This window comes from Carassius carassius, chromosome 33 (genome assembly GCF_963082965.1).
Source record: "Carassius carassius chromosome 33, fCarCar2.1, whole genome shotgun sequence".
Taxonomy (NCBI): domain Eukaryota; kingdom Metazoa; phylum Chordata; class Actinopteri; order Cypriniformes; family Cyprinidae; genus Carassius; species Carassius carassius.
The window spans coordinates 3,207,648-3,279,736 of NC_081787.1; the positions used below are offsets into that span (position 1 = coordinate 3,207,648).

The following is a 72,089-nucleotide window of genomic DNA, read 5'->3' on the forward strand; positions in this document are numbered from 1 at the left end:
ATATATATATATATATATATATATATATATATATATATATATAATTGATAATTATTTTCAAAAGACATAATTTAAAACTACAGCCCTTTTCCATAATTTCCAGTTAACTGCAAGTTTTTATCTTCACATAACTATTCAGCTAAGGTAGTTATTCTGATATTAAGGAACATCACAAATATTTAGTGAGCCATGTTTTGTTTTTCATGTAATGGCGAATTGATATCTGAGATATTTTTTTTTATGCAGAAAACAAAGCACAGAATTTCTCAGAATTCTAAGAAAAATAATGTAGAATTTCCAAAAAATAAACTCAGAATTCTGTCTTGTTTTCTCGTAATACCAAGTTTACATATTGCAATTCTGAGTTTATATCTCACCAATCTGAACTGTGAGAAACAAAGTCCGAACTGTGATTGCAAGAAAAAAAGTCAGCATTGTGAGATGAAAAGATGCAATTATCTTTTATAATTTTAAAATTTTATAATTTTAACTGGTTTCCATATAAAACAATGCCTGCACTTTATGCAATAATCCTAAATTCATTATACTACACTTAGGCTTGTTTTTTTTCTACAATAAAAACTCAAATCAAACCTTTACATAATATTCAGCAAGCAGTTATTCTAATATAGCAGAGCATCCCAAATAATTGTAAATTTAAAACATCTTAAATTTTACATACATTTTTAACAGATAACAAACATAAAAAAGTTTTTTTTGAATGAGACCAGTTCACTTCTGATTGTCATGTGTGAGTAATCTAACATCAGATCATCGTGATGAATGTGCTGTGAAACACTGACTGACTTCTGAATGCATACTAAAACACCTGTAGAGTCATGTTCTGTATGGGTTTGGGATCTCTTAATTGTAAAGATGATTTGGTCCGGTGTGTGCAATGATAAACTGTGGTGTTGTCACACACAGATCTAGTACTTACTGAGCTTTTCCTGATCTTTTGCTGGCAAGGCTAATGTGAATATCACTTGTGGTCAAATCAAGTTCTATTTCAGAGAAAAATAAAATCTAAATAAATAATACATCATAGACGAGTGAGAACTGCCAGGCTGCAAACCATTTGAGCATTCAGGCGGTCTAACATGGCACATCTAAGACAGTTTATCAGCATCTCTCATTGTCACAAATGGCGCCGTATCATCAAACTCACTGATGGCAAACATAATTCATCATATACAGTAGTAGGATTTTGACCTCATGCAACTAGTCAAAGCAGTACAGCTGCATTCTTCACTTCACTGACAATTTTTCGGTGAAAAACGGGACAGTTATATCAAGCTAGAGTTTTAAAATCCTCTTGGGTTTTAACTAAACAAATCTAGTAGGAATCATATTCCCAGTGGCAGAGCTCAAGCTGTAATGTGCTGTTTCTGTCGGGCTGATGGTTGAGTACCTAAGGCAGCATCAGAGACCCTGGTGATCAGTAAACAAACACAGAGACTTATCGAAAGTGTAAACAACCTGAACCTGAATGGCAGTGAAAAGACCAAACGTTGGCGGGTTATGATTTGTGTATCTATCCGTAAGAGAGGAGCAATTAAAATTCTGTCAAGGCAGTGAAAAGCCTTTCACCTGTTTGGCAAAATTCCCCCCTCATCCACCTTCCTTGAGAAACAGCTTCATGTCTGTCACTTTTTAAACATGTCCTGCAGAGGTCCCGGCAGGAATTTGAGAACGGTGTCTAGAATGCTCTCCTCGTCCTCGTCGTCGTCCGCCCCACAGCCTGCTGGGATGGCCTTTTTGGGGCGAGTCAAGGAGCCTTCGCATGCTTGCTCCATAGCCGCTTTCTCCTCTGCCTCCTTCTCTTCTTTCTTCTTTAGACCATACTATGTAAACATACAGAAAATATGAAGTGGTAATTAAACATGAGTAGAACAGGAGGAGTGGACTATTGAAAACATTGCAATAACACAATTTCTCATCGCTCTACTGTATTTTATGGATAAAATAAAAAACCAAGAACTAAAAAGATTCAACACTATGCAAACAAAAGAACTATACTATATACATCATGTAATATACTATATATGTGTTATATAATATACTATACTATTTGATCAAAAATGCCATAAAACCACGAATATTATGAAATATTATTGTGGTTTAAAATAACTTCTTTCTTTTTAAATATCTGCTAAAATGTAATTTATTTCTGTGATACGCAGCTGTATTTTCAGCATCATTCCTCCAGTCTTCAGTGTTACATGATCTTCAGAAATCATTCTGATATACTGATGTCCTGCTCAAGAAACATTTCTGATTATTATCAATGTTGAAAACAGATCAACATGGCAAAAATGTAACATTTTTTTCAGGATTTTTCAGTGAATGGAAAGTTCAAAAGAACAGCATTAATTTGAAACAGACATTTTTTTTACATTATAAACATTATAAAATTACCAACCCAAACTTTTGAACGGTAGTGTACTATACTACACTACACTAGAATAAAATTGATATATATAATATTCTACATAATGCAACAAACAGAAAAAAAGAAAAATAGTTGCCCTATTTTGGGTGTACTTAAGACTTAGTTTCAAGACTAAAACTCCATACACAAAAGCCTTTTTGTATCTTAAATTCATGATTTATTCAGGCCATAAAGGCCAAACATTAACACATTCATCTTTTAGGATTTAACTGTTGCCCTTATTTATCATATTGGACTTAAAGGGATAGTTTTTCCAAAAAGTAAAATTCTGTCATCATTTATTTAACCTCATGTTCATAGGCTCCAATCCCATGTATGCTCGATCCCCCAGAGCACCCAAAACCACGAGATTAATCAACTGAGATTCTAGAACTTTTCTGATTGGTGGATCTCACATAGGATCCCTTCGGGTCATAATATACACAAATGCCTCTTTACAGTAAAAACTGTAGTCCATAACTGTTTACAAATTACATCATAGAAATCGTAGTTAATAACCTCTGTTGGATTGCAAATATTAGGTAATCTATACATTTATATTACTTTTTTTTATTTATGTTTTTTATTTAGGCATTTTATGGCGATTTATATGCTTTATATTTATTAAATGTGGACAGAAACATAAATCTTCGCCTGAATGGATTTCCTTCTAATGTGAAAGACAACAGAAGATATTTTGAATAATCAGTTCCCATTGACTTCCACTGTATTTTTGTCCACACAATGGAAGTCGATGGGAACTGAATCTGTTTGGTTACCAACAATCTTCCAAACCTCTTCTGTTGTGTTATGAATGACATGAGAGTGAATAAATGATCACAGAATTTAATTTTTGGGTGAGCTATTCCTTTAAAGTCCCCTGGCTCTGATGCATTTCTGTGGCTCTCAGTTTTAAGTGATATCAGGCCATGTCCACATGTTCTTATGGTGCTACTCATGACCATGTGGGATCGTGCATGACCCGGTGATGACTTTATACTTCTGGATAACACTAACGTTACTTTCCTCTCTTAAGAATGAGCTGTTCAATTAGCTGTAATTAGCTGACATTAAGACCTCATGCAAATGTGACATGTTGTTAAAGCCTGATGGAGATTCTGATTTGATGTGTTATTCACACACACGCATAAATCATTACGTTGTCATAAAGGTATAATGGCTGGATCCTGCTTTGGTTTGAAATTGATTAGCAATTAGCAAACGCTTCCATGTTTACCAATTGATTCAAGCGTCCTGGTCTCAGTCTAATCAGCGGTCACAAGGAGCTGAAGTGAACGGGACAATGTGGAAAGCGTACCTTATCTCGAATGGCCTGTCTGACCTTTTCCCTCTCGGCCTCCATACGAGCATGTTTGGCCTTTCGCTCCTCTTCTTGTTGTCTGAGCGCCTCCTGCCTCTCTTCCTCTTTCTTCTGGGCATCAGGGTCCTTCTCTTCCTCTCCTCCTAACATCTTCCCCATGTCTTTGGTTGCTCCTGTGCAAATAAAGAGCAAAGATATCATAAGCAGTTTTCAATGGCTGATACTGAAATATTAGTCACTACCATTCAAAAGTTTGGGGTCATTTTTATTTACTTTACTTTTCTTCATTTTTAATACATTTGTTCAGCAAGGCTGCTTTAAATAGATTAAAAGTGACAGTAAAAGACATTTATAATTCTACTTAAGATTTATATTACTTTCTTTTTGTAACTTTCTATTTATCAAAGAATCCTAAAAATGTGGAAAAAAAATTAAAACTGTCAAATGTTTTTTTTTAAATCATTTTTTCGTCCTGTTTCACAGTAAAGCATATATAAAAATGTATGTCTAAAATTTCCATTTCAAAAATGTTTTTAAGATATTAAAATGTTCTTATTTGAAAATGTATGTACTTTATATATATATATATATATATATATATATATATATATATATATATATATATATATATATATATATATATATATAAAGGTTAATTTAATTAAATAGAAAGAAACAGCAACAACAATTTGCCACTCAGGTACTTTTCCACAGTTAAGCATAAATAAAAATGAATGTCTTCAGTTCCAATAAAACACACACACACACACACACACACACACACACACACACACACACACACACACACACACACCTTCAGTAAGTCTGTTCTTTTTTTTTTTTTTACTTCATTCAAGAATCCAGAAAAAAATGTGATGCAGCCTTAACAACACTGAAAACTTTGCCTGCACAGAAATTACATTTTTTAAAATATAGTCAAACAGAGGAATTTGCAATTTTACTATTTTTACTGGATTTTTTTATCAAACTAATACAGCCTTGGTGAACATAAAATACTTATTTTCAAAGCCACAAACGTTTGAACGGCAACATAATTATATATAATGTGTTCACAAATTCTAAAGAGAGACTGATCAAGTTTTGCACTGTGAAATATCCTAATATGATGATACACTGAAGCCAAAATTATGAAATCAAACAGAGACAGCAGAATGATGCATGTGCCACTCCTCTCTCTGCCATCTGTTTCATTGGTGCAGCTCTACCTATCAAGCTGTGTATTGCACTGTACATCATGTTTTGGTTTGAGCAAACAACACCCACAGGTCATTTTGGATAGTGCAACAAATGCTCTTAAGCAATGGCTGTGTTTGCATTAGAGGTCAACCGATATATCGCTCGGCCGATATATCTCTCGGCCGATATATCGGGCCGATATTTGTAATTTTTTTTATATATCGACATTGGCTGATATCCGTGTTTAGTAGCGCCGATTTAAGCATGGTTTGATGCAGACAATAGCCAGGTTTCCATCCAACTCATTTGCATTTAGGGATGTCAATATTCGATCATTTCCATGATCGATCGACATTTAAATTAACGATCATTGAATAACCTTAAATGCGTCTGCAGCGGTATTATTATGTGCAAAGCCACTTGGAAAAAAGCTTTCTCACCCGAATATAGGGGTTTTAGTCTGAATAAAATGCTAGTAGCAGGACTATAAAATGAATAGATGTGATTATGATCATTTGATAAAATGAAGAGAGTGCGTCATACGTTCCCGTCAAGGAGACTGCTGAATGCACCTCTTTAAATGGTTTCGTGGTGCTCGTTGTTGTATTTTAAAACGCAATTGCAATGTTTTCAAATGAAACTATAGTATTAAAAATAAAATGATCCCAAACGGAACTGTGGCGCATGTAACTGTGCTACGCAGTCAGTGAACCACTTTTTCACATCAAACATTTTATGCAATTATTATGACCAGTACTTTTTTTTTTGATCCTGTTCTGCAAAATATTCGATTTAGAATTTTTGCGTTGCGCTATGCCTATTTGTTTTAAAAAAAAATCCTGCATTTACAGAGCATTAGATCGAGACGCATGAATGCAATGAATGCGTACATGCCTGCGTGCATGCGAGGACGAGCGAGTGCGGGTTTGACTAGATCTATTTAGTGGTTATTGCTCAGGTCTCGTTCTGCGCATATCCAAATGTTTCCACATTCGCAATGTATCTGAATGTTAAACTATAATATGTTATTATTTTTTTAATGTAAACTAGACGGAAAAGATCATCCTCTTCACATGAGCAAAAACGTCCTTGGCATAACAGCAGAGTGTACTGGTATACTACGGTCTATTTAAACTGACCAGTGTAACCTTTTATATGTTTGTTTGACTGTACTTTATTTTAATAATGAACAGACTGCGATGTAAGTTTGAAATTAGAATGCACTTTAGATGTTCTGTGTCATTTATACCAAACACAAATGTTGCTGATTGCTAGTGTGTTTGCAGCACTACTATTATTTTATTTTTTTATATTTTTCAGTTGAAAAATTGAAAAAAATTGATTTTTATTTAAAACATTTTATTTAAATGTATATTTAAGTTTACATTTATGTTCCAACAAACTTGAAAAATTCTGCTTGATAAATGCTCTAAAACCTTTTTGTAAATGATTGACTTTCTGATTGACTTCTGTCTGTTCTCAATAAATGATGAGTTTAGAAATGTTGTGCATCCACTTATTATTAGTGTGACATTTTAGCATGCAAATGAAGGGGAAAACTTCAAGAAATCGGCCCTAAAAATCGGCAGCACATATCGGCCATCGGCTGACCCTGAACTCTAAACATCGGCTATAGAAAAACCCATATATCGGTCGATCTCTAGTTTGCATATACCTTTATGTTCACTTTAATCATATGTTTTAAAATGCAAAGCACAGCTGTGTTTTAGAATCATACACACTGATGTGAACGGTCTAAGCAAGATTTGGTTGCAAACGCTGTAATATTGCTTTAAGTCAAGTCTGCTTCAAGTCTGTGTACAGTCTATGGCTGAAACGATTCCTCGAGTAACTCGATTACAAAAAATGATCGAGGCAAATTCCTCTGCCTCGAAGCCTCTTTTAATTTATTTTAAATCTCACGTCAGGTTCTTTCGCAATGATTTTTTTAATTTGACACAACGCGTTTAGGTCACCCACAAAGCGGAAGGAGACACAAGCGCTGAGTCAGAGATCGCATACTGCAAGGAGTCAGCAGTGTTTTGATTTGAGGGCGCGGGCAAACATAAAGAGAACGTCGTGGTGTGTGTCGATTGCAAGATACAGAGCTGGTATACCGCAACTAGGTCCCTATGATTTCCGCGATGCAGAAAACGCGGAAGGAATTGCGGAATCCAGTCATAAAAACGTAATTTACAGGTAAACGTGGAATGGCACCGAATTTTGCCAATTTTTTAATGAATTAATCAAAAATAGGTCATTGCACTTACATCAAATCACGATATGGAGTAATATCTGTAAATATTAAGCCGGAACAGTCTATTTAAATATGAATCCTGCATGTTCTGCGTGTCTCTGTTAATGAATGGAGCAGAAGCGCAAGTTCCTTTATTAAACACACTGAAGCGCGCGTGACGCTCCGGTGATTTCAGCGTCTTTCCTCTCACTCAATAAAGACGTGAACACATGAACAACATCTTCAGAACTGCTCTGACAGTCACTTCATCAGCATTTGACCGTGTTATTTGAGTAACACTAGCGTCACATCACATACACAGAACTGTAAAGGTACGCCAACCCGTCAAAATAAAAGTCCGGTTAAAGACTATTGTTCAGCAGAATGTACATACATTTTTTTAAGGTTTAATCACACAACATTTCTTCCATGTTTTATTTTAAATAGTAAATCTATTTGGTAAATAGATTACCAAAAAGTTAATTTAATTTTCAATAATTAAAAGATAAATTAAATTAATGTTTTGTGTTTAATGTTTAATGTGCATCTCAGAAAATGCTTTATTTAAAACCCCAACTGAATGGCACTTAAATGCACTTAATTCATCTGTCAATTTTATTGTCATTGTTCACAGTACAAGTACAGACAGAGAAACAATGGGTAATAATTAAATGTTTATTTTTGATGTATGCATTGCATTCTATGCATTTAAAAAATAGAATACTCGATAACTAAAATATTCGATAGCTACAGCCCTAGCTACAGTCATTATCTGTACACTTATTCATTATTAATGGCATTAATTTATAATTCATGATTGTGCATTTGAAATCTATGCATTACCTTCACATGAGTTTAATTGCTTCTGTATAACACTGAGGACACTGAAGAGCAAAGGAGTGGCAGTGTACGCTTTGAGTGGTCTTTAACTGTCTGCATGTGTATGTCGGGAACAGCCTGAGCTGACATAACAGAGTTCATATCATGTCAAACTGCAGGATGCCCATGGTCCACAAGGATCGCATGAAGTCATTCAGTTACCGTGCCCTCAGGTCATTCAAAGCCTCAGCCAAACCAAACCCTCCACCAAACCAAAGCTTCCTTAGTTATAATTAACAACCTGCTCAGTTACTGGGACACTTACTGTTAATCTAAGCTTTTACAAACTACTTTTCACAACCCAACACACACAAGATGTGACAAGGAAACAACGCATGCAAGACCGGAGTTCTCACGTGAGACTGGGATTATTATTAAAAATGGTATCCCGCAAGAAGCTTGCAGTAAGAATTGCCTGTGCCCTGATTTGCCGCGAAAACAAGAAAAAGAAAAGAAGATTATGTAGGAGGAAATGGTTGGGGAGACGCGAGGAACAAGGATTGTGTGTTCTTATATCATGCTTACTGATATTGTGGTCTATAACTCCTCCCCGAACTCCCCGCTGCTCTGTATCTTGCTCTCTCATTGGCTGTCAGTCATCGCATATGTAGTTTTCAGTCAGAACACTTTTCAGACAGCATGATTTTGAATCGCCGACAGGTCCAGATATTTAGCATGCCAAATATCTCACGGGCATCGGCGATTTGTCAGCAATTCTCTCAGATCGCATCTTTGTTCATTCACACTGCGTGATTAAGCACCGATTTACCTGTGATTTTGGGCATTTGTCCACAGCGATTTCTCAAAACCTGTCGGCGAGCCAAAAACTGGGCTAAAATCGTGCAGTCTGAACGCGGCTTAAGGATGTGTTTTTCTGCCAGGGTTTAGCATGGTAATATACATGGCAATTTCAATGTGTTTGGTCTTGGTGGAATAGATCTGCTGCTGCTGCAGATCAAGTACCGAGACCTGCTACTTCCAGTACGTCCATGACTGCTGCTGTGAGATTGTAAGACATACTGCTACTGCACATATAACATAAATGAGACAACCCTATATAAACAAACATGAAATCACCCTGTAGCAGATCTTTACAGGTGGAGCTGGGGAAGGTGGGGGGTTTCTGAAGTGCACTGCAACTGCTACAGCGACCACTAGCCGAGTATTTGAATAATGATGTCATTAAGTCAGACTGAGTTAGAGCCTATCAGCCTGCACCAAAAATGACAGAACTTTGTATTTATTTATTTATTTTACAGGATATTAATGTTTTATTGGAAAATACAGATTAAGAATGTTTTTCAGTATTTTTATTTTTTACAGACTGAGTTTCTTTCTTAAGAACTAAATTAAGATTTATGATTTTTTTAAAGAAAAATTTTTCCAATAAGAAAAAAAAACTAATTTAAGTATTTTAATATTATCTTTCAGTATATGTATCTATGTATCTTTTATAGGAAAATACAGATTAAGATTTTTTTTAATCCACTGGAATTTTTTTTATAAATAAATTGCAATAAGAAAAATATAATCTAAAGTATAATATTCAGATATAATCTGATATAAACTATATCTTTTTTACAGGATTGGTTAAGCCATTGTTGCTGTTGCCACGCCAATCAGGATGTTTAAAAACATGAATTTAAAAATACTAATGACAACTAATAACTAATAAACAATTATTCAGATGGTTCAGATTTTCTCGTCCCGTGAATGGTTCTAAAAACACAATGCAACTACCGTTCCTGAGAGCTTAAAGTAAGATATAGGGGACTAAATGTAGTCCTGGTGTCTGTTTAAAGCCACACAGAGGATGGTTCAAGTAACAAAAGAGCTGCATCCCTCTATCAGATACTTCACGGCTTTACATCAAAGCACTTGGCAGGAACAGCAGTGATGGTTATGGATGGACGAGCAAATCTGGGCTCTGCATAATGATGGCACTGGTATCTCTGGAAACAGCCTAATTCTTAATGATACGTGAATTATCAGAGCTTAAGAAATTAGCATATTAATTAAGTTCTTTTATAACAGCAAAGCAGTAGTAGTAAAATAGGTCACTTGCATTTTATAACCGAAACACTGCTCGCGTTTAATACAGTCTCTAATGCAAACAACTTGCATAAAGTATCTTACACAAAGAGAAGAGAATTTGAGAATGATTAATAAGAGGTTGGTGAGTGTATCTGGAGATATTTTGTGTAATAATATCCTTTAATAATGTCATGTGAGCCATTAACTCTTTCCCTGCCATTTTCAAGCTTTCCGTGTTATACAGTAGAGGGCACTATTGTACATCTTCTGAAAGAGTACTGAATCTCTGGAACAAAACCCAGCGAAGAAGAAACAGAAACTAGCGATCGCGTATGTGAGCAAATGCATATGCAAAATAACATGATCATCAAATATTAAACAGCATTTAAATAAAAAATGAATAACGTTACTGAATGAAATGTCAACGCAGGAAGTGGTTTAGGACTGTGAAGCTTTGGGTCTTGATGGACTCGCTCTACTCCATCTATGTTTTGATTCTCCATCTATGAATCCCATCCAGATTTAGAATTTGATGTGATTTTCTCAGCTTTCTGTTCAAAATGTTGCATTTGTATGAAATTTACCCCCATTCAAGTGTTGACAAAAAAAAAATGCATAAAGCTAGAATAAAACTTTTTTTGTTGTTTAAAAGCAGAGCTCTGTTCTTTTCTTTTGACATTTTGCATGTTCAGATATTCATATAACATAATATTCTGGGGGTTATGACAATTTTGTGAAAATGATCAAAAAATCTAAGAAGGGCTGTTCTGAAGCTCAACATTTTCTATTACATTTTATGCCCGTATTCTGTTTTCCATCTTTCTTTAATAAAAGTCCTTCACACTAACAGACAACAAACATAAAGGTTGTTTTTTTACCGTCTGCTGAACGCCGACTCTTGAAGAAATTCTATATGCTTCTGAATAATTTGCAAGGGTTGAGGAAAACAGCCTAGGGAAAGTCTGTTTAATAATGGATGATTTTCATGAGTAAATCATGCTCCATTATCCAGAGCTACGAAGCAGAATTTAAGCCGTGTTGCTTTATAAGATCAATGTTTAAAAACAAATTAAAAAACAAAAGCACAAAAGATTTCTAGATGTAGGGATCAAATTCAGAGCATTTGCATATCAACATATATATATATATATATATATATATATATATATATATATATATATATATATATATATATATATATATATATATATATGCACACACACACGCACACACACATATATATATATATATATATTATATATTAAAAGTGCCACATGACACATTTCTTTCATATTTCACTTGATGTTTCAGAGTTTATAGTCTCAATAAGACGTCTCGGCCTCATCCATGTGGAACAGCAAAGGAACGGTGTAAAATATGATGTGAGGTGAGAAGACAATCTGTGTTTCTCAAAGACACCTCGTGCAGAAGGTTATTGTGTGGTCACAATGCAATCTGCTACATCTGGCCCACTCAAGGGAATTGACGGGAGAAATACATATCGTTTTATTGCTTATAGTCACTCAGCTGATGAAACCAAATCTTCAAATTGATTTAAGGGCTCAGGGACCTTTAGATTAACATAGACACACGGCATGTCAAATAAAGTAAACCTATAAGCAGATCAATAAGCACTTTGCTTTGCTATTGTTAAAAAAAATTATGAATTTTCAAAAAAATATTCCTGACTTACTGTTTTACGCCCAAATACAATGTGGTAAATTAACTGGCATACATCTAATTTAAATTAACTGGTATAATATGTTTAAAACAAATTTTATGTTTTAATATTTAATTACCAATAAATATTTTTATTTAATCAATTATTTTACTGGCATATCACATTTAACAGTAAAAATCTGTACTGAAATCAATTCATTCTTGCATTATGCACACACATTATGCACACACCACACATCTATATATATATATATATATATATATATATATAAAGAAGATTATATATTTATATAAATATATATATATATATATAAAAACATAAACCTTTCAGGTTTCAACCATTTCTTATTTTCATTGAGTTTAACTTGGTGTACTAAAATAACTAAGATTGATGTAAACATTTATAAAAACTATATATAAAAATATATAAAAACAAATAAAAATGTCTAAATTAGTTAATAAATTAAATTTATTTAGTAAATTAATAAAACTAAATAAAATGAAAATGGAAAACCTAACTAAAACGTAATATTAATAAAAAACTATCGTGTCATAATAGTAGTAAAGTAACGCTAACCAAATAAACACTACATACAGAAACAAAATAATCAGAATTGGTCCTAACCAAATGGACTTGGACTGAGACTCATTCACACACAGTACATCTTTGTAGAAACAGAACCATGTGTTATGCAAAATGTCTATCATGTCTGTCATTCCACAGCAGTAGTTGATGACACTTACCACCCAGCGCTTGCTTCATTACAAAATCCATGGTGCACTCAGATATGTGGTCTGCTTCCAGCTAAAGGGAATGTTGCATTTAGTCTAGCTGTGGTCCTGATTCTGCCGATCCACCACAGTGTGTCAGTCTTCAGTGTCCTGATGAATCCTTCACACCTACTGGGAACAGAAGGATGTACATCAGAAATACTGACAGCTCAGTTAGATAATACTGATCACTACAGTCTCACTACAACCTCATCCATCACATCTGTGAGCATCTGAGCTGGAATTTAAAAATGCTACTAAAAAACACCTAAGGATACACAACACAAGACTAAAGAACAGCAGTGAGATGAATCAAAAAAGCATTAAACAAACCGGAATTACGTGTGTAACTGTTTGTATCTGGTTCCTTTTATTTACGTAAATCTGCCTCCACTTACCAGCTTCATTTGTTCTTCTTGGAGAACTCCTAACTGAACATTAAACAAAACTGCATGCTTGAATAGCAGGAACATGACAAACACACACACACACACACACACACACACACACACACACTCTCTCTCTCTCTCTCTCTCTCTCTCTCTCTCTCTCTCTCTCGCTCCAGTAGCTTCATTCATACTCGGTCACACTCCTCCCCCTCTTCTTTCCATCTCCCTTTAGCAAAATTTAATTTATTCTGTTAAATTTAAAGGAGGTATTACCCCAATTACTGCATGTTTCGGTTCGCTTAAAGTATACAACAGCTTTTCAAATATTTATTTCCTTTTATGACATATTTTTTTCTGTATTCTCCCTGTAGAAATATTATTGTATATACAACTACACTTCTGTCTGAACACACACACACACACACACACACACACACACACACACACACACACACACATACATATGTATATTGTTGCCATGCTGTTTGCTCATCTAGGTCTTTATGTAAACCTACATAATGAGAAAAACATGATAAAAATCTCTCCAAAATCATCCCCTTTAAAGCACCACCATGAATTTATTAATACTTAAACTTTGTATTACCAATGTAGCTTATAATAACATCAAATACTAAGATTCAAATAACTTTTTTTAAAATAAATAAATAAAAAATCAGTAGATTGTAAGAAAAATGGTAAGAAATGTATTAAAGCTAAAACAAAAATTCTAAATCTAGACAATCTAGTCTTCCTGATCCATGCAGCGGCTGATCTAGAGTCAAAATGAGTCTGTGCTAACAACCGCCATGTCTGATTAGCATAACACAAAGCATCCTTCTGTGACCTTGAGGATGGGTTTGTGAGCCATTTATCCCGTTCAATTCAACCTGCCTCCACTACCACATCAACACACACAGTATCAATGGAGATGGGATGCTTAACAGATAATAACAAATGCTTTATGGGTTTTGGGGTCCTAATAAATGGTACTTTTTACAAAAACAGCAATAGTATGCCTAAGTGAGACATGTATTAAATATAAACATAAATGCATACATGATAACTTTATATTTAATACTTTATATTTATATTTTATTTAAAATACATGTATCAACTGTATAAATGAGGTTAAAGCATGCCAAATGATTAACTGTAAATTAGCGTACAACATAAGCAAGAAATAGTAACACTTTACAGTTATGTGAGATATTTTTTCTCACAATTTTTCTTGTCTGAGCACCACAAATCAATTGATTTGCATGGACAGATTGTTGCATAAAGTACAGTAAGTAACAGTGAATGTATCCGGTGGTAGATTATCCACTTCAGGCATGGATCTCTGTGGCAGTGCAGTAATGACTTCAGTAAAGATTCGTTCTCCATGATTCTCTCCACATCCTCTCTTATCTTCTAGAGGATCCTTTCAAGAACAGCCATTTAGGAGTGATACACATAGTCCCTGATTACTTCCATTAAGCCTTTTTGAAGCTATCTTCAGCCACAGCTTAATGAGTCAGGTAAAAGACGCCTGGGGCCAGTTCAACAGTTCAATAGATATGGACAAAGAAAGATTCCTGCTACAAGTGTGATTGCATCATATAATAATTGCTGTAAATAGTGTTCATTGTCTGGTTGACTACGTCTTGTACACATTTTTCTGAAAATTTCTGTCATGTGCACATAAACTGAGAGTCACCTGATAAGCTACTACTAAATACTGTAGAAACATAATTTTTTTCTTTCCCCACAGCACTTGAGCTTCGGCTTAAAGGCAAATACACAAATTTAAAACGCACTAAAACTCTGAAAGGCAGTTTCTTATCCACAAAGAAGCACTGAAAGCAAAATGGAGAGAAAATATCATCAAAACCATAAAGAAATATCAGCATGTTTAGTCATTTTCAGCAGCCTTTCTTCTTCCTTGACAATGTTACCTGAATACACCACACAGATTGCATCACTCCACTTTTCTGTTTGTTAATTCCAGAAAGCTTATCTGCATGCCATTATTTTCATTACTCCGCACATCGTTTGCAACCCTTTTTTTTTTAAAGTAAATTAAGTAATCTACCGATCCCAAGGTGTGGGGTTTTAATTGACTCTTTCAGCAGGTTGCATCATGTCAGCAAGTGGGTGTCTTTTTGAGTGATTCATTGAATCATTCGTTCAACTAATTCAATCAAATCAAATCAGGAATTAAATAAGTCAGTTAGTCACTGAGTCATTCATTCAATCAATTCATTCAAAACGGCAGAAATTGCTCCCTATAGCCTTTTTTAGGATACTATTTGAGGGACAGCCATTTGTAGTGGATGACTACAAAACCATAGTATATTATCATTTCCACTCATTTAATCCCATAATGCATTCATTTACTTGTTTTCATTTATTAATTCAATGAACTATATAAATGAAGCGATGTAGGGAAAACTGGATGAGGTAGAAGCAAATAAAAAAAAACATACTGTCTTTAATAATTGAGTCATTGAATCATTTCCCTGGTTTAATTGACTCATCGATTCATAAAAAAAATCAAAGACCACTACTGTGGCTGTAGCTATTTTCTCTGGCGAGCCAAAAACAGACAATGTTACAGAAAATATTGCATCTAAATGTAAGTTACTAAATATAAACATTTTCTTTTTTGAACTGTATAAATGCAATATATTCACATTACTGCAGTTTTTCCAAATATCAGCATAGCTATATGTCTATCCTCTATATTGCATTACATATAGACTACTTATAATAAATGTGCATAAAAATATGTTTGAGTGCTTTAAGACATTCAATATACCAGTATTATTAACGCATGTAGAAAATGACACAAACATTTATTTTTATTCTAACCAGGTAACCAATTCAATACTATAAAATATAATTTGCAATTACATTCTAGATCTAACTTTCCCCAGTTGTTTAGGACACCGTTTCTCCTAAAACACATTACAGAGAATATAAAGAGTGAGCAGATCTGCCCTACATTTTTTGATGAGGATATTTTCCTTTTTTTAATAATTAAAAAATAATAATAAAAAGAACAACATTTAACTGGGGGCAATAAACATGCCTGACATTTACAAAAGGTTTTTAGGCATTTCTGAAATGTTTACACCATAGCAAATGAGTAATAATCATTGTTTCAAACTAAATCTATTGAAAATACATTTCAATTATGAGGATATAACATGAGAAAAAATATGTCCAGTTGATTAAAACTGTTGAAAATGAGAATTATATTAAGTATTTAATTGAAATTATTTAGTTTATAGTTTCTGACATTTGCAGCCTAAAACACAAGCCTGAAATGAGCAATATTTTTCGGTTGAGTTGCATGTGCATGAAGCCGATGGCGAGTCGTACACTTAGTTTAGCTTCATTTATTCTGTGACATTTCTGCTGAGTTTGCCAAACCACTTTGTGCTTCAATTATTACTTGATTAAAAAAGAAAACATTGCAGTTAAAAATGCCAAATTATCATGAAACCATGCACGCAGTCTGGAGCCTGGAAATCTGCCAGTGCAAAATCTTTAAACCATTTGCCAATTGCCACAATTTTATTTAATAGTCATAACATAAAAGATAAAAGCACTGATTATGCAAATGTAACAGCAAACCTAATGGTTCCAACCCACACTGTACACTAGATACGTCTGGACAGTAAATAAGAAACCGATACACTTCCCGCACAAGAGAAGACGTGGGAGGCTGTGGGAGAGAAACAGGAAGGCAGGGCATGAAGGGTAATTACGTTAAACTCAGAGCAGCTCTGCTTGGTTTACAAAGCCATTCTGACAGAAGATCACCATTCAGGGTTAGATTACATTTGTGGCATGGGGCCTGGCTACAATACTATACAGATCCATCCCAACACACAGGAGCAGTAAAGCAATCTGTTCATTCTCAGCATGTGTATTAATACATCGTGCCTGGAATCATTTTGCCGAGGTTCGACATTTATTAGCACAACAAAACATAAATCTAGTGCAGAGCATCATATCATGTGTCCTGATATTACTGCTATATTACTAAAACACTGTACAATAAATGTAATGCAACAGAGCTGGATGATAAGCTCCTCCTCAGAGGTCTATGATGTATCAGAGCATCAACACACACAAAAATATATTTTTTTAAATATATATATATGATTCTTACCTAAAAGGGTAAGTTCACCAATTTTTAATCAACTTTATATCGTTACATTGTCGGTAGTATAAGTAAATGAAAAATGTGTATTATTTTTCCATGTTACCTGCACCAAGATATCACAATTCTGAGTATGGGTCACCATACTTGGCTGAATGTCACGTCACTTTCATATATTTGTCAAACAAAGGTTCAACAGATGACGTGTTTTACATCACCTGTGACAGCTTTTATTAAAACCCAGTCTTGTCAGTGGTGAATTATTATTATTATTATTATTATTATTTTATTATATAAAAAATTTAAAATGATTAGAAAATGGACCTAATAGCAGGATATGTTGTTTTTATAGTGGAATTGGTGATCAAACAATCTATTAAAGGCTTTTCAGCAAAGTTTAAACAGTAAAGCACAAAGTAATTCATAAAACAGCTGAAATGTGCAAAGTTTTGTCTGACTAATTCTGTAATTTAAATATATGTAAAATATAATCATAACTACGTAAATGATAATTTTATACCATTTCAAATATATTTATAAACTTTATAAATGTCATTAAAGAATGTAAATTGGTTAATTGTAAATTAGCTTATCACATACAGTAAAAAATAGTAACTTTTCATTACATGTAATTTAATTGTAAAATACTGTCAAATTTATGTTTTTCTATAGTGCCACCTCTATTATGGTGGTTATTTAAGGGAAACAAACTGATTTTTATAGTTTAAATTTAGTTAAAAATTTTCAATTTGTTTTTATCTTTCATTGTAATTTTACTTAAAGTTTTTGTCATTCTGTTTTGTGATTTTGTCATTTTTATTAGCTTCTTAATAATTTATCATCTTAATTTCAGTTTTAGTTATTTTACTGTTTTTATGGTTTTAGTTTTAAAGAACTATAATGACCCTGTCAAATAGATATATAAACATTAATGGTAATATCACTTAATGAAATCTAGCTATGAGTGGTTTTGTGTTTGCTTTTTACAGTGAATTTAATGGTATTTATGTACAGTTATTGGCTTACTTTTTATACATATAAATTTGACGATGTCAGAGCTAAGTCTACGTTAAGTCACTATGGGATCATAAATATCAGATCACTTCTATTCAGACAGAACATTTATCTACAGAATTTGCAAGCATGCCACCAAAACATGAAAGCAAATCATCATCAAAAAAGTCATCAAGTAATTTGTTCAAAATATGAATTGTTAAATTTAACATGATACATAAAGGAAGATGATGTTTACTAAATGAAATAGCTTTTAGAAACAAAATAAACCATGAAAAACTTTCATATCTGCTTTTGACACACCTATCTTATCTCATATGAAACCTCATCCAAGAGTAATGAAGAATAAGGAAAGTACAGAACTGGTTGCAGGGAGCTCTTCATGAGCTCTGCTTTTGACTTTTCAGAGATTTCAGCCCAGTGAAGCAAAGGTGACAGGCATCTTGTTTTTGGAGAGTATACTTCTGAGGTTAACTATTTGTCTTATACAGTATATTATTCTTGTGATTCATGTAAGTGCTGCTTAGGTAATTTGTCTGCAATGCTTCAGATGACTGATGTTTCAAATACAGAAAGCACTGAACACAAGGTGGCAAAAGTTGCAGAGGTCAAGTATTATGTGAGTCGCGTGTGAGAAGAATGCTTTTGTCTTATGTACCCCGACAGACCCAACAATAAATCTCAATAGCTCTTAAAAACACTAAACCAGAACTCTACTGTACCTCTATCTGCAGTCTTTAAATATGTGTCAATTCTTCTACAGCTTATTTTAACCTTAGTTAATGTTACAAATGGAATCTTACAAATTGCAAAGTGTTATCATTTCATATAAATCCAAAAAGTCAGGCACTGAAATACAAAATATACATATATGTATTTTGTATGTGTACTCTCACACTTTATTTGATTTTATTTTGGAAAACTAAAAAAACAAAAAACAAATGAGTGATGAGTTTGAAGATGGAAAGAGAAAGCATGATCTGTACTGTAGCACTCTATATGAAGCATACAGACTTTATTAGAGCCACAGAAATCTTCCAGCCTAGAGTGAAGTCATTATACATACGAACAGGTGATGTGGAACAAATATAATGTAATTTCATGGAAAACTATGTGAGTGGCGCTCTGTGGAGCAGCAGGATTTCTGTCGGCTGCATGAACATGAATAGCTTTGCAACTTGGATAGCAAATGCATGAAAGTGACCAATTGGATATAAACTAATGCAAATACAGTAGATAGTAACAATCGTGACCAAACATTTGGGTCGGACTTGAGTGTGTTTTGCTCACACTGTTTTAACCGCTTGAGGTGCGGCTAATGTTCACGTCCTCTCAACCTTTATGAGAAACATACTTCTGTTCTTTCTCTACTAAAAAATATGGGTATGGATTTTTGCCGATAGCCGATAGTTCAGGCTGGATAGTTCAAGCATTTAACTATCAGTGCCGATTAATCAGCAAAACCAATTAATCGGTCAACAACTAAAATATAATCTGTCAAATGTTGACATTGAGTGCTTATTTCATTTTATACCATGGTCTGTCTGAATACTTGATTCTGATTGGCTGGCAGTTATGCATTAAAACCATTTAATATACAGATAGTTCCAAATTAGTTTAATCACCGTTCTATATTAATTTTTGGCAAATTCTTCAATCGAAACATACATCACTTGCACACAAACACACACAGGGAGAGAGAGAAAGAGGCACAGAAACTTCTTGTCAGCACTTCCCAGTGACTTTTATTAATAAAATAGCCTTTGGATCACTATATGATATTCCTCAGAAATAAAATCGCTGTTTTCGCTAAATTCACAACATCATTCTCTCTCTTTCTCTCTTGATCAATCGATAATAAATTAAATCATACTGCAATGTTTCATCTCTGTGTCTGATCTGAAGCGGGCAGAATGCTAGAGCTAACAAGTCATAACTGACGAAAATATTCCGGTCAAATATTGCGCTACAACTTGTCAATGCTGGCAAATGAGCAATGCACAGCATCAAATGGTTCTTGGCCTCCACATTGTGCATTAAAATGTTAACAATTATAATTAGCTATCCGTGCATTAATCCTGACTTGAGCAGTGTTATTTTAGTTTTTATTATTTTTATTTTGAATTCGTTTGTCATTTTAGCTAAAGATTTAGTCGTTTTGTTTTGTTGTAATTTGTCATTTTTATTACACTCTAAAAAATAAAAACCTCTCCAACTCAAAAATTTCTAGTGATTGGTTACATAATTTTTTTCAATTGGCCTAATTTTATTTATTAAATTAAATTCACACTAATTCAATTTCTCCAATTCCAAATCTCCAATATTCACACATATTCAGTTCGGCCAATTGAAAAATGTAGATGTTATCAATCTATAGAAAAAATTGTGTTGGAGGTCAGAATTTTTTTTTTTACCTTGTATTCTTTTTTCAAAATATGTGCATATAGTTTTATTTCAGTTTTAATTTGTTATTTTAGTGCATCAAGTTAAACTAAATGAAAATGAGAAATACTAATTTTGTTTATTCTATTTCACATGGCAAATGTTTTTAATTGGCTTTAGTTTTTATTTATAATAATTAGTTACTAATAACAGTAATATGTTAAATTGTTAGTTATATTAATAAAAATAGAAAATTTAAGTAAATATTGGAAATTGGGAAAATGGAAATTGCTGTTATAGAAGAAAAATCTGATATTTTACACCAATGTACGTATATCACAAGTCAGCACTGGCACCCACTTAAGCCATTATATGAATATGATTATTACATCGTCTGCTGCGTGAGAGCAGTTGAGGACTCTTGATTTCAGGAAGGGGGTCTGTAGCTACTTCCACTGACCTCCTGCTATGTAATTGGCAAAGCCTATCATTGCGTGCTGGGTCGGGCTCACACAAGAGGTCATGGGAACCCCTCTCTCCAACAGGGGCCAATTAACTCTTGTCACATTAAAGTTATCATGTCATCTACACATTACTATATTGTTGCTGACTGCAGCGTTTAACACCTGATTCATTTCTATTGTGCTGCTGCTGTATTCAAACAGAGGCTGTGCATTACAAACAGATGGGAATAACTGTGAAAAATGAACAGTTGTACTGAATGCACGCAATATTTTTGTGCGCAATCTTATGAAAATGCCTGAATAAATCTGTGTACATATTGTGAAATACTGGACCACCTGTGCAAAGAGATTAGAATTCATATGTAATACAATATGCCTGGTATTGCTTTACATGTCAGACAGATGGTATTTTCCTGTCTAATTAGGATGTTATTGGCCTGAATAAGCGTCATTGGGGACTGAGAAAAGTTTTTAAAGGCTTCCACACTTCCTAAACTCATTGAATTAATATATTATCCTTCAGCCACAAGGTATCATACTTCCTGATTACACATACACATTGGCTTTGCACTAAAACTGCACATGAGCTGACCCGTATAGGTTGTCAACTTCCTCGAATCTGAAGTGTTTTCAGTGTTTGTATGCCAAATGGCTAACCACGCAGAGGCAGTAAAGATCTGGAGAAGGGAGATAAGCTTTCAGCTGAAATACTTGCTGCAAGCATTTAATCCAAAGAGCATTAACTTCAGACCATTTGGCCAGATTAAAGGTATTTTCAATTATAATCAAGCCATCTAACATCTTTCCACAGTTTTACTCAGCAACATATATATCTGGCTCACAAAATCGTCCAGGTGCAGTCAAAGTCTATTTCTGTCGAGTTGTGACAATTAAGAGATTAATATTAAAAGTGGTGAATTAAATGAAGCAAAAAGAGTTTACCATCGTGGATGATAAATTGCAATAATCACAAAAAATTGTGGGAAAATGTCACTCCACACTTATAGGCCATTTGACTCAGCAGCTGTTTTATTTTAAAGCATTTCAATGGTGACAATAGAAGCATGGCCTGCAAGACGGAATATGATCATAAAGCCTCACAATGCAATTTGATGGAGGTTTGAACACAGCTATAAATAATTCAGCACTTGATTTCTCCCCTGCAGCTAGACCTCTCAGCACCAAACACACAGCGGAGGCTTCAAAACCGCCACTCCACACCTGTCAGCAACAATGCTCCTTCCACTCGCGCTGGAGGACAGATGTGTCCATACGACTGACTTAAAGTGTCATGAATCATAACTGTTTTGGTTATAAAATACTTTCCGAATTTATTTTAAATAACTAAAGGTAGGCAGACCAATTCCATGACTCTATTCAATGATGCTATAGCAGCACAAAATGACACTTTTCTTGTTCACTTTTTAATAAACTGCTGATTTTAATCCAACAGTCTACAGCCAATTTAAAGCCATATATATATATATATTAAAGTTGAAGGAATAGTTAACTCCAAAATGAAAATTTGCTGAAAATGTTATCAACCTCAGGCCATCCAAAATTTAAGATTTAAAATTTAAATTGAGATTGTTTCTTCATGGGAAAAGATTTTAAATAATTTAGCATTACATCACAAGCTCACCAATGGATGCTCTGCAGTGAATGGTTGCTGTCAGAATGTGCGTCCAAACAGCTGATAAAAACATCCCTTCTGGCAAGTCCATGTCCATAATCCAAAATAACGCTTCCTTCAGTGAAGAAGTCCATCCCCTGTTGTTCTCTCACATCAATATCCAAATTTGTTTAGAAATGATTTACACTTTCACTTTTTTCACATCTGTGCATATTTCTCTCCTGATTTAGTCAAGATGACCTTTTTCACTGGAGAAAGAAATATTATGGGTAGAGGACTGGGTATATTAGCCAAAAACAAAGGTTTGAAGGTAAAAATAAATATACAGTAAAATCTTAATAATTAATTTGTTTTTTAAAATCATGCAGCTCTTCACTTCACAAGATGTTAACTGACGGGTGACCTATTCATTTCCATTCCAGAATAATTACACAGACAAATGAACATGCACTTAGACACATAAATTGTGCATAGACTGTACTTTCCTTTTGCTGTTGCAAAAGTTTCATGACAATTTGGCTGCTATATCATCCGGTAAACATCAAGCAACATAGCCAATCTAAATCAAGTTTTTACATATTTTTTGAAGCAGAAAATTTTTATCTTATCTGCTCCAGCACTATACATCCATTTCATGCATCCTTTCTCTTTTGCTCCTTTTATCTCTTCTTTCACTCCCAGTCTCTCAGAGACAGCACATGAATAATGGTCAAGGGTTAGGACTAATTCCCATTTTTGCCTGGGGTCGAAAGTAAGGAATAGTAATGTGCATTTACTGCGTCTAATCAGGGGGAATTCTTTTGAAAGCGAGAGTTGCTGCCTCACGTGTATAAGAACAAAGGCGCTGCATGCAAAAGCCATTTGAACATCTCAAAACAGAATTACTGTAACTGCTTATAAGCTATATTTCATATTAATAACATGTCATACAATCACATATTACATTACTTAAGTTTGAGGTCTCAGCAAATCCACAGAAGAACATGAATAATTTAGCAAAATGTATACATGATAAAATAAACTCCTGCCAGCGTTAATTTTAAAAAGATATTAGATTTACATAACAATTTTCAATAAGAAATAGCTGGCAAATTTTACAAATAATTACACAGCAAATTACATTACATTAAACATGATATTTAGAAGCAGAGCGACTGAATTAATTTCTTGTAAAGATAATGTACTTCAGTAATCATTTACAACTTTGACAAAGTATTACAGTGTATTTTACCGCACAAATTAACCTCCAATATCACAATATCAGTCAACATTCACGGAAATAAAAAAAATGCCTAATTTATGTTAATATATGGCTTCTTGATCAATAAGTACATTAAAGAATTGGAAGACAAATATAATAAATTCATTTCAAAATTGCTATTATTTTTACATTTGCATAATTACAGTCCATCTCAACAAAATATGATTTTGTTATTTGGTGTCTGTTACTAATATATAAATATAGCTACTGTTTGCTCATGATACTTATAAACCTTCATCAAAATATTAGATATTTCCAACATTTTCATTCTGTTTCATTCAGAACAAGAGAGAATTAATATTCAAAGAATTACATAATAAGCCAATATTATGGACAGTAAAAGCATATATAAGGAACGAGTTGTCCTATGTACCAGGCAATGTTGGAGCTCAAGGCAGTTGTAGGATCATATACTGGTTTCTGATTCACACATGCACTGCATCGGAGAAGATCTCTGGAGCTCAACCCCACTGTCAGAAAAGATCAACAGTGGGACCATGCATCCCATTCAGCTGTTTTTGGCCTTGCCTTCCACCGGTACACTATGCAATCATGCAGTCCATCAGCTGACAGATTCATCAATTGCTGCACCTGCGCACACTGTGGTCTCTCATCACGCACGTCAAACGCGCTTCTGTCTCTCCCGCTATCCTGCAAAACGCACAAGGCATCTCAAAGCACCTGGCAGGGAACTCACATTTCACTCGCCCTTTACTAACAAGCATGGAGCTGAAACTGGCAGATCACGCCTTACCCTGCGTGCTCTACCCTCTCCATCGCTGAGTTCGCACCATGGCACACCGCTCAGCACCAGCAACATTATGCATTCAGCGGCAACAGCGAGCCGAGTCTGATCAAATAGATGGAGAAAAGAGAGCATGCGAGGAGCGAACGTTTACAAACCTCGAGGTGGCGGCTCTGTGGTCCTGACTGCTTTGAAATCCGCGTCTGATGGGTGCTGTTCTGTATCGAATCTCCCCCTCCCTTCCTCCCTCGCTTGTCAGATTCTCCCTCGCCCGCCCCTTTTCCACCCTTTGCCATGAAGAACTGTTCCTACAGCTTTACGAGGAGGTTTGAAACCCCCCAAAGGAGGTCCAAACAAAACGCGCGGACTATTGTGTTTAAATACGCTTTTCAAATGTTTCCGTAAACACCAAAGTTCGATTTAGAAGTTAGTCAGAGCGCGTCGTCAGACTGAAGTCGCGTGCGCCGGAGAACGCTGTTCTACTGTGCCGATTAAACATGTATATGTCACAAGTTTAGCGATGTTTTGTTTAGACGGTAATTTTGGTAAGCATACAGTTTATGTGATTCGAGAGCGAGACAGCGGTTTTCGTTTAAAACTAGGAATTTAAGTAGCTTTTTTTCAACCTTTCTTTAGATTTATATATTTTTTTCTTTTTTTTCCAGTTTTTTTTGTCTGAATGTAAATGTAAATGAACTTGCATTGCTTTGAGGATGGGGGCATTTTATGCTGAATAATGCCTTTTTTTTTTGCAATTTATGACTGGTGTTTATCAGCTTCTCCCATCACTCTATATAGACCCCTTAAAAGTTTGTAAACATTCCAAAGTCTCCGAGTAGGCGGGGCTTAGCTGGAGGCAAAAAGAGGCGCGGACGCAATGTTGACAAGCGTAAGCTAGCACGTTTTAGGAGGGATTTATTAAACATGGAAGCAGAAGAAGGTTCGGAACTGTCCGAATATGTACTTTCCCCGACACTGCGGGACCGTGACAGCTTTTTTTTTTTTTTTAATAACTCTCGCGGATGGAAGCAGGCTACCTGACCCGTATACCATACGGCCATATGAATTACTTTTGGGTGGTATGGGGAATTTTGTCAAGGCTTATTTTCTAATGTAACCTATCGCTGGGCTAACTATGATTAGCAATGTGTATTATTTTAAGAGACCAATCCAAAGATGGCACACACACACACCTATCGCTGTATGTTTAACATTTAAACTAGCTAGTGCGCTGAAAGGTTGGCGACTTTTCACCAATGTGGCAGTTTGAGACTTTAGGTGAATTCCGACTACGCCACCCAGATGTAATCCGGGAACCCAGAAATAGTTTGAGTACATAAAGCACACAGGTACGCAATGGCTGAGTCAGATACCAGACAATGGTGAAAGTACAAACAGTTTATTGAAAAAGCATAATTTACTAAACACACTTTTTAATAAAGAATCTTAAAACCAGACACGTCACACATTACACACACACACACACACACACACACACACACACACCACTTCAGAACCTGGGGAATTTGTCCTGGCTATCAGATCAACACTGCAACCACTCGTGCTCTCTCACAACACTACACTCACTGTGAACACTGCAGACTGTCAATCAAACCACCACCACACCCAGAAGACTTCAGGAACCACGGATGGCCCCAGATTCTGAAGGGAAAAGACAAAGAATATTCAATACAAAAAAAACGATACACGAAACATGCACTCTCACATCAAGGTTGTCAAAGAAGCATATAAAAATCGCACGCACGGCCAAACAGGCCAGTTTCTCTATAATGACCGTGCTCAGCACGTTAGCGGGAGACTCTAGACCACCCCACAAACTTCCTGACAGAGAAATGAACGACAATGTCACAAACAGTAAATCAGTTCATCACACAATAATGAATGCAGAATTCGGATTAAACACCCATATATAAACTATATAAATACAAGGGTGACATAGAGAATTTGTCAGTGTGCAATTATTACCCCCCAACCTCAGTTCAACAGTCGAGGAATACTGTCACATTAAGGATCGATTTTAGAAATATCCGGCCAGGCTTTACATTCGACGCGTGCTTCGATCGGCTTGAATACAGTCCACAACCGTCTCAGATAGTAGTAGACAGTTGGAGCAAGAGACGGAAATGAGGGCGAACATGGTAATTTATACGTGAAACGCCACCCCATCCACTTCAGGGTCGTTTAGTATCACACGTAGATAAACAGTCAGTAAGTAGCGAGCCGACAGCGTCTGCCAGTCTTCAAGGTCTGCCAAGCCTGCTGCAACACCTCCACGCTTGTATCGCTCATAGAAAAACTCGTAGTGATATCTGTTTGCCTCTCGTGTCTGCTAGTCTCCTCTGCCGCACTCCTGAACCGAAAACGGCGCCCCGAAAGTGACGTCACTTCCCAGAAACAGAATAAACGCTCACCCAGATGTCCGTCGCATCTCCTTTTATCCTCGCGGAAACGCCATATTTGGGAATTAACCCCGTGATGGCTGATAACATCACCACACCTATAAAACAGAAACTTGCTGATTTACTAGATAAAACCGACACACCAGTTCATATGCATAGATTATTTTACCTGATAAGAAGTGTTCACTGCAAACACGAGCAGAATTTATGATTATCTCCGTCCAGTCTGTACGCCTTATTGCATTCTGCCACAATTGTCTTCTTGATTTCTGTGAAGGAATGTCTGCCGGGATCAGGTAAAACTTTAGTTTTGAAACAAAAGTGCTGTTCCTTCTATTCTGGCAGCCAAAAACCCAACAAGAATACATTTTAAAGTCAAAACCTCAAACTTTTAGCCCACCTGCTATGGGTTCTGCCTTATGTTTTGCCTCCAGCTAGAGCGGTGACCTCACAGTGACGTAGGCGATTAAGGGGTCTATTCGGTTGTTAAGTGATGACGTAAGAAGCGCTGTTTCCGGGTCCAAGCCTCAACTCGCTTCACTTGAGAATATGACCTCAGCAGCCGTTTATGAGCACTGTTTATTCATATTAATAATTTAAGCTAAACACTTTCAAACTTACGGTATACACTACAGTCTCCGAGCTCACAGCTACCCAAACACAAATAATTTTTAGATATATTTTTTATATATATATTTTCATTGTCTTGCTATCTGTGACTTCTGTATGGAGTTAAAGGTTAAGATTATAACTTTTTCGCTAGTATTCGATCACATTGTAAGTTTATATTAGCACCTTTTTTGTTGTTTTCTCGTGGTAACTGATAGAGCGTTTGGACACGGAAGCGCTGCTACGTGACGTCAGACTTAACAAGCGAATAGAGGGTTTTCACGACGCGGTCATCTTGGAGGCACAGAACGTAAACAATGCCATTGAAAGGACTCGCAAATTTGGCTGATTATTACTGCTGGAAATTTTTTTGAGTTTTGGTCTGTACTAATCGGACACATAGGTTAAAAACATTTCAAGTTCTGTCAAAAGTTAAAGAGAAGAGAGAAAAAAAGTGATTAAAGAAGGCGTTTGTGGTTTAGAGATGGTACAGTTACAGCAACAGCTCATCAACCACATGCACATGTGTAACGTTAAATGCATTTTTACAAAAAGCACATCCACCGCTTCCAGTGATTCGACGGGCAGCTGAATGCATTCAGGACACTCTGGCTCTTGTCTTGAGGAACCTGCTGCTCAGGTGATTGACCTTGGCCACCAGCTGGTCCTGCTGCTGCTTAATGTGCTCCAGCAGGAGTACATAGTATTAAAGAATAATTATGTTATAGGGAACATGTTTAAAGTCGCTGCCGAAACAAGGCTTTGTTCTTGCAGAGTGCCAGACGAGCAGACAATTATTATTTTTGAAACCAGAGCAGCGCAGAAAAAAAGCTGTAACGTTACATACCAGCCTCCTACAGTTCTGCAGCTCAAGACGCAGTAGTCCAGCGTGTCGGCTACACACTTCCACGTTGTAAAATTTAAATAAAACAACATATCTATCGCAAATGTAAACACCTCCATCAACGTAACGTCATTCCCGTATTGCCAAAGAGCTGCATGGACACACAAATCAGATCTGAACCGTTGCGATATACAGTCTGGACATCATTATTTTAGATCAGATTAAAATCGGATACAAAGATAATCGTATTTGGACTAACAGTGTGAATGTAGCCATAGTTAACTACGTCAACATTTAAGCCATAGTCGACGCTTCATTTACAAATGTGCTGTATCTGTACCTCTGTTCAAACAAAAAAAACCTTCTTTAATCACTTTTTTGCTCTCTTGTCTTTAACTTTTGACAGAACTCAAAATGTTTTTAACCTATGTGTCCGATTAGTACAGACCAAAACTCAAAAAAATTTCCAGCAGTAATAATCAGCCAAATTTGCGAGTCCTTTAAATGGCATTGTTTACGTTCTGTGCCTCCAAGATGGCCGACTTCCGGATTGATGATGCGTCGTGAAAACCCCAATAATTTCTCAAATATTTATTACAATATATAGATACTGAGTTATTTAACATTCGCTTCAATGGTATGAGATGACTGGATGCTAGCAACTGATTTCCTATTGAACTGAACTGGTCAAACTATTTACAATACAGGGAAATAAACTCGATAATCATCAGGGCTGTCGCTAGTGGGGTGAAAGATGGTGACGATTATAGGAGCCCACGGCTGAGTCGGGGCCCCAACGATCTCAACCAACTGGCTGCTGAGGCCAGTCTAAAATACGATCAGAGGTGCGTTTCCCGTACAACAACGTAACTCGCTGATTAATCACCATAGTACGATGCATCATTATGAAAACGAACGACCTAGTCACGACTGTTTCCCGAAACCATGGTACCTGTGTCGCAGATCCATCGTTCAAACTACGTTGGTTTCATACCTGTCAACACTCCCGTTTTTCCCGGGAGTCTCCCGTATTTCACACCCATCATCCGCCCCCCTCCCGTTTTGTTATTTCTCCCGGGAAACTCCCGTAATTTGTATGGCCCTACCTCGTTATATGAATAATCACATCATTCCAAGGTTGTCCAGTTGCAAGGTCTTGTATGAAACGCATCCTACTCACACAATTGATACATCATACAATTTTGAACCCATTTGTGACCTCAACCTGGCAACCTACAGCTCTGTTGCGCAGTTCATATCTGCGCAGGTAGATGGGGGAATTTGAATCAAGCGTCACTAAAAATGGCATTAGAAAGCTCAGGTAGTGCTACGGCAAAAAATAAAAATAAGCTAAATATAGCTGCAAATATAACAACAGCTGGTCGGAGGAATTTAATTTCTTATCACGAAGCAGCATCGACAATTCCCACGCTTTTTGCAAAGTATGTCGCACTAATTTCAGTATCGGACACGGTGGGGAAAACGACGTAATGCAGCACAATAAATCCCAATGGCACAATTGTGCTGTGGAGGCACAAAGGGGCATAAACTATAGTTCAAACTTTATCACTAAGAGACGGTCGGAGGCAGAAACCGTATTACAGAGTGAACTAAAAATGGCAATGTTGATAGCAAAAAAATAAAAATAAAAAAATAAATAAAAATTCAATTTTCTTTTTGCGATGAATTCAATGCTAGTGTGGCAGGCATGTTCCTGGATTCTGCCATAGCTAGAAAATACTCTGCTGTTTCCTAGAGTTTAACATTATATGTACTTCAAGTACATTAATTTTTTTGTTACATGTTCCACATGCACCACAGTGTTTCCTTTTATGTAATATAAAATGTTATAATAATGATAAATTAAAAATAAACATGAATAAGTCTCATTATTATCACAATAATTCTTATAATTATGTATTATTTATTTACTTATGTGTATTTAACTTGCCTCTGACCCGCCCCAAAACACACCCCCGACAACCGCCCCGCCCTCCGAAGTCTCCCGGATTTCCGTAACCAAATGTTGACAGGTATGGTTGGTTTGAACATCTCTAACCACAGGTGGAGAGCTGTCGTTCCAACGACACAAGTTTCAACGCAGTTTGCGAATGTTCGTTTTAACTTTGGTTTCGGGAAACACCGAATCGTCGAACTACGTTGGTAACGACGGAACTTGCGACGATAGTTGGCGAACGATGCTTTTGGGAAACGCACCCCAGGACAGTTGATCGCCACTGCTGCGTGGCATTGCGAAAGCTTATCTTTTTCACGTGTTGATTTAAAAATTAAAGCATCCAAAAACAAGACGCGGAAAAGCTGAACAGAGTAGCTGGTTACTCGCGTATCACGGACAGCGACATTGAACAGAGCTCTCTTCTAAGAAGTTCTCCTCGAAGTCCCTCCTCCACCTGAACGAACAAATACAAATCGCAGTTTGAACAAACAAAAAGATGTGAAAGAGCCCAATTCAGTACCGTGGTGTTTGGGGCTCAAGCAGAGAAAGGCGTCTCAAAACGCTTGAGCACCGAATTTGTTTCTTTTTGCTCTTGTGCTGACAAATTCATACAAAATGTGTCAAAATACCCGCCTTGGAAAGTACTATGTTCTAAAAAACTGTCAGTTATTTCTTAAGTGAAAGTAAACAGTTGAGGAAAAAAATGGGATGTGTATTATGTTGGATGCGTTCATTGTCTCTTAAAGTGACCGCGCCTAATTTAACTACTGGCTGCTGTAATGTTAATCCAAGAAAATGAAAATCACTCACTGCTCTTGACTGAATTACTTTGTAGTTTTAATAAGAAATTATACACAGTCAAACCAAAAATTATTCAGATCTATCTATCTATCTATCTATCTATCTATCTATCTATAAAATTGGGACCAAAAATTATTCAGCACCTTATAAAGCACCATTTATTTCTTATGTTTTTTTTTCTGAATTCCTAATGCAACCTTTTCACACCACAGTCTGAACAAAATTAAGCATAGCTTGGTAATTGGTCAACAAAGTATTGATAGTTGTGTAATATTGTCATAATAACAGTTGTCTGTAGTTTTGGTTGATTGTAACCCATTACATACATTTCTATCAAAGTTATGACATTATCAAGACTAATTTGAAGTGCAGCTCATCATATTAATGGAGTGTTTTCACTAGGGGTATAACCATATTCAAACCAAACTGAAAAAACGTGATTCACCAGCCACGACAATGCGGTACTTGGAGGGCCTGGTCAGACAGCGCGCGCTGCACAAATATTCATTTCTCTTTCAAGACTTGCATTTGACCTGACAAACTAACACACACACTCACAAATTATGTGACCATGCCCATTTGCTGCTGTCTTTTTTTTAATGTTAAACAACAAAAGACCCTCGTCTTTTCACTCACTTCTCTTGACTGAATAGCTTTTGTAACTTCAACTTATTGTCTGCTATTATGTCCCCACCAAATGTCAAAATCAAACTTATGGCCTAGATGCTAACAACCAACTTAATCATGCTACTGTCCTAACAACATGCTAAATATGCTATCAACATGATAAATCATGCTAGAAACATGTTAAACATGATAATGTCATGGTAGCAACATGCTAATTTATGTTAGCAGCATGTTAAACCATGTTAGCAATGTGCTAAATGACTAATCAGCTAACCCAGCTAACACCATCTTGGTCAGACCAGTTTAACCAGCCAAGACCACCCAACCAGACATGTTTTAGCTTTGCACTCTGAAACAGCTTTACAAACATCAATTTCAAACATCAGTTAAGATTGAGATCTGTTCTGTAGACACAGACACAAAACACTAATTTAGAGGATTCACTCCCATATTTAAATGCTGTTGTCACTCCTGAAACTATACAGTGTTAACATGGCCATAACGGTAACATGTTGCTGTTCTTTTATTAGCTTGTCTCACTGTACACAGAAAAGGTGCTGAAATTGTGTTGGACACAAACAATACACAATCACAAATGATAATATTTAGTGACACTATCTGTCAGCAATGTGGCATTGTGTGCATTCTGTTATTTTAGACTTTCCACGCCAGTGTTTTTCCTTTTTCTGAAGGTCGGCAGGATTATGCTGTAAGTGTTGTGTACAGTGATTACTGATCCCTCATTACCTCCTGCTGAACAAATATTACTGACAGGTGCTCAGGCTACACTGAGCAACACAATCAGTCCAAACAAAGCAGTACATGAAGCAGCCATGGGGTCTGATTTCAGAGAGCTGAACCATTTAAGACCGACCTTTACGACATCACGTCTGCAACCAGAGAACTATGAAGTTTAGGGAGCTGTAATTGGAGCCACAATGAAATCATCATCGTAATAGGTCACAGAGTGAGCCATGAGGGATTCTTTAGAGATCAAATTCATACTGAAGGTTTCTCTTCTATTATGTCACCAATACAGATTCATTTCAAGGTTAAACTACAGGACAAAATGGGATGGGAGAAGAAGAAGAATTAACTGCAGTTATAAATAATAAAAAAGTAGGCTATTCATCTTTCTTTATTTATTATATTTACAGTTATATAACCTACCGATTATATAAATATATATAATTATCACCTTTGTACTGGGATAGCTGATAAGGGTGTCGAGCTCATTTTAGCTTAGGGTGAAATTTGTTTGTTTTTTATATATATATTTAAAATAATATAATAAAATAAACAAATAAATGAAACATCTGAGCGTGCAAACAAATTTGCTAATTTCCTGTTCAAGGATAGCAAGGGTGTAAAGCACACTTCATCTTAGGGACAAAAAAAAGTAATAAAGAAAAAGAAAATAAAACATTTCCTTATATGCAATAATTATAAAATAAATAAATAATTATTCACAATCAACATATACATAACATGATTTTGTTGATTTATAGTATCTTCAAATGCAACTGGCAATGTATAAATTTTTTATTAACTTGCATTTTTCTTTTCAGGTTTACTGCGCCTTTATTGCAGACCGGAGTCCCAAAACATAAACCAAGGGCTATGTGTAGGAGGCTAAGTTGATAAAAAGATAATATGACTGTGCTCTCCAAAACAAATGGATTATTTACAGTTTAACTTAATTATTGAGGAAAGCACTAATAAAGATTGATGTCTTGTGTGCCTTCGGCCGCCAACAACACCAACACTAATTTGTCTGGCACTCCAGGTTAACAGCTTGTGGCTCAGAACAAATGTTCAGAAACCTTTCTCAAAGCTGTTTCCATCAGCCAAAAAGGAAAAAAGGATGAGCAAAAAAGACAAGGATGAAAGGATGTAAGTTTAGCTTGTATGATTTTTTCGTTTTAGTTTTTTATTAGCATGCTTTTGTTACTTAAATGTTTTTTGAACCATACAATATATGCAAAAGATACATTTTTTAAATTATTTTAAAGAAGCATTTGTTTATTGGCAGTTGATACATTACACAATAATAACAAATATAAATTATTATATATTATTATTTGTTTTATTAAATATTAATCAATAAAAATGGCTAATATATATATTTTTTTTTATAATTTATGCAATTTAAATTAGTTAAACATTTATACAATCATATATATATATATATATATATATATATATATATATATATATATATATATATATATATATATATATATATATATGTGTGTGTGTATATATATATATATATATATATATGTGTGTGTGTATATATATATATATATATATATATGTGTGTGTGTGTATATATATATATATATATATATATATGTATATGTGTGTGTGTTATTACCACTACTACAACAATAAAGAAAAATGCAAATGAGAATAGCAGTTAAGTTGTGCTACAGGCTTAATAAATGATTTAAGAAGAGCATATGGCATGCACATTTCTTTTCACCCAACAACAAATGAGCAATAAAACATAATTCATGATGCACATGAACAATGAACAGCCCACAGGCAGCATACCTCACCAGCAAACCTGACAAAAACAAGCAACATATTGCTTTAGAGCTGGGCTTTGTGTGTTCACCATCTATAAAGCAGTCACAAAAAATATATATATTTCTAATTCATGATGGTCTGATATCTCAGAGCACACATCACCTCTTTCGTACAAAAGTCTGGGGAAAATGGGCATTATTCAGCTGATATTGCACAGGACATCTGTCTTGATTAGCCTTTTTCATTTCAGATGTAGTGACATGTGAAGTAGTCCATATTCATATATACTCAAATAAATTAACAAAGATAAACAAAAATAAATGAAATATTTGCTGCCTATGGATCCCCCACATCTGAGTCATCCTCTGATCTAAAGATATGAATATTTTTGTAATTGAAAAACCCGTATGCTTTTAATTGCCGACAGTATTTTTATTTCTCAGAATAGTATAATAGAGTTATACTAGTTTCTCTTAAGTATTCCTTTTGATACATTAAACTTTACTTTCTCTTGTAGTGTGCACACAGCTTAAGTCAAATGATGATGAACATGGATTGATGGATAGAGACATAATATACAAACAGTATATATAATAGCATATAATTACTGAAGCACCAGTAAAAGGGTTTTTGGCAGTATCTTCATGGTTTGATTGACTTGGCTGTTTTGCTTGGGGCCTTTAGCATCAGTTTTGAATGGAGGCTGTTCAGCTGCAGTGAGGTAGACACAATCAGACTGCTGCTTTAGATGCTGCCCGTGTCCTCAGCTGTTTTCACTTCAATCTCATCTGTCACTCCACTGGCTGTACATAAAAGCAGGAGACCTTTTGCTGCATCTGTGAGAAATCTGGCACTGTGCTCGAAAGGTCAGGTCATGTTTAAAGCAAGCTGTTTAAATATGATTGATACATGATCTTACGCAGTGCTGCGTGGTTAACATGTGATCTGGATAACATAATCAGATTTTACAAATTAAGAACTTGTAATTAGAGTATATTACATTTTCAAATCAGATTACATGATAACATATTATTTACAGAGACTTATTCATCATCTCCCTAATTATTCTTTTTTCTCTTTTAATTATCCTTTCTAAAGAATCATACTATGTGTCACACCATTTAGCTTTTACTGTATTCAGAAATGTAAATACATTTGCAAAGCATGTTTATGAATTTGGGAGAAAAAAGGAACCTCTCAAGAAATTAGAACATGTATGAAACAAATAAATGCAAGTAAATACTAAACTCTGGTGATGTATTGATGTGAAACACTATATCTTTATCATATCCGGTGACCTTCAGTAACTGTTGAAGTTTGAACAAGAATATCTCAAACCTGGGAGACTTTGGGTCTGTAATATGATACTGATGTTTTCATATTTATGTTTATTTCTTTATGTATTGCAGGGATTCCCAAACTTTTTTTTTGTCAGCCAAACCCCTTGAAGTAAAATATTTCAATAATTTAACAACACATGGCATTTAATAGTCAATTTTACATGCAGGTAAACAAATAAATATATTTTTAGTGTTTAAGTAATAAGTTATGATTATTTTGGTTTTACATTTTTATGATTTATTTAATTATTAACTCTATATACCCTTAACTGTAAACGTCCTGCTGGCGGGACACTCTGCACTCTTTTTTGTTGTGTTTTTCTTTTACCAAACATCCTAAATTATATATCATTTGAAAGATTAAAATTTCAAAATTACATTGTAATACCAAGGAAATCTTTTAGAAGTCTCCTCCCCCTTAGTGGGTGGTGTCAAGTGTCATATTATTATTATTATACAGTCAGAACTTTTTATAATCTTTTATTAGTCTTATTTTTTTGATAGAAGTAATACTAAGAGATAAAAGTATAACTCTGTGACAGAAAATTGCATCAAAATAAATAATAAATAAAATAAAATAAAAATGGATTTTGGGTGTCACCTGGTGGCTGTCTTTGGTATAATGGCAATTATTTTATTTTTTTATATCAACTTCAAATTTGAAACATAACTTATTTAGACATATAAACTGGGGCGGCAGTGGCTCAGTGGTTCATGTAGGTTGTCTACAAACCGGAAGGTTGGTGGTTCAATCCCTGGCTCCACCTGACCAAGTGTAGAGGTGTCCTTGAGCAAGACACCTAACCCCAGCTGCTCCCGACGAGCTGGATGGCGCCTTGAATGGCTGACACCGCAGTCGGTGTATGAATGTGTGTGTGAATGGGTGAATGTGAGGCAAAATTGTAAAGCGCTTCGGATGGCCATGTGGTCTGTTGAAAGCGCTATATAAATGCAGTCCATTTACCATAACTTTCAGTTTATAGCAATTGTATATAAAAGATTTAATTCTGGATTAAAAAAAATACTTTTATATATTTTATATCAATTAAAATATTTTTGTACAGTACATTTTCTCTACAGTAAATGTAAACTTTCATGACTTTTAAAATTATTCTTTTTTTTTTTTTCAAATGAGACTGCAGTAAATAGACTGCAATTGTCTACTTTAAAAAGAGACCAGCCATAGAACTGTATTCCAAAACTTTGAATCATAACAATTTAAGTTTGGATAGTGCACTTTCACGTTCATGTTAAAAAAAATGGGGGTGACAGTTAAGGGAATATCAACTCAAAACCCCACTGCAGTTCTTGCATTAAGCCCAGTTTGGAAACCCTGCTGTAATGTAGTGCTGAATGCATTTTATGTTGATAATATACTTTAAAAATCAAGGTGATCAGTTTATATTTTATAGCTATATGACTGAGAGCATTTCCCTTGCAGTATCAAACATTTTCAGAGAAAATCATATTGTTTCTGTACAAATGTTGTAATTTTTCCAGCCATACTGGTGAAAAGTTTGGTCTCACGGGTTTGTTTTAGATACAGTGTCACCACCTAGTGGAAACATTTTTCTTTACATTTCCATAATATTACGAATGATTTTCCCGACACAATGAAACAGCGCCACCTAGTGTACCAGAAGCAACATCAAAATATTTCATTTTATACACGGGTTAGACAAAATAATGCGAACGCCATTATGTTATATTTACTTTATCTTTACAATGTATATATTTTCTAGGTTGTATATCAATGGAGAGTCAAGTCACCTTTATTTGTATAGCACTTTATACAATACTATTTGTGCCAAATCATCTTTAAGGTGTTAAACCAGAAAACAGCATGTCAATAATGTCAGAATACAATAACAAAGAGTCATTTTTCCAGCTAAATTCAGTATGATGAGTTGAGCAGTGTTTTGTACAAGCGGCCAGTGAAACGAATGACTTTTCAGACTTCCAAAAAAGGACAATACATGGAGTCTGTTTGGCAGGAGTGTCTGTAAGCTTAACTGACTAAATGTTTGGTGTTTTAAGAACAGCAGTCTTTATAAAGTCCTTAGCATGGAAAAATGAATCCACTGAAAGTGGACAGGGACCATCGAACACTAAGAATCGTGTCCAAACAACACCGAACTACTGCAGAAAAGTGACAGCAAACCCATTCACATTCAAGCAATGCTAAAATGTGGAAAACTTGGTGTCATAAAAGCTGAACAGTTTTGAGCACTAAGGTGAACGTTCAAATGGAGACTATTGAAAAGTTACACGAGTCTATCTAAGAAGGCTGGAGGCTGTGTTCAAGGCAAATGGTAAAACACATTAATAATGAAATATTTCCCAGGTGTTCACATTATTTGCCCAATTATTTGCCCTACATTTTCTATTCTTGACCTGATATTCCCATTTCCATAATAAGCAGATGATAATAGGATATTGGAGGTTGCATAAAACTGATCTATTTTCATATGGTAGTGTTTTCAAAGCTTGCGTCTTGAGATACTTCTACAAAAATACATCTCATTAAAGTTCATCAAGAAAAATACATCAGTATTAGATTGAAATTGATTCATACAAACAAGCACACACTTTACCTCATTATATCATTTGATTTATTCACATATTTGAATAATATTGCATTAGCAGATAATCTTGTTAAAGCACAGAATCTAATCTAGTTTGACAGAACAGATATACATGTATAATAGGACAGGTATCTTTGAGCAAAATAGAAATTAGTGTATCATTCACATGCAGATGATGCATAATCATATATTAAAATATCTGAGTAAACCAAAATATTTTCAAAATAGAACTTATTTCCCACTATTTTCTTAATATAAGAAAAATCTAAAAGCTTCAGTTATACTTTTCATCGTATCAACAATGAATTCACATACATGTCACATGTAAGTCTCTAACATGCCATTAAAATCCCGAATACCCTAAAACCATTTCTGGAAGTCTGTGTTAGAAACTGCGTAAAAACTGGAGGGAGAGCTCATAACCGAGAAACATGGTTGCACACATTGGAAATCCTCTGATAGCATTGACAGTAGCTCCACGAAAGAAAACCTGCATTGGACATAATAAGTAAAGCAAAGAAAAAACAACAAAAGCATCAGTATTACACTCATATTTCACAAAACTCTGAATCAGTATATTAATGTTGTTTTTAATGTACGCCAGGCCTTTAAAAGCTTTCTATCACTGTGTCTGTGACCTATTTTATAACACCGAAACATGTTTGACCATGAAATTGTTTCAACTTGTTACATCAAATTGTTTAGCAGCTGGCGCACTGTAACTTTCTTTTAAACCTTGCCGGTTTTTAGACTACATCCATCAGCAACTTACATGTATTCCCTCTGTCTTGTAACTTTGCACGATGCAGTGCAGAATGCCCTTGTACTTCCTGTGCTGCATGGCATCTGCCTGCAACCGGCTTTTCACCACGTCTGTTGGTGTGGCGGTGACCCATGAGATAGATCCTGTGAAACAACAGCATAACCACAAGTGAAATCTCATGTGAAGTATTCTGTGTCCTTAAAATCCCAGTAGGGTCATATTTAGACTAATCCAGGCCTCTCTCGTCAGACATCAATAGGAGGGACATTTTTTACAGAAAGTACAGTGAGAAATTTCTAAACAATCCACCTTCCCACAATCCTAAACCAAATGTACTCTTGTTTATCTGTGCACGACTGCTAAGAAGCAGTTTGGTGTCATACAGAGGGTCTGACATAGCTTTTAAACAATTCATCACGTGCACAAACAGACTGAAAAACACTACAAGTGCATCTGGTGTTTCTTTAGGTGAGCATCACATTCAGGAAGGAAAAAACAGCTTCTGTTCACCTAGTGAACAAACTATGTATGCATGCTGCAGTCGAAAGTTTTAATGCATTAGACTGCATTCTGAAATGAGATACTGTATGAACACATATTATGACAGTATACATGTATCTTATTGGGAAGGCAATCCTATAATGCATTAAGACAAGCATAGAAAAAAAAATAGAAATAGTTCACGCAAAAATGAAAATGCGCTGAAAACACTCACCCTCAAGGCATCAAAAATGTAGATGAGTTTGTCTCTTCATCACAGCAGGTTTGGATTAACTGATGGACTGGAGTGGTGTGGATTAATTGTGGATTATAGCGATTTTTTATCAGCTGTTTGGACTCTAGTTCTGACGGCTCCCATTCACTGCAGAGGATCCACTGGTCAATGCTACATTTCTCCAAATGTGTTTTGATGAAGAAACAAACTCATCTTGGATTCCCTGAGAATGAGTACATTTTCAGCAAACGTTCATGTTTGGCTGAACTATTCCTTGAAGGTGAGAAATGTTGATTAAACATATAATCCATTTAATACAGAATGCAATCAATATCAAATTGTACTATTTTTGTTAGCTTAGCAACAGGCTAACATAAAACTCTAAAAAAACACAAGCCTGTGCATTTATCTTGAGCCCGAGAGCACTGCTAGTCCTGAGGTCCACACAACACTTCAAATCCATACATTATTACATACACAAAACATGAAATACTTCTAATAAATCAGAGCCCTTTTCAAAAACAACACTTGTGAATATACCAAACACCAGCTCTAACCCTCATTGCTCATTTAACTCATTTCAAAGCATAACCCCCTATAAATAAGATCCTTTATCTGCCTTTTAAAATGTAATTTCGTTGTTATTTTAATTAAAGGCAATTGTAATGAATTCCATGTTTTCATTGCCCCTATATACTATTGTTCGTTTAAGGAAATTAGTGCTTGCTAAAAATCTTCCCCTCTGTAGACTGTCTAGTCATCATCGCTGAAATAAATGTGTAAAAATGCATCATCACTCAAATAAATATGAACAATACATGATGATGTGGTCTTACCGTTATTATCTGTGCTTATTCTCATTTGCAAGTGTATTAAAATCAGTCACTTATTAGGTTCCATTTAAGTTAGAAGGCAGCTGTCTGTGTAATTTCGGAATACAGCCCAAATCTCATTTACCTGCTAAACCTCCTGCTAGCCAAATACAGCAGGGATGGGGAGAGGCATTGGCATCAGGATTCATCCAGTTACAGAATAACGTATACGGTATGAAGTACAGGGTGTAACCAGGTACATCCCGTAATATCATGGCTCCCGCACCTCTGTAGAGCCCTTGAATTCCCTCGTTCTGCAGGATGGTACTAATGCAGTGCAGTGGCCCTCTGTACAATGACTGGGACTGAATTCCCATTGAACGCAGAGGGACACTCCCATTCCCAGCAAGGTTAAAGTTCTCTGGAAACACACAAAACTGTTCATGAGGAATACTGTGTGCAAAAGTCATTATTTCCCTGGAAATGTTTGTCTTTGAGAAGCTTTCAGTAGCCAGAAGGACTCTGACTCCATGCAAAGCTGAAAGGTGCTAAGATGTTTTTATAGCCTGTAGCTTAAGACTAGCTTACCTGCAAGAACAGGTTGGGTTTGCATCTGTAGTCTGATTTTGACGAGGTCAACAGGGGCACCCACCCCAACTGAAACCAGACCAGTCAACATGCTCGCTACAGTCAAGTCAAGCATGCTGCATGGATGTCTGCCGTCACCGTATCGATATCTGCTAATGAGGCGCTGCGTGTTGCTGAAGAAGCCAAACACCAAAGAGTTATAGAGAGTGATGCTGGCCAATGGAAAAGACAGACCTTTGAAAAAGCCTGTAACCTGACACAACACAAAAGAGAAATGGATTATGTACTTTTGCTTCCAGGAAAGATAATATCTGTTTACACCTAAAAAATGGGGTCATTGTTGTGATGAAGATATAGCCTGCTCATTGAGTCTGGGAGTGAGAGGGCTCACTTTTTTAAAGTATTGCTAAATTTTGTCCCATGCCCTTTAAATTTAATTGGAGGTTTTTGTCAATTATATATATCTTGATATATTATATAATTATATGACATATAATTCCTAAAAATGGAATTGACATTATTATTATTTCTGAGTCCTGAACTATTATTTTACATTAAAAAAATGGCAGTTTATGAGAAAATATTCCAGATGTTTACTTACGTTTCATTTCGTCCAGCTAAAATGTTTTCTGGTTGTACTAATTGCTTTGGTCACACTTTATTTTAAGGTTAAATTCTCACTATTAACTATGACTTTTGCCTCACTAAACTCCTTATTTGCTTCTTATTAATAGATAGTAAGGTAGTTGTTAAGTTTAGGTATGGGGTAAGGGATCTAAAATTTTGTCATGCAGAATAAGGCATTAATATGTGCTAATTAACAGCCAATATGCCAATTCTAATGAGTAACTATCTAATAGTAAGATTTGGATCCTAAACTAAAGTGTTACTATTGCTTTTGTGTCTTTAATATTGTTTTCCATCCTTTTGGTGTATTGTGGAATATTCTTTTTTCACTATCAAAAGACAGGTCCTTAATGACATCAGCCTCCAGGAAGTGACATCATCTTTGGCAGAAATGTATATGATAATAACAACATTTCAAACGATGAAAAAACTCAAGACTAATCAAAATGATCTAAATCAATTAATAATCCTCATATAAGCGAAGTTTAGATTTTTATATTCGTCTAGCTGGATCCATCCTCATCCTAATAGCCAAGTTTTCACTGTGTAAATAAGTTGTCATAGACATTTCATAAGGTTTAAGTATCTGAAAATAAATGGAGATCTCTAAATGTACAGCACAACAAGAACGGCTCAACAAATACAAGGGTCCGTGGACTTTTGGAGAAGTTATGATACAATAATTGTGAAAAATATTTGCCAATAATTTTTTAACTCAATTATGAAAATTGTCAGTGAGACTTACATTTTCCTTTTTGTAGATTGATATGATACAGTGAAGAGTGTTCCTGTATCCTTTGCCAGCTTGTAAACGAGTCTGTAAAAGAGTACACAGAATTTTTTTTATTATTTTTTATATCATAGCCTGGACTGACACCTCATTCCTCCTAATCAATACATTTCATACCGGTGGGAAAAAAATAAGTAACTTAGAAACTAATACTGACTACCTTTAGAATGCAAATAAGTATATAATATGAACTACATAATTGTATAATATTTTTATATATAATAAATACATAATATAAGATTTGTACAAAATGAATCACAAAACAAGGATTTGTCTGGAAACCTTGACTGTGTCAAGCGGATGTCCTACAATCACACTGGACCCTCCTGTAACAAAAACAGTTGTATAAGTTAAATAAATATGTTGCAACAAAGGCAATAGTGATATATTCTGCATATTCTGCAGCGTTAGGAGGCTCTTCTTGCAAAACAGAGTGTCCATTTTATGAAAAGTTACATTGTTATGAACATTTCATGGTGGGTGCACATGCACATTAGGGCTTTACAAAATAAATGTTTCCTTTCAATGGAGTAGCTACACAAGGTTTCCACCAAACCAAGTTTATGGCCGAGGAAATGTCGGGAAACCGAATTGTAACGTTTTACAGACATGGTTTTGACGAACACGTGACACAAAATTAGTTAAAAATAGACACAGATGTATATTAAATAGCAGTATAAATAGTTTAAAGAAGTAGATTCACTGAAACGAACAAAACTGGGGTTTAGACGCGATGATAACTAGTTCGAGAAACAAGATAAACCAAATATAACGCAGTATTGCTCTGTTTGTACGTTTTGGCGAACAAAACTTGGAACTTTTTACAAGACATGCAAAACAAATAAACCTCACCTCCAATCCAACCTGCCAAGAAATCATCCAAATGAAAGACTGTCATTGTGCATCAGGGTGATTTTACGCCGGAGATTTGGTCATTGATGCGGTTTGAGTGTTGACGCTAAACTTCCGTCAGCTTCATTTAACAGTTCGTCAGATCAATAAAAGCAGAAGTGGTGACTTCAGCCTCATATTTAAATCGCTGAAGGGGGAGTATATGGGGGCGTTGCAGATACACCAAAACAGATTTGTCCACCAACAAACATAATTAGCTGATTAAAAGGATATGCAGCGTCCATATTTCTCACTGGTGTGTAATGTAACGGGTGAAGTATAGGATTCTTGATCATGTGACTCTTAACGTGGCTGCTGGGGTTCTCTTTATGTTGAGGAATGCCTGGAATGTGTCCATGACTCACATCGGATTGAACCATATAGGCTACCAATGTTTTTTCACAAACGACAAAGATTCTCTCGTAAATAATGTTTAGATTATTGCTAAATGATGATGTTGACTGTCCATTATCTATATGCTTCTATCGCCCAAGTCTTTGCTATGAAACGTGTAGGCTACCGCTGTGTAAATAATATGCTTCAGTGGAAAGCTACTAGCTGGTAACTGATGTTTTGCAAACGTTTTATATATGGACATAACTATAAGCATTAAAGTTTTCAGGACTGCCACACTGATAAATACATGAATAAATAATCCTAATCCCACTCTTAAAAACTGCCTTAAATCAAAATGGTTTCAAATGTACAACTTGCAGTGAGTTCAATGCTCGTTTTCCACTCACTTAATTTCAATTTCATTTCAGATTTTGAATGAAACTCTTAAAGGGTTAGTTCACCCGAGAATGAAACTTCGTCCATGTTCTACTCACTCTCGAAGCATCCTAGGTGTATGTGAGTTTTCTCTTTCAGAATAATCCAATCGAAGTTATATATATATATAAAAAACTGTCCTTGCTCTTCCAAGCCTTTCAATGGAGGTAAGCGGGTGTTTGTTGTCAACAGTTCAGAAGATGTGAAATATAGTGCAAGCATCTGTAATAAAACGTCTGCTCTGAGGGGTGAATAAAGGCCCCATGTAAGTGTTTATTACATTTGAAATCTGAATATTTATCTTACAAAAAAACGCATGGATTCACTGCAGGGTGCCTTTATTCACCCCCCGGAGCCATGTGAGGGACGTTTTATTACAGATGTGCGCACTTTATTTCACGTCTTCTTAATAAAATGTTAATAAAATGTTAGTTCAAGTAAGCAAGTACATTTTATTTATAGAGCACATTTAAATTCAGCTTACATCGACCAAAGTGCTGTACAAAACAATCATAAAATACAAATACAAAATTAAATCCAAGAAAGCAATACTAATCCATAATTAAAAATCAAGAAAAGGCCACAGAATAAAAATGCATTTTAAGTTTAGACTTAAAAACCGAAATAGACAGAGCACTCTTTCAGGTGGCAACTGATTCCATAACCATGGAGCAGCTACTGCAAAGGCTCTGTCACCTTTAAACTGAAGTCGTGACCGTGGGACATACAAAATCTTTATTAGCAGATCTGAGGGATTTAGGAGCAGAATTAAATGAGATAAGATCAGAAAAGTAGGATGGGGCTTGTACATTATGTGCTTTAAAAACTATCAACAAAATGATGAACTGATTTCTAAAGGAGACAGGAACCCAGTGGAGTGATGCTAAAACTGGAGTGATATGATCAACATTATCTGGTCTTTAATAAAGTTTCTGATTGAAAGTTTTTCTAAAATATTTAAGTCAGGCATACGTCTAATGTTTTGAAATGTTACTACTTGTTTCAGAACATTCAGAGAACATTTAAAAGTAACATTCACGTAATGTTTGTAAAATGGCAAAAGTGAATGTTTCCTTAATGTTCGTACATAACCAAGAAAAAAAATAGACATATTGAACATGCAGAGAACCGTAGGATAAACAATTACTTTGGGATTTAAAGAGGAAATCAGTTAAGAGCAAACACATGTAAAGAGAGAGAGAGAGAGAGAGAGAGAGAGAGCTTTAAGGTAAACATTGGCAGGTTACCACTTTTTACAACGTTAATATGACAAATGACAATTGTTCAAATCTTACCGTATAATAAGTGTACACTACACAACAAACATAATCAAGAGGGTGCCTGAGCTTTTGGGTGGAAAATAATTACTTGTGCATGACTCAATTAACATAACTGCAAGATACACAAATCACAGGAACCTTGCAAATAATAATAATAATAATAATAATAATAATAAAAATAAGGATTTAGGTAACAATGGCATGTTACTTTTTCAACATAAATACGCAAAATCACAAATGTCAGAACCTAACATAATAAAGAGTTTGCCTTAGTCTTTGGGTAGAATAATAATTACTTGCACAATGCTCAACTAACTTAACTGCAATATGCAAATAAGATTTTTGCCTCATCCATGTTGCACACTAATGGTGCAGTCAAAATGGCAGAAAATCTGGATTAATGTTTTGTTTGACTATTTGGCCCATTTTGACTTATCATTAACTCACTCTTAGCAATAAAGTCATACTCTATTGGCCATTTATCCTTTGAGGTGAGGCCCAAGAGGCAATCTACTCATTGCAGCAATCCATGTCCTGAGCGCTTTAAAATGCAAGTTTGCTGAATAAAAGTTTTTTTTTAAGGATTTTAACAATGGAAATGTAGGTCTCTGATTAGTGTCTCACAAGCACAACTACTGTTGTGATAACTGATCAATATTTAACCACCCGACACAGCCGTCTTATCACCGTATAGCGGATAGCATGCGAGGTACAGAACGCTCCAGCTGTCTGTGCAAATAACAGACCTGGCAGCTCAAATGTACATGTACTTATTTTCATGCGCTACCAGAGAGCTCCTGTGCATCTGCTGTAGACTTGACTACAAATGAGCATATGTTTGGGTCTTAGAAAGAGGCTTGGCTGCAAATTCTGTTAAACGTAAGCAGAATAAATTAAAAGCCAACATTGCCTGGACAAAACTAAGTCTTTGTTACTGATACAGAATGAGTAATGCATGCCTGGAAGAGCCAGAGAGATGACAGCCTTCAGATGGGTTTTCTTAAGCTTACTGTTATAAGAGAGAGATGAAGAACAAACAAATAGAAATAGCCTAGCACATGCATTTCCTTTGAGTTCTGGTAATTTATTATATATATATATATATATAAAATAGAATGAGGGCAACCATTCTTTCTCTAAACAATATAGTGAAAGACACGATGAAAGAAAAATGTACATGATACTTCTGGTTATAATTCCTTTCAGAAGGCAGAGCATTCCTGTTAGGCAGGTTTTTTAGGTCTGCTAGAATTACAAGTCATTAAGGTCAAGGTCTCTGGTTTCAGAGCAAATGAAAGGCGAAGACTTCATAACCAACTCATGTGGACCGTCTTGACCCACTGATATAATTTATGCCAGAATTAGAGAAAGAACATTATATTTTATTTTATTTATTTATTTTTACTGGTGCTGTCCATTCTGTTCTATCACAAATACACATATTATAGTTCATTTGGGTCAGTGACCTGACTAAACATGTTTTGAACTTGATTTGAGGTCTGTGTTGACAGAGATCACAGTGCCACCAGATGTCAGTAAACTTTGTTTTTGTTAGTCCAAAACCTATACAGAATGTAAAAGTGAGTTCTAAAAAAAGGATTTATGTAAATAGAATAAATATTATGTTACATTATTCCTACTTCTAGTACTAATAAAACAAACAAGCAAAAAATATAAATAGCAATTACAAATAAATATAAAATAAGAATGAGAATAAGAATTCCCTTCAGTTCTAAATAGAACAGTTAAATAGCTCCTTTGACCCCTGAAGTTGTGTAAATGTTCAATTCGCAGAGTGCAAATAAAATGAAATCACTTTATACATCATTGCAAAACCTTGAATATTCGGGGTGTGTTCAGCTTGTTAATTCCCACTGGTTCTTGATGAGTGAGGGAAAGGCTTAACGGGAAATCTGAGTCACGGAGATAAAAGCCAGCGATGTGACAAACCTTCAGGTTTAGTTTCTGTCAAGTCACAAATGATAAGCAGTCAGTTTTGTAAAAGCAGAAGAGTGATGCTTTTTATTGTGCCTATATATATATATATATATATATATATATATATATATATATATATATATATATATATATATATATATATATATATATATATATACACACACACACACACCTGAACATCCCAATCCCAACAGTTTCTCTATGACTATGAAATTTAAATGGACACATCACTGACTTTAAATGGTGACCTAACACACCATATAGTGCATGAATAGATGTGCAAAAGAAACTAAACAGAAAAACAAAATCTCATTTTATCCTCTCGTGCTCTATTCTATATATTCACATTACACACGTTATACTAAAATAAATAAGATTTTCACTGAAAGCAGCAAATATCAGTGCTGATATGATATCTGATTTGACACTGTCAGGGGATGATTACAATGCTACAAAAATATTCATCTCAAAACACCAAAGCATCATCATTGACTGTGGATGCAACTCACAGAGTCAGTCAGACCAACATAAGGTTTATATCACTGTCAACACCTGCTTATTTACGCCATATGAGTTGATCCAAACACATTTACAAGATGAGATCTCAGTAAAACATTGCACTAGCACATTAATGTTCATTGAAATAAACTATCAGAACTGTTAGCCTACTGTATGATTCTTGTGTTGGTGTCTTGATTTAAACATTCAGTGCAATGAAATAAATCATACCTAAAGCTTATTATAACATGATCACTGAGTTTGATGGATTTTAGAGATGTGTAGGTGTGTGTTCATTCAGTAACAAACACTGAAAGGGTTAAGAGGTTTTTCACCTTATAAATACGTATATAAATAAAAATACTTCTATACAATAATTTAAATTCCAAGTATTTTTATTTAAATGAAAATGGCTGATAAACAGAATTGTGATATTCATTTTTTTTTTTTTTTTTGGAGTTACATTTTTCAAAGCTGAAAATCAATCACTTGTGTAGCTGAACTGAAGTTTTTTGCTATGATATCCATGTGATATCTAACTAAAACACACCACAGCTAAAATCATGCTGCAAGTACATATTCTGATCACAAGATTTCATAATTTGGACAACAATCTCACAAACATTAAATTCAGAACATTACAGCTCTCAAGTGAAATGTGCATGTGCAATACTTCCCAGGGAATACACATACTGGTTAAAAAAAAAAAAAACACCTACAACTAACCATGTAGTTATTTAGTTAAGATAACACATTGTATAGGACAAAACTATTTCCCATATATTTTGTTGCAAAGGTTTGTGTGTTCAATCAAACTCAGTATTTTTTGGACTACACTGTTCATGGCCAAAAGAGTACATTTCATTTAAAATTTTAGGAACATTTTTGTGCTCGTACTTTTGTACGGTAAACACTTTGTACTGTGCTGGGTCTGCACTGAAGAAAAAAGTGCCTTTTTCTTTCCTTTTTTTTTTGTTCTAATAATTCAAGCATGTTTCTATTTTAGTGGACACAAGGGGGCAGAGCAGTATAATCTATTATTTTGTAAACCTAACGAAATTTGTGGTATCTCCATGGTTTTGTACTTTAATTACCGCTGACCTTTTCTCTCTTACTATAGATTCTAATCAGGAAGCACAAGGCTCCGGACCGATCCCTCCAGTTCAGCAAAAAGTGGAGAGGTGAAATTTCCTATAAATCTTTCCAGCACAGCTCTCTTCTACACTTCGTACACTGACAGTCGAATCTTGGTAAACAATCTTTCAGCTTAACTGTTGAAAGAAACAGTGGGATTACAAGAATAAAGAATAATAATAGTGTGTTATCAGCATTATGGCTTAAAAATATTTACCCTTATTCTCTAACACGATTTGCAATTCAGGAATCCAGTCTAATTACACAAATAAATGACCACTGTATCGGCTAGGGAGTTGAAAGCTTGTTTGCATTCAATGAGTCTTACAGCGAAGGACAATGTAAAACAGAATACACAAAATTGTGCAGGTGTCTGCTGTTGACATGCTGGGACAGTAGTAGCAGCAAATACAAAGATTAAACCAATGTATAATTCATAAACCAAGAGCCCAACTCTTGGAGCAACACGATTGAGTGCCAAAACTAAACAAGATTGAGCGCTCTGGTAAATTCAGAGAGTGTGGAAGGACAGTCCTTGAAGGGAAAGGTTAGTGTTGTCCTTGAGTCACATGAGCAGACTGTGTGAATCACACAAGGGTGGATGAAGAGGTCAAAGTTCTTTAAGAACACATATCTTATGTAAAAGCATGACTGTGTTTTACCCTACAGCAATAGATTAAAGGAGAAGTGACTTAATGTGGAGTGACAGTCCTAACGGAACTGGCTGAGAGTGGCGTGTACCACGCAACACTGACTGTCCTGGCCACAGATTTACAAAGACTTCTGCAAGATCTACAACACTCAATGAAGAGCTGAACTCTGCCTAAGTAACAAGCCAGTAAAGGTTCTTGCAAATATTTAGAGTAGGGCTGTCCCTCTAAGGCCGTGTGTCCACCAAAGCATTTTTAGCCAGCTGAAAACACCAGGTGCTCTGCTGAAAATACGGTCATTTTTACTCAAACAGGTAAGACAAATACATTAATAGAAACTGTAAAGGGTCTACTTTGTGTACACTCACAATGTCAACAAAATGTTGTGCTTTTGTAAAATAAAGAAAACAAACAGGCTGTGTTTTCTGCCGCTTCGGTGTCTGTGAACTGGAGCGCGTCACAAAAATGAACCGAAAATCAATGTATCGGCTACTTGCCTCACTGACATAAAAACCGATCAATACAAAGCCTGAAATGTCCACTTTTAAATGAACCAATTCAAATTGAAAACAAATACTCTATGTTTATGTAATCCGAAGGCACAACACTGTACTGCGAAGATGGCGAGTCAGCATTGTTAACTTATATTATATTAACTCAGAAAACACTAGATAAATTAATAAATAAATACAATATCTCCTTGCTGTTTTTTTCGGACACATTCATGGTCATTATTTTTGTCAGTGCTTTGCAGCGAGCTTTATGTGTGCGCTTGAGTGCAGTGTAAGGATATGTATAGAATATTGCCCTCATATATATGTTTAAGTATATAAATTAATATATATGTGACATTAGTCGACTAATATCTTAATTTAATGACTATTGGTTGACTAGAAAAATCTTGTTCAGGGAAAACCCTAATTTCGAGACCCGTAGATAGGAGTGTTGCGAATAGAGCCATCTTGCTCTTCCTGTCTCATCACCTTCCTCACGCAAAGATTCCTGACACCAAGTGTTGACGGCGCACTCTGGAGACATGCCTTTAGTCCTGCCTCTTCCCTCCACAACCTGAAATAAACAAAAAAGATGCTCCTTAAGGGCTATCCTTAATGTATATCCTTAATGTCTCTCCATGTGTATGACCTCTGTATAAAAAGTGAAATCCTCACCGGTGAGGTCGGATCTGAGAAGTCTGAGGTAGGGGAGCAACAAACGGTTACAGATAAGTGGATATAGTGCACATTATTTACATACGTGTTATGTGCCCAAATCTAAGGTGAAATAGGTCCATCGTGGCAGAGCTGGATGAACATGTATAGTTTAGTCATCTCTGGATCTCTGCTCAATCAAGACCCTAGCTGCCATTGGTCATGTTCAGCTGGAAGCTGTCAAGCTTTTCAATCATCTTAATACGTCTACAGGGAGTCGCGGTCCCCGTTCTCATCTAATAATCCACACTTGCGGCAAAGATTAAAAAGAGAAAAACAGACTCCAGTTGAACTCATAGTATTGTATAGAGAACTAGTATTAATTTCAGAAGAAAAAAATAAACAATAAAATACTATTGACTTGCTTGTTTATGCTGACACATATTCTATAAAAAGCAATATCACACTATAAAAAGAGCAAAAGCATAATCTTGATCTTCAGGCCAGCATGTTAATTGTAAAAGTAATATGTCTTTAATAGATCACTTCTAGCTAATATTGAGTAATTTAATTTTGATACATATCGCCTTTAACTTTTTCGATTTTTGTCTATGTTGCCACACACTGATGCAGCAACATAATCTACAAAATTATTTGCTGTAAAATCACCAGTGGGACATTAAATGAGAAACGTGAGTGTTCGATAGGTACCATAATATAATATCATAGAGGCTTGAGCTGTGTCCCAAATTATGCTTTAAACTGTGTACTTTGTACTATGCACATGTACTATGCATATACCTACGCTAGATGGTAGAGTACATAGGGGATAGTACAAGTACACAGTGTTTTAAATGACCTTTATAAGGTTATTTTGTCATCAAGCATTGCAGTCTGCCACGTTATCGTGTGCTGTCAAAGGTTGTCTCAATTTGAAGGATACTTGGAAGGCAGCATTCATTTTGCATCCTGCATTCGGCATTTTTGAAGGATGGATGAAGTGTTTCTTTCGCATCCTCAAAACACCCAGACTCCTTTGCACACATTCTGGTTATCTGAAGTGCACTTTTTCTTTTTGGAATGTTCAGTGTGAACACAATAATCATACTATTTATACTGCAAAAACGGCATAGAATAGTGCAAGTATGAATTGGGACGCACTTCTGGGGGTGGACTCATGGGTTTGGCTTAAGAATTTTTGCATGTAATAATGCATAATTAATTGTTATTATAATAGTAAATACATGTAACGTGTAACACGGACAGCTTAAAATAAATTGTTACCTAATAATGTGCTGTATTGTGAATGAACTAAAGATAGACCAATTTTTACCTATATTTTTTTACTGGTATTTTACTGATAGATATCAGTTTTGTAATATCAGATTCACCAATATATGTTGCCATCTTGTCGGTGCTTTAATAATAAAGTGCTTTTTTTTTTACTTTCTTTTTTTTTCAGTTTCAGACCCCTCTATTTACTGATGTAGAAATAAAAGTTGTTTCGTCTTGTTTTTTAAAAAGGGAGTGAAATTACAGTATTGACAGTTTTATAACTAAGAATTCTTGCTCAGTTCAATACTGTTGTTATCATTGTGTCAAAAACAGAAGTAAAACAATAAAAATACCGGTTCTGCATATCGGTTATCGGACACATAAACATGCAAATAATCTGTATCAGTTATAAAAAAAAATAAATCTCAGTCGATCTCTAAATTAAACAGCTTTGAAAATATAATTTTAAGTAAAATATCATTAGAAATTAAAGTTTTCTTGATATTTTGATCTTGAGGTATAATGTAATGTAAAATAATAATTTTTCAGAAATGATACCCAAAACATTTGGTACATAAAATGTAATAACATTATAAGTAGACCTCAGGAGAAAAAAATATGTATATAAATAAAAAAAGAATAAATAAATAAATAAACCACCACTTGAAAAACAGGAGTAATTAGTGCTAGCTAGACTTGAGTGGCAGATGTATAGGAAAATGCAATTTTCTCCGTCTGGACATAGCAAGCCATACAGCGTATTTGTCGGAATTGTCCATTTCTGTGGTGCAATGTCATGTGTGCATCTCCTCTTGTGGAAAAGATTGCATGTGCACCAGATTGGACCATGACACATTCTCATGGGGATGCTGGAAGCCTCATGCATCACAACCTTCATTCCAGTCAGTGGAAACTCTATATAGTTTGAAGGGAAAGTTGTATTACGCTGTGCTGGACTTTTTCATTCTGAGGCAGTTGGACTTCTCAGGGGTGCTCTGTGCTTTGTGAAGAATGAATTGTTATAAATTTTGTTCTTTTGTAGGCTCTTTCACGGTTTGGTTGGATTTTCTGATACACATTTGGATAATCTGAGATTAAGTGAGGAAACAAAGGACAACAAAAGATTGTTCATCAGTTCATCCTTTTAGAGTTCCTCATCGTGTGCCAAGGCTATTGTTTGCTAAATCAACCATGAAAGGGCTTGTTGTTCCATCTCATACTCTGCTCTCTGGCCTTGAGGCTTTATTATGTTCTGTCATTGCCTTAAGTAGGACTGAATGCTCATATTGGCTTCTGGCCACAGTTCCTGCAATCTCCCCTATTGGCCTCAGTAGTTGACGGGGTCTTCAACCATGGCTTTCTCTCTAAATAGCACAAAACTCCTACATTAAGATCTTTTTTTGCCTGCAGTGGGTTGCGGCACATCCTGATTATGGCGTATTGGAGTCATTTAGGGTCTGCAGTACCTTGGGATTGTTTGATGGCCATTGTTTAATTAAGTTAGTCAGTCTTAATGTAGGAAAACATTCTCGCCTCTTTTGTGTCCCATTTCCAGATTTCCCCTGAAATCATTGTTAGTTTGATGTGATTTATGTTTGTTTGACTCTGAAAATTTCACATCTGAGTTTTCTCAGAAAGGTTTTAACAATAACTTTTAGAGTTTTGTGGTATGCTTCTTCTGTGAATCTATCTACGGATCCACTAAACGTATGTGATGGAAAAAAATATGAGGTGGGATGAAATATTATATTGAGTGCTATGTAAAGATTCTCGGGGGAGAGCAAGACTTTTGCAAGAGAATGCAAATTATTTGAAAGTGAACAGAAAGTTTTTCTGGGGAATGCAAGACTTTTGAAAGGGAATGGAAGTATTTGGAAAGCGAACACAAAATGTTTAGTAGCAATGCAAAATGCGAGAGAATGCAGAGTTTCTCAGGGGAATGCAATAGTTTTGAGAGACAATGCAAAGTTTCTTGCAGGAATGAATTTCTTTAGCAAGAGAATGTAAAGATCCTTGCGGAAACATTTATTTTGCGAGAGAATGCAAAGTTCCTCAGTGGAATGCAATAGTTTTGTGCCAGAATGCTAACTTCATTGCAGGATTGCATTTCTTTTGTGAGAGAATGCAAATATTTTAAAAGCAGATGCAAAATGTCTCAGGGGAATGCAATACTTTTGCCAAAGAATACAAAGTTTTATGGGGAAAGTATTTCTTTTGCGAGTGAATGCAAATGTTTTAAAAGGGTTCTTTACATAGCAGTGGTGCTATGACACCCTTATCATCCCAAAGACCCAAATTAATTTTGTGTGTACAATGAACAAAGAATGTACAAAGAACTTTAGATTGTTTTCATATAAATTTTAATTCCTGAGGAACACTGCTTATAACACATTTCGACTTAAAAAAGCTATACTGGGCCAATAAAAGTCAAAATGCCGAAATAAATGAATACTGAATAAATAAAAAATAAAAAAAACGGAATCACTGAAAATGTCATCTAAAGAAAGACCCTTGTCTAAAAGTAAGAAACTAAACATATACTGTAGATACCTCTTTCAAGATAAATCTTTGCCAAAAAATCATCTGCCAGAAGTATCAAAGTTACTTTTTCAAGAACTGTATTATATCCTTTGTTATACAAGTTCAAACATTTGATAAATTAAAGAATAAAGGGACTGACATATGGCTTTTAAAGATCTGATTACAGAAGTGTTTCACTTTCCTCTGAAGCGGCCTTGCACTGCATCGCGAACAACAAGCAACAAATTCCATAAAGACAGCACCCAAGATGCTCTTATCATGTATTTGCCATCTGTTCCCAATAAAACGTGTGGATGTCTGCCTGCAACATAAACGGCTTTCACTGAGCAAATCTGTACACACCACCTGCCTTCCCTATACGTCCTAAATACAAAAAGAGAGTGTGACTGTGGATCAAGAGATTAAGCTGTCTGAAAAGAGCTTTTTTGTGGGTTTTAAGCCAACTACTCGAGAAATGAATTATTTTCTAATAGACTTTAATATGCCATGCTGAATCAAATGGCTTGAAAATGTAAAGCATATGTGAACATCTTTATTGAAATTAGACAATTTTTTAAATACTTGGGGGATAAATGTTCACCTTTAAATGTTATTTTTAAGGATGAAAGTATGTTGCAATAATAGTAATAATAGTAATTATGATAATAAACAATAATCTACCACTAATATACTATTTAAAAAAAATCATGCTAGAAGACATTAGTGTAATGTTATAATAATGTTATCAGATATGAATAATTGTAGACTCTGACTTCAGATATAGCCCCCCTTATTCCCTCATGGTCTAGTGGTTAGGATTCAGTGCACTCACCGCCGCGGCCTGGGTTCCATTCCGGGTCAGGGAACAGTCAGTTTTTTTGGGAAATTGTGGCCTAGTGGTTAGAGAGTTTGACTCCGAATCCTCAGGTTGTGGGTTTGAGTCTCGGGCCCCCAACTGCGCCGCAGCATAAATGACTACCCACTGCTCCGGGTGTGTGTTCACAGTGTGTGTGTGTTCTCTGCTGTGTGTGTGCACTTTAGATGAGTTAAATGCATTTCAAATTACAAATTCTGAGTATGGGTCACCATACTTTGCTGAAAGTCATGTCACTTTGACTTTCGTCTCTAAGGGGACATGGTGATGAAAAAAATATAAGATGGGAGAAATAAAGTCAGAAAAAAAAAGATATATATCATTTTGATGTTTTCTATTCGCTCGCCAAAAAACAACAACAACAACAAAATTATGTTTAAAGTAGGCTATTGCATTTCCCCCAAGAATGTTAGTTTTCTTGCAAAATAATTGCATTCCTCCTGGAAGTTTTGCTTTCCAAATATTTGCATTCACAAAATTATAAACTTCGCCAGAGAAATTTAGTTTGCTTTCAAAACTTTTGTTCCCCTTGTAAAGTATTTCATACCCCAGAGCAAATTTGAGTTTTCTCGCAAAAGAATTGCGTTCCCCTGAGAAGTTTTGCATTTGCTTTTAAAACATTTGCATACACTTGCAAAAGAAACGCATTCCCCAAAGAAACTTTGCAGTCTCTCACAAAACTGTTGCATTCCCCTAAGAAATGTTTCATTCTCTTGCAAAAGTAATGCATTCCTCATGAATTCTCTTGTAAAAAAAATTATTGTGCTGCCCTGAGAAACTTTGCGTTCTCTCACAAAAGAAATGTGTTTCCACCAGGAACTTGCAAAACTATTGCATTGTCTGAGAAACTTTGCATTCTATCGCATTTTGCATTGCTATAGATTAGGATTGCTTTCTAAACATTTGCGTTCCCTTTCAAAAGTTTTCAATTTCTTAGTCTTTTAGTTTAGTTGTAGAAAGGATTAAAAAAAAAAAATAGTTTTTTTGTTTGGTACCCTTAGGTCTAGCATTAGTTTTAAGGTACAGAAATTGAATAAAGTAATCAAATGTAAAAAAAAAAAAAAAAAAAAAAAAAAAAATGTGAATATCGCACTGTATAAATTAAAGAGTGTTCTTTATTAGAGTTACAAAAGCAGTGAGTGAGTTATTTGTTGTTGCTCTTCGACTAAGACTGTCACTTTAAGAGAATGATACAGGTAGGCCTACATTCAGTTGGCTATGTCTATATAGGATACTTACCTTTTGACATAATTTTTGTCTGAATTTGTCCATTTAAACACAATACTTCAAAGATAGCTTAATATTTCCCCGCGTTCTGAGGCGCGGGTTCGCGCGCTTTGGATGAGCGCATGCACAAATCTTCTCACTGCGCGCGCGAGCTCGCTCCTCTGGCTCTTAAGTGTTTAAACTGGAAATGTTTAAATGAGTTTAGTTTAAATACATATTAACGTGTGCTGTTCAGGTCTCATCTGTGCGCGCGCGCTGTCAGCACCCGGGTGAGTGATGACGGAATAAATGATTGCTCATAATCAGCATACAGCACTCACATTGAACAAGAGTGAATGATTTGTCCACGTTTTATATTTTTTTCCGCTTTTGTTGTAATGTCTGGAAGCCAGAATGTGCATCCATCAACAGAAACATATATTAGCTGAACCCTGTTAGTTTTACGTGCTATTTATAGCAAACCATATTACAGGTGCTTTGTCAGATTTAAATTGAACCACGGTTCCAGCGCGTGCCGATCCGTGTGTGGTGAACCGAACATTTCGTTTTTTTTTCAGCGAACCGTGCAACACCTTATATATATCTATACCATCATTTTGCTAGATAAGACCCGTATTCCACGCCTGGGATCGTGTAGAGCCCTTTGAAGCTGCAATGAAACTGCAGTTTGGACCTTCAACCAATTGATCCCCATTAAAGTCCATTATAATCCTATAATCCTGGAATATCTTCCTCAAAAACCTTAATTTAATAATAATCCATGAATCCATAATCCATAATAATGCTTCCACCAGTGAAAAAGGCCTTCCACTATTGTTTTTCTCACATCAAAATACAGACATATTTGTTGAAAACTGGACTATGTTCACTTATAAATGGTATTTGATCAGTGCATATTTCTCTCCTAATTCAAACGAGATGAAATTTTTACTGAAGAAACCAATATTATGGATAAAGGACTTGTATTTTATGCCATAAGCAACAGTCTGAAGTTAAAAACGTCTTGATTGATTTGTTTCTTAAACACGCAGCTTTTCACTTCATAAGATGTTAACTGATGAACTGGAGTGGTGTGGATTATTGTGATGTTTTTATCAGATGTTTGGACTCTCATTCTGATGGCACCCATTCACTGCAGGGCTGAGCAAGTGATGGATTGCAACATTTATACAAATCTGTTCTGATGAAGAAACAAACTACACCTTGGAAGGCCTGAGGGTGAGTACATTTTTTGTACAAAAATAGTACACACATTAACCTTGACAGCCCTAACAATTCATTTTGTAAATTTTTTTTTTGCTTTCTTTTTTTGCTGACCCCCATAATACCTTAGGGGGTTGCTATTACCTTTAAGGCCTCCAGGGGTCGATTGCTGCTCTTAAAGGTTTATAGAAATGGTGAACGTGATTTCACCAAGTACAACATGTTCATGTTTCAACATCCTTGTAGATCCTGGAACAACATTCTAATCGACCAATAAGAACAGAGTTATAACTTTTCGGGAAATATCTGTTTTAGGCTTAAAATCAGGGTTAGGTGCTTTTACAGTCTTGTTAATCAGCTATCATTTCTTTCTGATTTTAGGAATAAATTATGGGTAAGTTTGGGTAATGTCTATATTTTTGGACATTAGTGTTGATTCAGGATCATCAAAAGATGTTGATCCAGGAATATGTCTTACTTGGCAAAATCTCGGCGACCCTATAGAAATACATGACTATTAATTGAGGGTCTAGCAATGGGACCCTCTCAGTGGTGTGTAAAGAAGCATAAAGGTTGCGTCCCTCAGGAAAGTTGAATAAACCAGCAGTGGACTGCTACTACGGTCAATGCTAATCTAAGACAATTGAAAGAAATATGACTTCCATGACTACAGTTGGTGCAGGAGCATGTTTGTTCTCCTCAAAAATGACTAATATTTATGATTCCCTATGATGTAGTGAAAGAGTCTCATCTTAGCAGGTCAATGCCATTACACCCTTCACCTTCAGCTTGTTTTCACTACATAAGCTCTAACTCTGAAATCACTTTGCTTTAACCTGACACTTCAATGCATAAATGTCCAGCGCTTTTTGTGACACATGGAGGTGAAAACATAGATTGCCAAGATTATAATATTTACATAGTTTATTGCATAGCACTGGAAAGAGGCTGAGGTGTAGCTCACATTCACACAGCAGTAATCTCACTAGTGTACTTACTTCATACCACATGCTGGGGAGCACAGGCGTGTTTCAGAAGCTTTAAAGAAAATTATTTATCACTCGCACTGACTATACAGAGGAAAACACTGACTCTAAAAAAAAGGATTGGTAGCTTTAGGTACATAAAAAAAGTTCTTAAAGCATTTCACTTTATGCATCATTTGGGACTTTCATTTCACCTCATATTAATTCAATGGAGCTTCAATTCTCCTTGAACTTGACAAGATTACTTGATCCATTATGAAAATGTTTTGTAACTTTCCTGTTCATTCCGAAACTGCCTTAAACTTATTTTTGTGACGTGAAACAGATGAATGCATTAACACACGACATCCACATTCACAAAACTCAGTCTGCTGAATCTGTACCTTTATTCTGAAACACCAGAAGAACCAACAACATGATCATGAAAAGACAAAAAATTGTAACACAAGATAATGAAAAGTTAAATGGGCTGTTTAACACCTGATGCTCCTCCAAAGATCCCAGCATTTGAAAATGTGTGTTTTTTACCACCTTTAACACAGATTATTTAATGATCATCCTGTCACAATGTTATGCAGACTTCAGGAAGTTAATCACTATAATTGACAAGTCAGTGACACTGTGTTCTGTTTGTTGTTGCTCATTTTACATGCAAAGTGGCTTTTTCTAAAATAAACAAATAATTTAGTAGAGGTTCAAAAAATAAAATGGTGATCTCAGGGAGAAAACAAAACAAAATATAAAATACAACAATAATTTAAGATGCTGTTGTTTTCTGTCTCCACTTGAGGTAATACTTAAGGCACTTTCCCAAAACATATTGATGCTATTTTTTCAAGCTGTTTCTTCTTAGCTGGAGGGTTTCCTGTCTTGATCCTTACTGACAGATCTAGGCTTATATAGAAGCAAAACAATACTGTATGATTTGGGCTGTTATCTGAATCATTTATATTTTCTCCTTCGCATTGCCTGGTGCGATGTGATCAGAAGCTGATGATTATATATTTTCAAGTATGCCACTAAAGTTCAGATTCATCTTGATTTTCAGTAACAGTGCAGTGTGCTTTGTGTTTTCAATGGGCTTCTTAGAAAGCAAAAAGTCAAGTATTTGTAAACATCAATTAAACAAATTAAATTAAATTGAATTAAAAAGAAAAGTCTCATCTATTGTAATAATTTTATCTTTTTATGTTTGTCAGTAGGGAGCAATCTCACAATGATTTTGTTTAGCAAATCAATAAGTTACAAAGTGGACATTTCTAGAAATAGCAGTACTTAATATCACTATTTGTCTTTCTAAGACGCATCTTAGAGTTACAACTATGAGTACAAAATGATTCTTTATCCTGTAGACATCAACCCTGTTACCTTCCTGAAGACACAATTAGATTCCAACACGATTAATTTAACTTGGGATGCACTTATCCATTTATTAACACTTAAATGCATTATTTCTCTGATAGAATGTTTAAAATCTTGTATTCAAAAGGTACTTCTTTTCGAATTGGAAAATGTATCAGTTTCATAAAATGACTCTGTTATATTGCTGTTCAATGGGCGAAAAACTATTTCCTCTTTGCCATCAAATCTCACTCTGAGTCGTAAAGATAGAGTGTTGGATGGAAAAGGGTCATCTGAATCAATGGGTTCATAACTTTGATGCTATATGGCATACCTAATGAGAAAAATATATTTTACTACCCCTTGGCATGAAATGCTGGACTAAGCTTTTCTCCAAGGGCAGCATTCAGTCGGACCGATCAACATTCAGTCCAGCATCTGCTATAAATTGCAAGGCTGTGCATTAGAAAGGACTTATATTGATTACTAAAGAGTGAGTAGGATACTAGAGCTTCGCTCTATTTAGATTCTTATTAACCAGAACACACACACACACACAGAGAGAGATTTGACCTCCACAAAACACTGCTACTTCAAATGCATTTGAGATGCTTTAAAACACAAAGATCTCAGGAGGATCTAGGGGTTCTTTCATTAGATCTTCACTCAAAAATGTTCTTTAAATGAGCAAAACTGATGTAATTGCTAGCACTTTTAATTTTATCTGCATAATTAGGATGAACTTCTGTGAGAAGCAATAAAGCATTTTTCCTTTGATCTTTATTGCAAACAATAAAATGTTTGATTTAATGAAGCATTTATAAGAAATATAATTGTCCAATTGATAGAGAACACACAAGAAATACTGTTTGATACGATTATTATCCTTGTAAAAATGTAAAGGATTTTTTAAATATATAAATTCGTGTCATGTTCTTGGATGTAACTGTTCTCAATAAAAACAGAAAAATTGGTGAGCTGAGTTTTGTTGTGACATTGGATATGATATATTCTATAATAACTTGCCATTTAGAAAAAGTTGATTTAACACAAGAGGCTTTATTTTGGTCAAGTTTGGTGTGTTTGGCAACATAAATGGTAAAAATCTCACATGATACATTTATTGAACCGCAGACCTGTTTTAGTCCATACTGGGAATCAAAGTTTGGATGCATTAAAACCTCACAGATCAAAATCATTGCCTTAGAGAAACCAGATCCTTCGAGAGCTATCAGGATTTTCTGAATGAACTTTTAACCTCCTCTGTCTCTATTAAATCTTATTTTCCTGAAGGTAAGAATGATGTTTGCTGGGTGATTATAGGCAAGCATGCCATCTGTATCTTAATAACTGTCCATATGGTGCTGATCCAAGTGTAGTCAACATTTATTAAGCCGTGATTCAGAGCCCAGGTCGAAATTTTATTTAAAAGGTGGTCATACCAAAAAATACATTTTTACCAGATAGATTAAATAAAGGCTTAATTAAATGTATAGTTTACCCGAGAATGAAAACTCTGCCATTATCTATCCAAAACTGTGATGGGAAATCATCAGTGACAGGATTTTGTTTTATTTTTTTTACATATACAGCAGTCTCAAGTCTCTGGGGTATATTTGTAGCAATAGCCAAAAAAACATTGTATGGGTCAAAATGAACGATTTTTCTTTTATGCCAATAATCATATTAAAGATCATGTTGTATGAAGATATTTAGTTAATTCTTTACCATAAATATAACAATTAAATAAAACATTTTTGATTATGCATTGCTAAGAATTTATTTGGACAACTTCAAAGGGGATTTTCTCAGTATTTAGATTTTTTTTGCACCCTTAGATTCCAGATTTTCATAGTTCATCTCGGTCAAGTATTGTCTGATCAAAATAAATGGAAAGCTTGTTTATTCAGCTTTCAGATGATAAAAACTGACACTTAAGACTGGTTTTGTGGTCCAGGGTCACATATGCACTGTCACTCTTTAGTTTGTGTTTATGAGAGAACACAGTGAGCTAAAATTGCTGCAAACGTCAGAGCAGTCCAATGTGTTAAAAAAGACCAAATAAAAGGATTTATTGCCAACAGTAAAGAAGCAAGAGACACGGTGTACAAGCTTATGATTGCTACAAAGCTGAAAAAAAGGAGTTTGATACTAATTAGAGGTGACACATGCACAAAAGTAAATCACATAAATTACATAAAGTATACACACACACATACATACACACACGCTCACTGGCCACTTTATTAGGTACACCTTGCTAGTACAGGGTTGGACCCCGTTTTGTATTTAGAACTGCCTTAATTCTTTGTGGAATAGATTCAACAAGGTGTTGGAAACATTCCTCAGAGATTTTGGTCCATATTGACATTACAGCATCACACAGTTGTTGCAGATTTGTCTGCTGCACATCCATGATGCGAATCTCCCATTCCTCCACATCCCAAAACTGCTCTATTGGATTGAGATCTGGTGACTGTGGAGGCCATTTGAGTAAAGTGTCATTGTCATGTTCAAGAAACCAGTCTGAGATGATTTGAGCTTTGTGACATGGTGTATTATCCTGCTGGAAGTAGCCATCAGAAGATGGGTACACTGTAGTCATAAAGGGATGGACATGGTCAGCAACAATACTCAGGTAGGCTGTGGTGTTTAAACGATGCTCATTTGGGGCCCAAAGTGTGCCAAAAAAATATCCCCATTACTCCACCAGCAGCCCGAACCGTTGAGACAAGGCAGGATGGATCCATGTTTTCATGATCTTTACACCAAATTCTGACCCTACCATCTGAATGTCACAGCAGAAATTCAGACTCATCAGACCAGGCAATGTTTTTCCAATCTTCTATTGTCCAATTCTGGTGAGCCTGTGTGAATTGTAGCCTCGGTTTCTTGTTCTTAGCTGACAGGAGCAGCACCTGGTGTGGTCTTCTGCTGCTGTAGCCCATCTGCTTCAGGGTTCAACATGTTGTGTGTTCAGAGATGGTATTCTGCATACCTTGGTTGTAACGAGTGGTCATTCAAGTTACTGTTGCCTTTCTATCATCTCTAACCAGTCTGCCCATTCTCCTCTGACCTGCTGTTCACTAGATATTTTCTCTTTTTCTGACCATTCTCTGTAAACCCTAGAGATGGTTGTGCGTGAAAATCCCAGTAGATCAGCAGTTTTTGAAATACTCAAACCAGCACGTCTGAAACCAACAACCATTGCACGTTCAAAGTCATTTAAATCCCCTTTCTTCCCCATTCTGATGCTTGGTTTGAACTTCAGCTGAATGCTTGAATGAATTGAGTTGCTGCCATGTGATTGGCTGATTAGCAATTTGTGTTACCAAGCAACTGAACAGGTGCAAAAAATAAAATGGCTGGTTAGTGTGTGTGTGTGTGTGTGTGTATATATATATATATAGAGAGAGAGATGTCATGGTTATTATAATAGATTATCCTTTACCAGTTGATGAGGACCTGCTCTTGCATCAGACTACAAGGAAGTGCTTTTGTAGTGCAAGCTTTGTGCCTGCATTGCAGAGGCTGTCTGAACATAGATTGATTTGTAGCTATTGAGACAACAGTGATACGATGCAAAGACCACTCAAGTCAGCATGCAAATCAGACTTTTGAGCTAAAGCAGGGAGGGATGCCAGGGGATAATCTGCATGTTTATGTTACTTGATGCTTGGCGGCTCTTAAAATATTAAAATGAACGTGCTGTTAGTATTTGAAACAATGTTGCATTAAATACCCTAAATATTTTGTTCTTTGAGGTCTGGAAAATAAATATTTCAAATAATATGGCCATTTTAACGATGGAGTTTCCTGTTTGAGTTTGGACAGGACATGTTTGATTAATCAGTCATAATATTATCATCATTATTGCTCCTGATTCTACATGTTTTTTTTGTTTTTGTTTCATATAATCAGTTAATATAATGCAGTGGTGAAGTATTAACATTATGAGTTTTTCTTTTGACAGAAACACACATGACTCTAAGAGATAAATGATATTTACAAGATGAATGTTTATTCCAGGGCAGGTTGACAGAATGTCGTTGAAGGTCATTGTAAAATAGCTTTAATTGTGCTCAATGACCTGGTAGTTGTCTGTTTATACTGTGAATAATGATGAACTCTAATGACAGCCTGTAATCTGTGTTTTCAAGTTCTTCATTATAGTCTGATGCTGGATCTCTTAGGACCAATTTTCATAGTGTAGTATTTATGTTTTTGTGTTCAGTTTCAAATAAGGTTAAATGCAACCTACAAAATGCTACATTTTAATCCACTGCAGTTTTGAAGTGAATTTTGCTTTAGCATTTTACAATGGCTTCATTTTTTTTTTTTTTTTCACAGGAGTCCAGTAGATTTTCTCAGTACACTGCTTTGAGTACACTGTGCACCTCTAGTTAAAAGTGTATTTTGGAACACAGTGTAAAATAATTTTTAGATCAAGTTAATACCATTCGGACTCTCATTCTGACGGCACCCATTCACTGCAGAGGATCCACTGGTAGTCAAGCAGTGGAATGTTAATTTTTCCAAACATGTTTTGATGAAGAAACAAACTCATCTACATCTTGGATGGCCTGAGGATGAGTACATTTTCAGCAAATTTTAGTTTTGGGTAAATCATTCCTTTTAGATTTTTCATGGGTGTTCGTGTAATTTCAATAGTTTACATGTATTTCACATAAAGAGATTTTATACAGATAGATAATAGGTAACTTTTACATTGATGGCAGATTTGATGACAAAACTACAGTTTTAAGTTTAGTCAAGAAATTGCACTGTTGGTTCCATTTTTCTCTTGAAACAAAATTAACTTTTGATAGTAGTTTGAGAAAACACCATAAAGTTTGCATCTGGTTTCATTCCAGTTTTTGGGAAATGTATGAATCCAGCAGTTACATCAAGTGAGTCATTCCTGTGCTATTAATCATGTGCTGGGCTCAGTTTAGACAGCTCCGTCTGTAGAGCACAGCATGCCACGTTAAGAGTAGTGCTTGTTTCTTCCTGTCTCTTTAGAAAACAGTTGCCTCTCCTTCTGTTTACAGCGGCGGGGGTAACTCCAGAAAATTAGCAGTTTATCTGTTATGGCCCACGCTGAAGCTTGCTCCATAAGGGAGGCATTACACGAGTTAAGGCGTCTTTTGGGAAGCTCAGATGAGAGCTACGTGTCTGTTGAAATCTGGAGAGGGCAGTACATTTGAATGACATCTCATAAGTCTCAGACCAACATTTTGAGCCCGCTCCATCTGCCAAGAGCATAAACTGTGAGAAAATGGTGGTGAGGTACTCATCGAAGGCTTGGGTTTAGCCAAACATGTTTAAGCTTTTAGTTATACCAACAGCACAATTGCAAGGTAATACAATATTGCCAATTGCTAATCTGCTTTTTGTTTGCCATCAACAAAATTTGCTAAACAAAGCCACAGCTGTGCTTTAAAATAATACATAGCACTTTTAATTGATTTAGAGTAGGGAAAGATTCAGTGATTCACTCATAAAGACAGTCACTTGTTTTATTCCTGAATGAAGTATCACTTTCGGAAGAATCGGTTGAGTGAAAGATTCAATGACTCACTCGTATGTTTTATTCCTGAATGAATGTGTTTGAACGAATCAGCTGAGTGAATGATTCAAATGACTCATATAGACTGTCACTTTTCACCACTTACTGGTGTAACGATGCAGAAAGAATCACTGAACAATTTCTACCACTGATAGCCAGACAACCAAAAAATATGCTCAACCACTTAGCTCACAATCACAAAACCATAAGAAATATCCATTACTCACTGTGTTGAGAGTTCATTAGAAGATAAGTCATTTTAATCTTTATTAATGAGCACTACATGGCGAAACAGTGTGAAAGAAATATCTGATAATATGATATCAGCTGAGGTTTGACTGAATTGAATTTTCTCTGTGCAGTGTAGCTCATTTCATATCCTGAAAACACATCAGAGGAGATTATCCATTTGTGTCCATGACATCTCGCATTAGATTATCAGACCTGTGTTGTCGTCTCCACTCATTCGGTTAAACTGTTTGAAATGCAAGCATTTTTAATTACTGATGATCTCAGCATCCCAATGCTCTTAAATGTAAGGAATACTAGGGCTAGTTGTCACATGGGGGTGTCAAAAGTTTGGCATCTCAATAACTGTAAGTAAAAACCCAAATGCATGTGATTCTTCATTCTTTTGCATGTAGTATGTACAAGTAGCCATCTCAAGCAAATTCCCCAGAACTTTAACCCCAAAATGATTTCTAAATATTTGGGGAGTGAAGATCAGGACCCTTATTTGCACCAGGTGTTGCATGGAAGAACTTGCCCTCCCTTTGAAAGTCAAATGTTCTACACAGTGATATTCCGCATTAAGATTCTGAGGCTGCGACTGAAAACAAGACACTCTTAATTACACTGCAGCCAACAGTCAAGGGTAATTAACCAATAGGTAATGTGAAACATTTGTGTCAATTATGCATATGATCTTAAGTTAAAATTTCCAGCTGCTCATGCATATTCCCCAAATGCATGAGGAGGTGGCTGGTATTTACTGAAAGTAAGCAGGGTTTCTCTAAATATTCTTATTGAATCACAGTTGCAAAATGTTGCAAAGGATGACCCCCCCCCCCCACCCCAGCAAAACAGTAAACAACTTGCCATTATTAGAATGAAGAATGAATCCAATTAAGATATTAATCTCATATGTGCTGTACTATGAATTCATAAAGTGAGTGGTGCTGCAATATTCATCCCATCATTTCTCACACCAGCAAGGGATGATTCCTTCATGCAGAGATATAACTGTCTTGGTGTTTCCTGAAGAGAACAACAACACGGTCCTATAACATTCTATACAGTAGATCAGTGTTAGGTATAAAATTGTTTTGCTTATTTGACTTGCACCAGAGGTAAACAGTCAGATATTTTGCAGATAATTTTCTGTGTACTGTGTCTGTGTAGAAAATGTCAGGTAAATGTGATTGATAAGCATAAATAAATTTCAAGTGATATTCAAAGCTTTGTCAGTTTTTACAAATTAATATCCAAAATCATGTCTCTCATTGTATTAGTCAAGCAGAGTAGCGTGCAGGCATTGCACTTCTTTTTTAATTTGGTAAATAAGAAAACTTAATTTGTCACGGTTTGCTATAGTGCATGGTTTCAGACAGGGCTTGATTTAAGAGTGCTGCAGGAAGATGCAACTCCTCTAATAATAATAAAAAAGAAAAAAAGAAAAGAAAAAAGCATCGCTCCTCGTAGATGTCAATCCCAACATATATATATATATTGCATTTGCTATTCACCTAAATAAATGTAATAGATACATTGTTATTGTATCACTACTTAATATTTTAATATATAGTTCTAACTACAAAGCATGCAAACAGCTAACTCTTTAAGTGAGAAAAGTCAGCAGTTGGTATCTGCAATTGTAGCAACTTACCTAGCAGCATAAGCTAGTAATTAGCTATATGGGTGAATATGGCCAAAAAAAAACTTAGAAGAAGAAAAGTCATGTTGTCATTTTGATAGAGCTCACTTGGTTGACTCCTGAAGGCAAATTGCAGTTACACTACCAAAATACACAAAGTAATTGCGGTAGCCTAAACAAGACTCAAAGCAAACACAGGAACAATCTGACATGAGATTTAATAGCTGAAGACAGGACGCTATTACAAGAGATGATAATGTCAAGTTGACTTTTACATGCGCACTCCATGTAGTTCATCTTTTCTTTTCCGTTTTAACCGACTGACAGCAATAACAACAACAACAAGCTGCTACAACCATTATTAACTTCAGTTCAAATAGCTTGAAGTCAAAATGGACCCCATTTACTTTGTAACTACGTTTCATTATATTGTAAATTATTCAGCATTGGTAATTTAATATACTCTTTAAAGGGAATAGTTTATCCAAAAATAATAATAGCTGAGGTTTTCTTCAGATTTGGAGAAATTAAGCATTACATAACTTGCTCACCGATGGATCATCTGCAGTGAAAGGGTGCCATCAGAATGAGTTGCTATATGCTATAATTTCTCTATATTTGCTATATTTCTCAAAATCTGATGAAGAAGCAAACTCATCTACATCTTAGATGGCATGAGGGTGAGAACATTTGTAGATTTTTTTAAAACTTTTGGGTGAACTTTTCCTTTAACATAGTATATTACAGAGTAAAATGGGTTGCAGAAGTTTAAGCTTTTTTAATCTATCTAAACTACTTTCTAACTGGCCTCTTCACAACCAGCATTGTTGTCTTTTTGCTATAGGAAAAATAAGCCTTTAAATCGCAATTAAATCATATTACATACAAAACTTAATTATGCTGCAAAATAATCAAAATAGTTTCTCCATATAAAAGTTCCCAGTGGACCATTGTTAAGCATATTCCTCCTTTATGTCCGAAGATGAAGCCCTAAGGAGGCATATTATAGCATAAACTGCAGACTCAGTCCTGGGAGCCCCATCACAGATAAATTACACCACCCACATAAATCAGCATCAGTCCAACAAACAGTCGACCTCTAATCATATGAGATGAGAAATAAAACAAGCAACATCTTTAACTTCATCACCACAATGCATCAAGCTTGTTATATGTACTGATGCACTAACTGTATATTATAGGAATATGCAATTCTCTATCATAAGCACAGAATTTAAAAATAATACAGGATGCCCTTGCTGTGACCAAATACTCATTCATCAGTGTGTAAGTCTGGAGGACATCTGACTGTACAGGGAATGAATCACCAAATTGGTGAAGAGCTGTAGACGACAAGATCACCCGCCCCATCTGGATGACGCTCAGAGCACTGTGTGCCAGACTCTTACAGAGATACACAATGACATTAAAAGGATTAAAGGAAATTCCAGAGGGATGCTAAATGACAAGGACAATAATCCCAAATGTCAGTTTAAGATGATCACTCTAACAGTTAAATATCCACGGTCGTATTGGCTCCACTGTTTCCCCAGTGAAGGCAGGGCTGTTCATTACCACAGTTTGATAGGTTCATGTTCAGAGGTCACTGAGAAGGTTCTCACAAAGAATTGAGTGCAAGGATACTTTATGACTTTACTGATTTCATCTCAAGTGTGCCAGTCATGTCTCAAATTAGACTGTTTGATTTACTGACAGTCAATAAAGACTAAAGATTCCTATATGTTTATGTATATATAACTGTGCAGACTCAAATGCAATATTAAAGGAATAGTTACCCAAAATTGAAAATTTGCTGAAAATGTACTCATCCTCAGGCCATCCAAAATGAAGATAAATTTATTTCTTTATTAAAACTTATTTGGAGCAATTTAGCATTACATTACTTGCTCACCAATGGATGCTCTGCAGTGAATGGGTGCCGTCAGAATGAGAGTCCAAACAACTGATAAATACATCACAATGATCCACACCACTCCAGTGGTCACTCATCAGTTAATGTGTTGTTATGTGAAATGTTGTGTGTTTGCAATAAAAATACATACATCGTTTTTTACCTCTATCTATAATATTGTGCCTGAATCAGGAGAGAAACATGCACAGATTAAGCACTGTTTACAAATAAAAACAGTCCAAAACTAAACAAATATATTGGTGGTTTGTTGCGAGAGAATAACAGGGGATGGACTTTTTCCACTGGAGGAAGTGTTATTATGGATTATGGGATTCATATTTTGGCCATAAACAATGGTTTAAATGTCAGTTGTCCTGGATGGATTTGTACAAACACACAGCTTTTCACAAGATGTTATGTAATCGATTGGAGTCTTGAATTTTCATTTATGGGTGAACTATTCTTTTAATAATCTACTTTTAGAGAGTTTAGTGTTTAAAAAGTAGTTAGAGGAAGTAAGTTTGACTTATAAATAATTTTTTTCTGTTCAGTGACTCATGCAATCTGAATTATATAATGTTTTTGACTGATTCCTTTCTTGAGCGCCATGACTTGGATTCATTTATTTATCAGCAACATGTAAATTTACAGGCCAATTCTGATGGAAAATCTGCAAAGGGTAATGGGGTAGTTTTATTGTCTGTGGGGGTAAACAACCAAGAGTGAATTCTGCCCGCTGAAAGCATAATTTATTTTCACATAATGTGTTGTTTTAGCACTAGAAGAATTCAGCAAAGTAGTTAATGGTGCAAACATTCCCAAAAATGTTCTGAATACAATTCACCATGCTGCTGGCTGGTTCCACCACAGCAACACAGACTCCTTAATCAGCTCTTTGAAAAGCCAAAAGTGTAACACTGCGCATCTGGATAGATGCCCAGCCTTCTCCATGATCATGATTTGATCAATTAGTGCTGCCATGATCATTAGAAAAACATAAACAGATAAACATCTCTTTTAACTAAGATAACAATTAAATTGAAATCGAATAATTCAATAAATGTACAAGACAAATATCACACGGTTTTGTGAAAATAACGCATTCTAAAATAAGCATAGAAAATATATTATTATGCAGAGCAATAACAATGACAATTTAAGTGTTCATTCTTAATGCATTTTGCACACATATCAAACACATTTCAGCTTCCGTTAACCATATTTGATGTGCTCTATGTATGTGCGTTAAACAATGTTTGTATGTAAATAGTAAGTTGGTTACACTTTACAATAAGGTTCCATTTGTTAACTTCATTACTTAACATGAACTAACAGTGAAAAGTACGGTCACACTATTTTAACGTTCAGTTCTCACTTTTTAACTATTAACTATGACTTTTGCCTCGATAAACTCCTAATTTGCTTGTTTGCTTATTAATAGATAGTAAGGTAGTAATTTAATATATGCTTTCTAGATACTAAAAAACAGTGTATATGCTAGTAATATGCATGCTAATAAGCAACTATATATTAGTGAGAATTAGTCCCTTAACTAAAGTATTACCAAAGCATTTATTAATCTTAGTTAATGTTAATTTAATGATTTACTGATACATTAATAAAATAAGCTCTGTTTCTGTTATCTTATTTAAGCTAACATTGACAACAAACAGTACTTTTATTGATGTTAACAATTAATAAATACTGCAACAAAAGTATTGCTCTTTGTAGGTTAATGTTAGATAATGCATTAATTAATGCAAACTGATGTGACCTTATTGTAAAGTGTCACCTTAAAACCTAAATTAAAGTCTTTAGAAGATTAAAGTGTTTCTGAGAAACACTGTTGAAAGTGGATCGGACTGAGCACCAAAACACACTTGTAGTCAATCACCATTAAGGGGTGTGTCCACTCATGATGGGGGCGGTGTTGCATAGCATGTTTGTGAATTTGAGGGCAGGGCTAACAAAATAGGGGTGTGATTCTTTTGGGTAGGGGCATGTTTGTTTTGGTCATTCCAAATATCAACAGAAATCACTTACTGCACCTTTAAACCACTTGATTCATATGGATTACTTAATCTCTTTATGAACTTTTTGAAACAAGAAAGTTTTGCTAAAATGGATTTTCAGCTGGGAGGCAGAAATCTCTCAAGTTGCATTAAAAATATACTAATTTGTGTTTTAATAGTAAAAGAGTTTATGTTTGGAACAACATGAGTGAGTAAATTTATTTTTGAGTGTACTATCTTTTTAAACTAAATAAAACAAAGCATTTTTTCTAGTATTTAATACATCAGTGCTGCATATTATGAGTGCAGAAACCTTGTTTCACTTTTCCCATTTTTCTTTTATGAAACTTCTAAGTAGGTGTATATGGC

The 72,089-nt window shown here is 35.3% G+C and overlaps 2 protein-coding genes across 6 annotated transcripts; both read right to left on the reverse strand.

Moving 5' to 3' along the window:
- Positions 1 to 867: 867 nt before the first annotated feature.
- On the reverse strand, positions 868 to 25,059 carry LOC132114188 (complexin-2). 4 transcript variants are annotated; one of them, XM_059522304.1, is made up of 4 exons: positions 24,746 to 25,059; positions 12,523 to 12,681; positions 3,750 to 3,925; positions 868 to 1,844 (listed from the first exon to the last, which is right to left on the reverse strand). In XM_059522304.1, exons 2-4 carry the CDS (start codon positions 12,551 to 12,553, stop codon positions 1,647 to 1,649), a joined length of 405 nt encoding a protein of 134 aa, XP_059378287.1. In that variant the 5' UTR covers positions 12,554 to 12,681; positions 24,746 to 25,059; the 3' UTR covers positions 868 to 1,646. The 4 variants fall into 4 exon arrangements, with proteins under 4 accessions (XP_059378287.1, XP_059378286.1, XP_059378288.1 ...); XM_059522303.1 differs by having other exon boundaries at positions 12,523 to 12,678; positions 24,746 to 25,058; XM_059522305.1 differs by lacking the exon at positions 24,746 to 25,059 and adding an exon at positions 24,597 to 24,734 and having other exon boundaries at positions 12,523 to 12,678.
- Positions 25,060 to 38,312: 13,253 nt separating this feature from the next.
- On the reverse strand, positions 38,313 to 43,730 carry LOC132113517 (solute carrier family 25 member 48-like). 2 transcript variants are annotated; one of them, XM_059521311.1, is made up of 7 exons: positions 43,450 to 43,727; positions 42,880 to 42,923; positions 42,553 to 42,624; positions 41,181 to 41,433; positions 40,738 to 41,013; positions 39,075 to 39,208; positions 38,313 to 38,792 (listed from the first exon to the last, which is right to left on the reverse strand). In XM_059521311.1, the coding sequence occupies exons 1-7, from the start codon at positions 43,493 to 43,495 to the stop codon at positions 38,688 to 38,690; spliced, it is 930 nt and encodes a 309-aa protein (XP_059377294.1). In that variant the 5' UTR covers positions 43,496 to 43,727; the 3' UTR covers positions 38,313 to 38,687. The 2 variants fall into 2 exon arrangements, with proteins under 2 accessions (XP_059377294.1, XP_059377295.1); XM_059521312.1 differs by lacking the exon at positions 42,880 to 42,923 and having other exon boundaries at positions 43,450 to 43,730.
- Positions 43,731 to 72,089: the final 28,359 nt, after the last annotated feature.

Bases quoted from the DNA above. Each gene is read 5' to 3' on its own strand.
- LOC132113517 (XM_059521311.1), bottom strand. From the start codon at position 43,495: ATGACAGTCTTTCATTTGGATGATTTCTTGGCAGGTTGGATTGGAG. The intron at 42,625-42,879 runs GTTTCCAGACAA...ACTCTTTTACAG, and splicing joins ATCCGCTTGACACAGTCAAG to ACTCGTTTACAAGCTGGCAA. The intron at 38,793-39,074 runs GTAAGTTGCTGA...TGTCCAATGCAG, and splicing joins ACAAGACAGAGGGAATACAT to GTTTTCTTTCGTGGAGCTAC.
- LOC132114188 (XM_059522304.1), bottom strand. From the start codon at position 12,553: ATGGATTTTGTAATGAAGCAAGCGCTGGGTG. The intron at 3,926-12,522 runs GTAAGTGTCATC...TTATTTGCACAG, and splicing joins AATGAAGCAAGCGCTGGGTG to GAGCAACCAAAGACATGGGG. The intron at 1,845-3,749 runs GTACGCTTTCCA...ATGTTTACATAG, and splicing joins GACAGGCCATTCGAGATAAG to TATGGTCTAAAGAAGAAAGA.